Raw genomic sequence first — 72089 nt, forward strand, 5'->3', positions numbered from 1 at the left:
CCAATCTTTTGGACCCATCGGGATTATATGGATCCCGAAAGAGCCAAGAAACCAGCCACTCTACCCGGAAGTGGTCTAAGAAGAACTCGTGCACCCCGACTCGAGCCGCCTTAAATCGGGCCTAGACTCAAGTCAAGTTACACGAGTGCCCCTTAGATGTTCATGCTACGCGTCACATGTCACAGTGCTTTTTGAAATTGTGAGTTTTAAAAGGGCATGGCCATCAGTTCATGAACCGTCAACGCGATTACGGATTATTGGCCGGTTCATGCAATTTATTGAAAAGCTGAATGATTTGGTTAGCCAAATGAAACGTCCCAATTGCTCCGTGTGTGGAATTATTAATTTAAATTTATTACCGAATGCTTTGAATCTGTAGGTTTCAGACCGTCAGGTCAATCATGGTTAACCGCCTGAATGGAATCTTGATCCCTGATCATTTTAATTAATAGAAACAATTTGTGACACGGAGACTAAGATAGGTCTCTGAAGACCAAGAGAATCCAATCAATGATGGCCGAGACTTCTTGGACCCTCGTGGGCCCGAGACAATCACGGATACACGAATCCATGCGAATCACCTAAAGTTAACACGTTTATAATGTGATTTATCGTTGAATTAAAGTCAACATAGGAAACACAACTACAAAGAATCCGAGAGACGGACTTAAATCGGGGTAAGGAGGCCACCTTTGACCCGGGATGGGTCAAGGGTTCTCGGCCACTTCTTTAAAAGAATGGCCGAGAGGTGCCTTGACCCGGCTCGAGTCATAAGTGGTCTCTTCACCCCAATTATAATCGTTTCTCGCATGTATCAGATGTTAAACATGATGATAACAAGCACATACAAAACTGGCACCGCCATGATCTCGGGAAACACACATAATCACGCAAACATACACAAACATAATATTTAACATAATCAATAAAACAACATTGAGTCATGAAACAAAAAAAAACGTAAAAACACAGGAAACGACTAATTTCGAGGAGGAGGAGACCGTTTTAGGCTCGAGGAAGCCACAAGGGCTCTCGGCCACCTCCCTTGGGGGTGAGGCCGAGAGGTCCTCTTGGCTTCCCCGAGCCTTGACGGTCTCCTCGACTCCGAAGCTACCCTCTTCTCGTTATTCTAAGACATTATATATCATTACATAACCATGCAAATGAAAATAAACAATTCTAAGCAAGAACATGTGTTAATCGTTCAGGGACTGCCTTATCTCCCTACAAAACTCAGAAATTAAAAGTCCTAACTTTTCTAAGTCGAACAGAATTATACCTACGCCTCGGGATGTAAAGAAAGTGACTCAAGGCTGAAGAACAACTCTAAGAGGGCCTTTTGGGTGCTCGGACTACTAGAAGACCCGAGAAGGATCCGAGGATGGCTCAAGATGGCGTGGCTGAGACGAAGAAAAGGGGAGGTTTTAGCCACTGCTCCCGGTGGCTCTGGCTATTGTGAGGCCCCTGGAGGTGGTTGAAATATGCACTTCAACCACTGGTGCCTAGGCTGACCCTAAAACATAAGACAACACGTGAGAGCTCCAGGAAGAAGCAGTAACGGGCATTGGGACTCGCGCACGAATAGCAACTTCATGGGGTGAGGAGGTGCAACTTCATGGGGCAAGGAGGTGGAGCAACACGGGGCAGGGAGCTACAGCACGTGACTAGCGGCCTGGAGTAGTCGATAACAGCAACAGAGAAAGTGAAGGTGCTAGTCTGTCTGCCTTGAGGGAACGGGAAAGAGGTGTGGTGATGGATGGGCTACTGAAATCGAAGGTAATGAAGATGAAGGAGGCTTGATTGTTGTTGGTGGGGTTACTCTCAAGAAGAAACATAAGCTGAGAGGAGAAGGTAGGTGATGTGTTGTGTGAAGAGGTAAGTAAAATGCTGAGGTGAGGTGAGGGAAAGTTTGCATGAGCTGTTGTTCTGTGTTTTTTAGGGGGTCGTGAGGGAGAGGGAGTTGCCAAAGAGGAAGTGAACCGGTCGAGAGAGAGAAAGTTGAGATTAGATGAAAACCGAAGATAGTGATGGAGATGATGAATATGAAGTGAGTGAGAGAGGTGGAAGGTAGCAGAGAAGAAAAAAATGATCATGGTGGCTGGTCTGTGTGTGTTTTCTTGTGTTTGTCATGCGGGAGCCGAGAGTAAAGGGAGAAATGGTGGGGATCAGCGGACTGCAGAGGAGAAGGAAGGGAAGGAGATGAAGATGGTCTGGTTCCTTTTGTGTGTTGTTGCTTGCTGGAGTTCTTGCTGCTCGATTGTGTTGCTTGCTTCCGTTGCAAGTCCAGATGGCTCATGAAGTCAAGCTGATGGAGATGGTGTGATGTTCTCTCGCTTGAGCTGATAGAGGCGTGGATGAGGGAGTTGCAGGTTGTTGCAAAGCTGCTGTGAGAAACAGCAGGCGTGGGTACCATAAGTTACAGGCTCTCCGGTTGCAGAAGAGGAAGCCAGAAGAAATCGAGAAAACAAAGAAAGCAGCAGCTGGGTGAGATTGATGGAATCGATGTTGTGTAGATGAAGAAGCAGAGAAAAAGATGGCGATGAATTGATGGTTGCAGGGATGGGCTTGAGTGGTTGCTACTGTCAGGAAAAAGGTGAGATGAGATGGAGAAGACAGGGTGGGTTATTGGCTTCCAATTGCAGGATCGGCCAAATAGAAAGAACAAGAAAAGAAAGAGCTGGTCAAAGAAAAGAAAAGAAAGGAAAGGAAGATGAGAACAAATGAAAGAATAATGCATGGGGGTCGGCCAAGTTGATCACTTGGCAGACCCCTTCTGCCATTTTTTTTCTGTATGAATGTCCTTTGGGTAAAATTTAATTTTTCAGGATCCATTGACATTTTCATAATGAAAACTTCGAAATTGAGAAATTTGAAAAATAGTCAGCTCTATGAGAATTTCAATTTGCATTGACGAAGATCGAATCTCGATATATATCGACATTGAACCTCCGACACGCATTGATCGTAATTGCTCAATTATTTTCGAAATTCAATCTCTTCAATCGGATATCCGAAAAATATTTTGGGACAATCGTTGTGTTCAGAAAAATTCGAGAATCGACTTTATGCAGAAAAATATTTTTCAATTTCAAGTATCGTCCGAATTTTTAAAAAATCTAAATTGATGCACGTAAAGCCTAGAATTCTTGTCTTTCCAAACGGATACCCAAAAAATGATATGGGATCACCATTGTGTTCAGAAAAATTCATGGATCAATATTATGCATAAAAGTATTTTTCGGCCCCGAATATTGTTTTGAATTGACACACGTAAAATCTGAAAACGTCTCGTAGAGTTTTTTTCTGAAAATATAAAATTAAAGTTAAATGAAAAGGATGTCCTGAGTTCAAAAGCCGTGAATGCTCAAGCAATTAGTCAAAAATACTTCCCTTCAATGAATGACAGAAATGACAATTTCGCGCCTCCTCCTCGTGATCACGCTGGCTTGTCGATTTCAATTTCTCCTCGTGCTGCGATCCTCTGTATATCGCTCCCAGGACCATCCGGTTTCATGTGGCTGAACTGGATGTGAATAGTAACCCGGGGATTGCCTAGTCCTTTCCTGTTGTAGTTCCAGTGTTGTAGTTAGGAGCGTCGTCGATGCCCTCTTTTGAAGCTGGTGGAGTAAGATCGGGTGCTGAGAAAGAAAATGATAAACTTATTGCGCTGATACATAGAGACAAATCAATGTCTTAATTAAGAATACATGATCTCCAAATGCATACAAAACTAAATAGAAGAGAGTATGTCGTCCTGGGACGATCTAACATACATGCTCAGATTATAGATCGTCATTTTCTTAGTAAAATATAAAATAGGTCCGGCCACTTGTAGATTCAATTTATTTACACTTATAAATGGATGTTACGTGATGTATGTGTAATATTAGAATTTTTCACAACCGTCCCCTTCATCACAATTACGTTCCAACTTCGAATTCTCATTCTATAATAGTATTCGCTTCTCCTTTTGCTCAATCTCTCTTTAGCCCTTTCTAATATAAATATATACATATATATATATATATATATGTAACGTAATTCAAATTACTCTTATGAAAATCTCCCATTTAATCGATGCTTTTTTATAAACCCTTCTTCTGATAAAGCGTCCCTTTGAATCTCCCCATAAATATATACTTAAGACTTTCTCCTCTCTTTTTTTTCAAATTTTATTTATAATTCTATTGGATATTTCCAAGAAGACTTACAACCAACTTATATAATGCCCAATAATCATAAAATCAATAAATATTAAATAATTGTTGACAAGTGGCTCTCAGCCCAAGTGAAAAATAGGCTATTGTGAAAGTAAAGAGCTTCCATTCTAATCTCCCCATTAGTATATACTTAGACTTTTTAAAGTTTTTCAAATTTTCTTAATATTTACAATTTTATTGGATATTTGCAAGAAAAATTACAGCCATCTTATGTAATAACCAATAATTACGAAATTAATAAATATTATATGTTGGTTCACAAATGGCTCTTGGCCGAAGAGGAAAATAGGCTACCTTTGAAAATGGAGTGCTTATAGGAAGATTTAAATGTTTAAATTTGGGAAAGTAAAAGAGATAAGATTTTATCTTCTGATGAAATATAATTAGTTTAGGAAATGTGAAAGATATTTATGTGCATCTATTATATAAAGAGCAAGGAAGAGGATGAAACCAATAAATAAGAGATAGAGGTTTTCTTTTCCGGTGTGCAGAGGTTTATTTATATTAAGTTCTCTTCTCTTTTCATATGTGGAGTGATTTCTTGAATTTTCAGATGTAATATTAAGTTTAAATTTTTAAAATTAGTATTATGGTCTATGATATTTTTCATTACTATTATTTACAATGTTATTTATCTTGTAGATAATAGATATAGGAAAATGAAATGACCTTTTAATCAAATTGAAATATATATTTTTCTTCGTTGAATGTACTGCATTATTGTTGCGAAATTACTGAATTTCAAAATCATAATCTCCGGATAACTTTTAGTTGAGTAACTATACTATATATTGAATTTTTTTTAATGTTACTTTAATGGTTTTTAGGAATTTCTCATGATTGTTAATATATAATAAGAAAGGTTGTTGGTCAATTTATAGTAGATGCCTCATTTTGTGAATAATTTTCTTTTGAAATTCTTAACTCCATATAATTTTTGTATTTCATGAATAAAGATGTTCTGATCTAAAAATTGTTCCAGAAGCAGTAACTTATTCAATTTATTTTACAGAATGGGCTTACATCCATTTTTATGTTTCATTTTTGTGAAAGAAGCAATCTCTACCTTTTATCTACAAAATCTAATAAAAAAAGTTTTAATTAGGTGTTTAAAACGCATATAAATGAAAGTTTTTAATATATTTTTCACAAAGATCAGTGAAATAAGTACGTATTTTGTAAAAATAAACCATTATGTACCATTGTTTTTTTAGCTGAGATTTTCGCATATGTTAATCTCTCAACAATTGTTCTTCCATTTTTTTTCTTGTCAAGTTAAGTAAAATATCAAAAGTGTACATCCATGTCCGAAGATTAAGTGTGTGTATATATATATATATATATATATATATATATGTTTTATTTATTTAAAAGTATCTCTTTTAATTTATATAGAATAATTGGACAGACAATTATCATTTTGATGTTTGCAAAATCATGCCTCAATCCATAAGAAGGATTTCCTTTCACGTTCTCTTGAGAAATTAGAGAGGCATCCATAAAAGTCTATTAATACAATGAATAAATATTGTAAATGCAATTCTTCTTCGATTCCTGAGGAGGTTCATAGGGTACATGGAACATTAACTAGCCCCGATGCTCCCAAAGGACATTATCTATGAATAAGATGACGTGATCACTCCGCTCGGTTCTTCTGAACTTTGTTGTCTTCATCTTCCGCTAATTCACATGGAATTATGTAAGCTATATGTATTAATTAACTGTGAAAGCGAGAAATATTAGGCGATATATTAAATAACTGTTTGAGAAGAATATCATATTTGTCATCCAATGTTTCTGTGATCAATAATTTTTGGTTAGTGTAATTGCTCCTCTCTTTTATAGGCATGATACAGTGACATACCCTTATAGGCAATGCAATATTTTACTATAGTGGAGATTTAACCATCCATGCGATGATGGTCTTCCTTTCATAAGATGAGGCCTTTCACATAATTGTTTGGGCATATCTTTAAATCGTGATAGACTGTTCTTCGAGTCTCCTTTACCACTAATAAAAAATAAATGATGATACTTATTAGAATTTTACTCTCGATAGGGGAACCGATTAATAAAAACGTATAACTAAAAGAAATGATAATTTTGTACTGACATGTTTTACATATCTATATATAGATATATTAGACTTTGACTTAATCAGTACCTTGGAGTAATCTAACAAATTCATGTAAAAATTAAAAAGAAGTACCTTGGAACAGAGTAAATAATCTTTCAAAAATAAGAAAATATGTGACAATTTAATTAAGTTTGATTTATTTATGAATCAATTTGTTAATGAATAAAAATATATATCATGGATCATAATTAACTGCATGTAAAATGCTATTCACAAAAATGTAACAAATAAAATTTTCCAATATTTATTCGACCATCCATAATTTATAAGTTTTTTCACTCGAATAACCATATATCATTAATTCAGTCAAAACTTTACTTGAATAAAAAATTAAGTAAAAATATTAATAAATAAGTAAATAGACAAAATGTTAGAAAAGAATTTACGAATGAAATATTTAAATCTAGATATTATTTATCATATGAAATTGTAAAATTACAAATATCAAAGTATCCTTCTTCTATGATTGTGATGTTAAAAATGAAAAAAAAAATTATGTCAGAAAGTAGCAAGTTTTAATTGATTAAAATAATTCTAAAGATTTTGATATTATTAATCTTATATATAAAGTATAAAATTAGTATTTTTTTCAAATTAATAAAGTAGTTGCTTTTATGAAAATAAAATCTTTAATAAAGCAAGGTCAATACGATGTATTTAACATTTACATTTCATTGTTAATTTGAATATTATCAAAAAATTAATTCTATAATGATAAAATAAATAATTTATTTAGAGATTCAATTATATAATAAAATCTATAAATTTCAGTCATGAATAATTTCACGCAATGCACGGGTGAAATGATTAGTAACAAAATAATTAGACGTGGCAAATGATATTAATTTTGGTTGTCAGGGAAAAGAGAATAAATAATCCCATTTAATTAAACCTCATTAACAGAGAGTAGCCAGAAAGCTGCAAAGCAAGTCGCCATTTTTTGTTTAATTAATTAATTACTGTAGCAGGAGCTGTTTGCAATTGCATGTTAAAAGATGCTCTAAACTTTCTCCTAATTTCCAATTTTGCCCTTCCCCTCCCTCCTCAAAACCCCGACCCTTCCCCAACCCCTCTCCTCCGCCTCTCACTGTTACTCTCTCAGTACTCTCTGCCTCACTCCGCTTGTTCCTCATCATCCCAACTCTACACTAGATCGATGGAGGCGCCGGAGCACTTCGTTAGCGGTGGGTACTACGGCTACGGCACTAGCGGGTTGATCCCGCAGAAGCCTACAGAGCAGGCGCAATTCATGGTCGACGACCTCCTTAATTTCTCCAATGAGGACATGGCAATGACGGGTGACGGCTTCAGCGACAACGCCGTCGCCAATTCTGCCGAGTCCTCGGGTTTCACAGCCGTCGACAGCTGCAACTCCTCTGTCTCCGGCGGTGAGAACTACTTCTCTAGCAGTTTCGGGTCGCGGAACTTTGGCGACACCAGCTTCTCTGCAGACCTCTGCGTTCCGGTAACCTCATTTGCTTCAGCGCTCGAATTTCGCCGTTGTTGCACTTTTAGATAGATGCTGAAATGACTTTCATGACAAAGGAATACTCCGTCGGTCCATCAATCGTGTGTCCTACTGAAGTCGTAGGCTGGCTTCCTTCATAAACAGAATAAATGAGCATAATCACTCAAAATGCACCGATCTCTATAACTTATGTTCGGAGAATTATAAGAAACAATTTAAGTACGGAGATGGGACTCTTTCATGGTATTGAGTCTGTTGATTGTTATGATTTTTGTAATTGGTAAAATTATTTATATATATATATATCCTTTTTTTTCCTCATGGGATTGCAGAATGATGACGTGGCGGAGCTTGAGTGGCTGTCAAACTTCGTAGAAGACTCTTTCTCCAACGCCCACAACCTCCAGCTTCATTTCCCGACTCTGAATCTCGGGTCCGGACCCAACCCGCCGACATCCGACTCATCCCAATCCGACCCGAATTCCCAGTCCGGATCCGCCCATTCCTTCCCGGAGGCCCCCCTGCCCTCCAAATCCCGCAGCAGGCGCTCACGCGCCGCTCCCTGCGACTGGACCACGCGCCTCCTCTACCTCTCCGAGGCTAAGCCCTCCAAGTCGAAACCATCGCCGGACCCTGCAGCCCCTGATGACACGCACCAGGAGCAGGTCGGCCGGAGGTGCCTCCACTGCGCTGCGGAGAAGACTCCGCAGTGGCGGACGGGGCCAATGGGCCCGAAGACGCTGTGCAACGCGTGCGGGGTCAGGTACAAGTCGGGACGGTTGGTGCCCGAGTACCGGCCCGCCGCGAGCCCCACATTCGTGTCGACGAAGCACTCCAACTCGCACCGGAAGGTGCTGGAGCTCAGGCGGCAGAAGGATATGCAGAGGGTGGCGCAGGCGCAACAGCAGCTCCTTTGCCACCGCTCTATCATGGGAGTATCCAACGGCGGTGATGATTGCTTGAACAACCACTGCAGTGGGCCCAGTTATGGACATCTGATTTAGTGGGTCCCCCATGTTATTTGGGGATGAATTTTGAAGAACGTTTTGTAGCTTTTCATTTCCTAATGAAGACGTATGCAGCTCTTGTTCGAAATTTTCCTTTTATTGTAATCTTCTTTTGGTTAGAAAAAAAATTGTAGATTTGTTGTTCATCCAAAAAGAAAATGTAGATCTGTTCCTTCGTCAAGTATCTTATTTCCTAAGTTGGCAAATTCAAGGGGAAAAAAAATACTTCCATGTATGGTTGGAAATGGCAAATAAATAAGGGAAAAAGACAAAAATCCCTATTGTGATTTGGAGTTGAGACAAATCGCATCATATTCTTTTATTTGGGACAATTAGCCCCCTGTGGTTTGCTCTGTCAGACATAAGGGATTACGGCGTTAATTTTTTTTTCATTTTCAATTCTCAATTTTTAACATTTTAATCATTTTGATTATAAGTCTTTTTCTTTTATCATTCTTATCCTAAATTTTTCATTTTGTTTTATTTTAGTCCAACAAAGAAAATCAAAAGGGAATCAGGTTCGGGCCCGCCAATCAGTGACCTCGACCCCTCCACCTTGGTCGTCGGCGACCTCGATGGAGGGGTCAGGGTCTCCGATTGGCGGCCTCGACCCCGAATCAACCGAGGACCTCCAACTCAGAGTCCCCGATAGATTCGGGGTCGGGGCCGCCAATCGGCGACCTCATCCCCTCCACCATCAAAGGTCCCCTATTGATTCAAAATCGGGGTCGACAATCGGCGACCCTGACCCCTCCACTGAGGTCACCGACAACCTTTGTGGGCACCGGCGACCCCGGTGGAGGGGTCGGGGTCGCCGATTGGCGGTCCCGACCCCCGGTCCCTTTCGATTTTCTTTGTTGGACTAAAATGAAACAAGATGAAAAGTTTAGGATATGAATGATAAAATAAAAAATATTTATAACCAAAATGATTAAAAGGTTAAAGATTGAGGACTGAAAATGAAAAAAAATTAACACCATAACCCCCTATGTCTAATGGAACAAACTACATGAAGCTAATTGTCCCAAAAAAAAGAACATGGTGCGATTTGTCCCAATCCCATCCCACAATGGGGGGTTTTTTATCTTTTTCCCAATAAATAATCATACTATAGCAATTATTCACTGAGTGTTATTTAGCCATCTGGCTAATATCCAATTAGAATTTATGTAAATGGTAAATTGAGTTCCACAAAGATCTCAAACATTACCACTTACACACATTCTAATATGATTAATTGTTATTCATCTACTTTAGAATAAATAACACTCATTGAATATATAATCACCAAGTTAGCACATGCTAATAACAATTTTACTCGATAAAAGATGCAGCATAGCGGCACAAATCTTTTTTTCATTAGTAGATTACTTGATTCTATCGGTGGGACCTCTTTAATACCCTCTTATTCCATTTACTATATTCATGGACCTTTTTGTGCCAAAAAAGAAAAATAATAACTTTACACAAGTACTTAATTAATTTACTTCCATAGTTCGATCAATCGATTCTGTGTACTACCCAATTTCATCAACTATAAAGGGGTTTAGGTGCAGCATGCAGTGGCAGCGCTAGCACTTGATATAGAAGTTCTGAATCTAAATCTGATCAATCGAACCTTCTTTGTATACAATTGCTCTCCTCATTCCACTTCCCGAGGAATTTTGCAATAGCCAAGGCATCATTATGTACACGAGGAATAGAGTGTGCCATGAAATATATTATAGGTGCAAAAGACAGCTTATATATAGCTCGCAAAAACTGCTGCCCAAATGGTCGGCCGGTATGGAAAGTTTAAGACGAAAAGCATATGTATGGTAGTATAAATATAGGAGGGCGTACATAATTTGGGCAAGTGTTATTGTCTAGCTGATCCTAGACATAATTTGGTGGTCCATCCCATGGGGGGTGTCCTAGTATACTCACGCATATAATATATTGGTCGATTTTCAAGATACTATCCTATCATATATTATAATAGAGTAGTAATGGTGCCCCTATCAAACATGTATTTGTCAAAGTAGATGTATAGTATAGGGTGCGTGGTCAATGAGTGCTTCTAGTTTTGGAGCAATATAATTATGACTCATCAAGTTATATGAACAGTTTACAAAAGATTTTTTATTTTTTTCGGGTTAAGGGAGGTTGATGGGATAAATAAATATGAAACAAAAAATATAATAAATGGTACGAGTAGTCCTGCAATGATAATGAAAGTTGAACTTAAAATCTCGATATTACCATACGAAGCCATATGCCGCGCATTACATCCCCTTTCTTAAGGATTTTTTATTTTTAATCACATTTTTGGGAATGAAAGAGGTGACTTTTATTCCTAATGAATTTCTGAAAATTCTTTTTTATTTCATTTCTAGAAACCCTTTCATTTATTGGTGTCAAAATAGGACATGTGGTATAAAAATAGAGAATCTATTCTCTTTTAAAAAAAAAAAAAACAAATCGCTTGAATATGATATCAAATCGATGGGCTCAGCTTATAACTTTTGTTTGCCCTTTCTGTCTAGCGATTATAACTATCATCTTGGTGTTTACATTTAAATTTTCCTCCTCCCAGTCGGTCCTAAGAATTTGAACTTGATCAAGTTCAAATTCTCGTGAGAATTTACGAATAGGAGATAACTCGCATGCCATCTGAACTCATCATATATTTGCACCTTTCTAACTTGCCATCGATATATATCATAAATCTAACGTTTTCCGTCTATTGAAATTTCTTAATCCAAAAAAAAAAGGGAAGCCTAAGGGATGTATATCTTATCTCAATAATAAAATATATGATCAAGGAAGTACCATTGAAGTATGAAAGGACTTTCTTGGAAAGTGCCATATGGTAACGTCAAAGCCCACAAAGAAGGGATTATTATTATTATTTTTGCATGAGCAACGGCATGTGACTGTGCGCAGTAATACACTAAAAATTTGTGCATGTGGGCTATGAGGCAGTCACATGCACCTACGTGATACTTAAATAGAACTGTGCAACTCTTCCTTTTTTATTTTCTTTTGGTATATATAATTTAAAAAAATTCTTGAGACAGTACGGCATTTGAAAATTATGATTTATTAACGTTATAATTGGCTAGTTTAATTTGTTCAATCTGATTTGTATAGGGATCCTAATTAATTAATTTCCTTCTCATGTTATTTTGTTAAGAGGATGACATGATTCTTGTCCCCCCACTGCCCCACCACCTCCACAGCCGTGAACCCCGTCCCCCTTGATGTGCTCTTTCTTTGACAGTAATTACCAGCTGCCCCTAAATTATGGCTGGTGATATCTACCTTAATTATCATTTCAACTTTATTTCGGGGTCAATTCATCATGTAAGTTTCGAGGCAGGACAATCGCTCCTGCTCATGCCAGCTAGTCCATTGCAGCTGCTCATCGCGCGCACAAATGATTCATATCTATATATATATATATATAGTAAAACAAACTATGCCCTAATGATATATGATCCTCTGGTTGAACTGTGTATGAGAGGATTACTATGCTTCACCCTCCATGCGTCTTACAAAACATATGCTTAATTGCATTTTATAAAGAGGGGCAATGGGATTGGCCAAGAAGTGGGGACGCCCGGACCAAAATTTATCGTTACTAAGAGCTAAGGCCTCCTAAACGGAAGGTCGAATGGCATTATGGCACAACTTGCTATGGTTGTCGGGGTGTGCTCTTTCGGCTAATATTAGACTAAGTGCGTTGCTCTAAATGCCGGCTAATTTTAGACTGAGTGAGTTGACGTCAAGGTTTGAGCAGATGTATAGGTGTTTGGCCTCCGAACCACTATTCTTTTTTTTTCTTTTTTTTTTTTGGCATGGAATAAAGGGTAACAGCACTTATTGGGGGAAAAAAAACTAAAAGGTAATCAACTAATTAAGCAGGTATACATATTTATCGCAAACCACTAATTATGTGAAGTTGTAATCTTATTATGAAGAATAGAGACTTAACACTTGACATTAAGAATTTCGAACAACACTATATTGAGAAAAATGCACGAGATGACATCTCTATTGAACTAAATATCAGTATTTTTACTCAAGAAAAGGTGTAGCGCTCTCGCTTGGTAATCAAGAGGTTTCAAGTTCGATACCTAGTGAGACTATCTGTGTCCCTTTATTAGCTATTAGAATTTCTATTTCATTACACTAAACTAACGAACCTCCCTTGTAATTGAAAAAAAAAAAAGCAATATTTTTATCTATGTGCACATAGATATGCCATACATAATAAACAAAATAAGTAGTTTGAAAACAATAATTTTCACAGAAAAATTATCAACACAGAATTTTGGAAAAAAAAACATAACAAGTACTAATTATACAAAATTATGGTGGCATAGAAATTAAATTTTTAACATATATCATAGTAAAAATATTAGAAAATATTATATTAAAATATAAAAAAATCAAATTTGTATATTTGATATCTATAACTATCCCTCGTAAATATACAACTAACTAAATAAATATGCGAGCACATTAAATATGAGTATTAGGCAGATCTAATGTATTAGAAAGATAGGGTTTATAAGGTGAAGATAAGATTTAGTACTCGTGAACCGCACATGATTAGCCAATAATTGTAATTCCCGTTTTAAGTCGGAAGAGTACAAACATTTTATTTGATTACTCAAAAAATAAATATAGTATTATAACTAGACGTGATGTGTCAAGTTAAGGCTTTGATCCTTAATGATCATGGTAAACATAAATTTAGAGATACACATTTTTGAAAAGAAAGACAGACCATCACATCATATAATTCATACTACATCCAAAATAACAAAGAGAAAGTGTTTAATCAATTTTTGCATTGTTACTGTGTGAGTTCCTAAGTCTCAATTATTTCTAGGTAATTTTCAACTATGTCGTTAAGGTGACCGGTTGATATTGCTATTTTAGTATGTTACTGAAAGGTGATGAAATACTTAACCGCCGTGTCTAAGAAAACAGTCGATTTGCAACTAAAACGACATAAGGTGAAAGAAACATACTTTTTATTGCATTTTTGACAAGAAAATTGCTGATTATGGTCGACCAAAAATTAAGTAAATTCCTGAATGTGTTCAGAGTAAGAAACTGCATGGTGAAAACTAGGAGATTGGATATAGTAGCCTTGAGGGACTAGGTATGTTAGTTTTGTTCAATCGCACGACTTTTAAAGTTCAAACTGCTATGTCATATCCCTGATAACTTCACAGCAAAGATCCTAACTGCATGTCTATTTGCAGATCGCACAACTTATTAATTTTATCGAGTATGAATTGCGAGTAGCTCAAGGTGGATTAAATTAATCATGAGCGAGAGGGACATGTTGGTGGGTTGGGACAATGGGCCCAATTACTCTCATGATGGGTCATTAGAAGCCCAAGGCCTCTCCCATCCCCTGTGACGAATGCTTCAATCTATTAAGATAAAGAGGCATTTGATCGGTGGATACAGGGTGTTTTCCGCTAACAATCACACTACAATTTGTGATTTCAATTATGTCAATATTACAATATGTTCCTGGGTTATTTTGGCATTCTACTTGTTGATTCGGTAAGCTCGATTTAATCCAAACATGAGTTGTAATTTTCAGCATAAGTGTATTAAGAGTTGCAATATTCTGAAAGACTTTCAGTTGTCATAAAGCTTAATTAGCTGTAGGGGCGGTGGTGATGGAGAGAAGAATGTTGGAGATACGGTGGAGGTGTGGCCGTGCATGAAGGCGCCGGTGGGAGAGGCGTCCCGTAGAGAGAAAATTGGTCAGAGAGAAAGCAACGGTAAGTAAGAGAAGATTCTAGAGAAGGGTATAAGAATTTGTCCATCAATTAAAGTGTTTCGGATTATTATCGGCCGTCGAGATGTAGTTTTAGTTGGTCAGTCCAATAAGTTGATACTCAAGGTGGTCATTTATTAGTGCCCTTAAGTAGTGGCCATATCAAGTTGTAATATGCTGGATTTGAAGCAATGTTTTTAAGTTACTATTGCTCATTAGCTTGATAATAGAATGTTGGTGTACAGGTAACATGTATGTAATTGTTTATGGTGTTTATTACATGTTTTACTGTTCATTAGCTTGGCCTGGCAAAAGAATAATCAGATGAGGATGACAAGGATATATCCAATTTTTTGTAGGGGCTCGACCTTCAAGAGATGTAACATATACAAAAATTATAGATTTAGTGAAGGTCCTCATGATCGCCAGTCAAAACAACATTTTGCTAGGGTCAGATGACTGCTGATCCATGAAATTACTGAGGGTTAGGGAGGCCTCGATTAAGACCATATTTAGCAAGGGTTGCTACCTTACCCTCGCTTATACTTTTTAGACATTTTCCAATGACACGCCTGTGAATCGGGTGACCCTTGCCAATATTTTTCTCAGGCGGGCGGGTGGACGGGGTTTTGACGGTAGTCTTTGCCTCAGACAAAATCATAATGTGAGATTCGGTCAAAATTGGGCTCGCCGTGCTGAGACTAAGCAGTGGAGCTTCACCAGAGTCTCGGAGGTAGAGGTCGAATGGCGGCAGCAGAGGTAGCAACGAGGCAAAAGTTGTGGCGGGTGGCTTGGGGCGTTTTTAGAATAAAATTGAATAATTATTTCAAAAAGAAAGTGTAAGACAATAGCGCATACCCTCGCATGATAATCAAAAGGTTCCAAGTTCGACTACCTGTATCCCTTTATTTGGTATTAAAATTTTTATTTCATTATATTAGATTCATGGGCCTCCCTTGTAATCGAAAAAAAAAAAAGAGAATAATTTCATATTATTTAATTTTTATTTAGTAGTAAGAGTTATATTGCTCTTTCAATTTTTTTCATTCCTTGTTTATCAATAAAAAATATCAACCGTAATCCTTTTTAAATTTTAATAATTTCAATTCCTACCAATTCTAGTCCCCTTGTTCTTGTTTCGCGAACCAAACACCCCACAAACGTGAGATTGAAGGAGCATGGGAATTAAGGTTGAACTATAATTTTGACTCCCCGCCACTAAACACCCCCTTGGGGTGGTGTTGGTACTAACCGTATCAGGTAATTCATCGGAGGCGAAGAGAAGAGAGAACAGCTGATGACATCCGACGTAGACGCGTGCACTCCTAAAAAACTTAAATGTGTAAGAGATTCAATTGTGTACACTCCTAACCATATCATATCAAATCAAACTTGAAGTGGTTGGCAAACCAATACATTCGGTGTGCTCACTGTTCCTGGGCCGAAAGAGAAAATAAAGCCTAGTCGGCTATTCGGATTGGGCCCAGCCCAATCAAAGCCCACACACGACCCCAAAGTTAGAAAGCTACAACTTCAAGTCTGCAACACGTTCACTTTTTCTTTTTTTCTTCCATTAAACTGTTAAATTACTACTCAAAAAATATTGCAGCCAACAAACAAATACTTGAAAGAATTTTGCCATCAATGATAGTTTAGCCAACAAATAACGATGTTTCAGTTCAGGGAAAACCCAAAAAAAATGTTCTTTTCTCTGTACATTTGAGTGCGCGTGTATATATATATATGTGTGTGTGTGTATTTTTCCTACGAATCAAACGAGATTAGGTAATTTCGTTAGCCAAGTAGATGTCACGACTCCGCCCATTAATGATTGTAGCAGATTGATAGAAAGAACGCAACATGAAGGACCAATTTGATGGCTGAGCACGAGAGATTATTCGGTGATTGTAGCTCGCCATGTGGAAAGCATCAATTAAACTGTAATAAATGAAATAATAAGTGCTGAGTCACCTTTCAAATACCAGTTTCCGGCAAAAATCTTTCAAGTATCCATTTGTAGGCTGAGATATTTTTCGTGTACCTATTTGATGGCTGATACATCTTTGAGTCCAGATTTGTTGGCAAAAAAATTTTCGAGTACCTCTATTTGTTGACTAAATTATCTTTCAATTATCTATTTGATAGCAAAATTCTTTCAAGTACCTAATTATTGGCTGCAATATCTTTCGAGTAGCGAGTTGACACTTTACTTGTTTTCTTTTTATTCTTTTACTCTCCATTTGAATAAAGGAAAATCGAGAAAAAGGAAGGAATGGAAATTCTTTATGGGAGTTTACTTACGGAAATTAAGTTCTCTCATTTCCTTTTCCTCTTCATTGTAAAAGCCAAGAGATTAATGAGTCGCGACCACCTCTTCTTCTTGATTTGGAACGAAATGAACTTGAGATTTAATTAAGTTCAGTCTTCTTCTCTCTTTTTTTAACTTCAGAGTTTAACCATTATCTCTACCCAAAGGGAGAAAAAAAAAAAGAAGAAGAGTTTAACCATTATCCTTTTCTTGCAGTATTCACTTATGATTATACTTAAATGTGTTTTTTATTAAATGTTTTGTAAAATCTACTATAAAAATTGAGTTTACAAATCAAAATTTAACGCACTCCCGGTAAGCCTAATTGATATCTCGAATTTGGATAACCTTAACGAGATAAATATAGAATTATTAATTAATGAGTTATTCACTCTCTTTTTTTTTTCTTTTGCTCGATTGGGATATTCACTCTAAATCTAGTTGATCACTTTAAAATACATGAATGGGCAGGAGATAGTAGAGTTATTCTTCGCGTGCATAGCTTGTGTGGTAGCATTTCATAATGAAGTACTTCTATATTTATAACAAGGTACGTACAACGAGTGAATGAAGCAGTTGAAATAATGGGACAAGCTACTATGGCCGATAAGCCAAACTCCAAATTGGAGGCGTAAATGGTTGGGTGGGATCAGTGTCTTGCTAGAAATTTTCGGGCCTGATTTTTTGGGTCATATTTCTAGCCTAAAAAGACCACTTGAAACCATTAATATTTGGGATGAGAAAAATCAACCATTAACCATTGCAACTATTTTATATGCTTTCACAGGCCCAAAATTAAATAAAAAATCTCAAATGTAAACTAATAGATAAAATTCATCATAATTATATATTATATGTCACTATAAATAATCAATAGAAACAAGTTCATCAATGTAAAAACAAATGACATCCAAATCCAAAAGCATCAAAACAAAACAATTTTCAAGTTCAACAAATATTATAAAACAGTAAACTACTATTCATTATAAGATATGTTATATATTAATTAATAAATAATAATTAAAAATATATAATAAATAAATTCGATCAGGTTCAAGTCCCCATCAAGTTTCTGGTCCAAGCTCAACTTTTTCATTAGTTCTTTTATGCCTTAACAACCAACTCAAATTCACTAAGAGGCCAAAAAATTGGATATTTCAATTTGGATATGGTCGGTTTTTCAGATTTCTTTTTTCATAGTGTATTATGATATTTGAAAGTCCAATAAATCTCAACTAATCCTATTTAGGCTGAATCAGTCTATTAAAAAATAAAATCTCCGCAATTAAATATATTTTTTCATTCATAAAACTCAAATTCAGAATTTTACTATCGAATAGCTTGAATCGTTTTTCAGATTTTAGATTTTTACATGCCCCTGCACTCCCAATGAGCCCTTTCAGTAAAAGAGAACAAGCACAAAGAAGAAAGGAAGGAACCACACGCCATTATATCTCAGCAGCGTCTCTCGGCTCATCTCTCTCTCCAAGTGGCGCCAAGAGAGACGCGCCTGAGAGACTGGCGCCTCTGGAGGAGACGCGTCTCTCTCTCCCACTACATGATCTATGCTTGCCATTGATTTTGAATCGGATAATAATCGAATTCAATTTGATTTTGTACGATGATTATAAATATTAATTAATATATTAACGTCTGAAAATATATATATACGTATAAAAGTATATGAAAAATTTATTATTAAAAAAATATTATATATATGTAAAAGTAAATAGAGAATTTATTATTAAAAAATTAATTATAAAAATAATTAAAAAATATATGTGAGAAAATTTATTATTAAATAAAAAATATATGTATAAAATAATGATTTTAACTTGTGAAGAATAAAATCGAATCGAATTGAATAATGTATTTTATTCAAAAACTAAACGAAGGCCTAGCATTTTCTCGTCTACCTTTTGTTAGAAAAAGAAGAAAACAGAATATACTTCGAATTTAAGGGGAAGGAAAAAAAAATAAAAAAAGAGAGCTTCTTTAAGTGAGAGTCTGGGCAGATAGATAGACATATAACAATAGACGGCAAAGATGCTCTGCGGCTGCGATTTCTGGTGCGATCACAGTATCCCCTCGTACGGCTTAATTTATGACAGTTGAAATTCAATAATAATATTTAATAATAATTTAACAAAGAATAAAAAAAGAAAAAGAAAAGAAAAATTTGCAAGCATGACCCCAGCAGTGATATGTGGCTTTCATTGCATTCTGACTCTCTTAATAGTTATTATATACCCTCATGCTTCGCCATGACAATAGTAAAAAAGCTAGAAAACAAAAAATCCCGCCTCTTGCTTTATTTAGATTTTGGCACCATTTTTTCGCCATTACAGTTCGAATCTGACCTATATCTGAATATTTAAATATATATACAAGAAAGGGACATTTCCCGACCGCAAAGGATTACCTTGGCCCCCTTCTCATGTAATTGATATATGGGGGAGCTATTTACAGTATATGTGTACATGTAATAAAAGTCTTAGATTTCTAAGCAGCACGAACAGTAAGTCATAGCCGTAGTAAAAACAAGATTCATCGACACGTATTACAGAGCCATTCGCATGTAGAACTGTGCAAAATAAAATGTACCATGATTTTTCTTTTATTGGACTTTGGAGATGGTCTAGGAGTGGAGATTCACAGTCGCATTAGTGCAATCCATTAGCAACGTAGTTCACTCCAAGAGTTTCATCTCATAGGGACGGGTAATAGGGATGAAAATATATTTGTCTAAAATTAAAGATGGATTTATGAACGGTAAAAAGATGAAAGTAATTTGTACGGATTTTGAGACGGAATTTTTGTCCTAAATTTTTGGATGGAAAGCTCTGTCCTAATGTTGGGACGAATAATTCCTTCAAGAAAAGGCGTCCATATAAAGAGAGACGAGCATTCCGTTTGAAATATTCAACTATATAAATATGAATGAAAATTTAAAACGGTCCAATCCGTTTAAAAAATTTGAACTAATTGAGACGTATATTTTCGTCCCTATGATTGAGACGGAAATTTCCGTCCCTACTGAGATGAAAAGTTCCACTCCTATCATAGAGACGGAAAATTCTGTCTTAATTTCATCCATAATAGATAAACTTTATGTGTATACTATTGTGGTTGATGTGACATATTATTACGGAATAGGATGTTAATCTAAAAATAAAATATTTCGTTGACTGAAAGGAGGGAGGATGATATTAAGTATTCTTAAGAGCTTTAAAATCAGGTTCTTTCACCTGAGACCTCTTCTAGTTTCTGAGCCTCAAGGTGTAAAGACTATCGGGGTAAGGCTATTTGGTTTTCGGGACGTGTTCTTCAAGGCTAGCTCTTATATACGTTGACTGACATTGCAGGATAATTTAGCTGCCTATTGGGGCAAGGAGAGGCTGCATCAACGGAATATCATCCAAAATAATGCAGAATGTGAATATTGCGCTACGCTTGTTGAATTTAGCTAGATTACACTTGCTCTTCACTTGCTCGGTCATAAGAGGTGTCTAGATGAGGGTGATAAGAAGAATGGAACTCGAGAAATTTAATAAAACATTCAATTTGCTCATCGAAAGATCAATTTGCCCATAATTTGGTCATTCGATGAATTTTGCCAACAATTTAGTCCTCGAAAAATCAGTTGACCAACAATTTGGTCCTTGAAAAATTAATTTTGCCAATAATTTGATTCCTCGATGAATTTTACCAACAATTTGATCCGCAAAAAATTAGTTGGCCAATAATTTTATCCTCGAAAGATCAATTGTCCAACAATTTGGTCTTTGAAAGACTGTTCCACCAGACAGTTTAATCCCGACATTAACTGGCGTTGACGCGTGACGGTAATATGACTTGGAAGCTGATATGACACATCCTTAACTAAGGGCAATTGAAAAATTGATTTCTTTATCCCCAAACCCGTTATGACGTCATTTTCGTCGTCTCACTCCCATCTTCTACAGCGGAAATGGAAATCTCAACTAAACTGGAATCAACCGAGGTGTCCAACCCGCACAAAACACGTGATGCAGTTGTTGATTTTGCCAGTTATTCACTGTGTGATAATAATTTGTAGAGAGAATTTCAAAGTTAGGGTTGAAAATGGAGAGGGGGAATGGCGAAATTTACATAATTAAGGGAGTGAAAATGTGAATAACGTCTTTTGGTATGGTGGAGAATGGAATGACATCGTTCAATTTTAGTGGGATAGTGGATTTTTTTTTTAGGGACGGACGACTAAAACGATATTATATTAGATTTTGGTATTAAAATATAATTTTTCAATTGTTGTTAGTTAAGGATGTGTCATATCAGCTTTCATGTCAGATTATCATCACGGCGTCAATGGTCAGTTAACGCCGGGACTAAATTGTCTGGCTAAACAGTCTTTCGAGGACCAAATGGTTGGCCAACTGATTTTTTGAGGGCCAAATTATTGGCAAAATTAATCTTTTGAGGACCAAATTGTCGACAAACTAATTTTTCGTGGAACAAATTGTTGCAAAATTCATTGAGGAACCAAATTATTGACAAATGATCTTTCGATGACCAAATTGACTGTTTTGTCGAGAAATTTCAAGAGTTTTTGGATTGGAGATCCGAGTGTGAGTGTCTGGATTGGAGATCAGAGTTTGAACGAATCCTCCAGGTAATGAGAAGATTGGATATTATCATCTTGAACTTCTCTGAGCATTACACCGCATTTGGCAGGACATGAACTCAGAGAATTTTCAAGAGGACAACTACTATATTCCTGTCTCGAGTTTAGTCAAGAGAATATAGACTGTGTAAAGAAGAGACTTGTGTGTTATTCCCGATATATTGTCAATTGTAAAGTTCCAAAGTCCATGCCATACTAGCTACCAGTTTTGGTCTACGTGCGAATGATTGAGATCGTAAAGAGGTACTTTTGTTTTATTGAGCTTTTGATGAGTGTTGAAGATACTTTGTACATACTAGATTCCATTTTACTGAAGGCACCAGCAAAAATAATTCCTCTTGTGGCTTCCCAAAGTATTAGAGGTGCTTTGAAGTCCGACACCTGATAGGAAGGATGATCCCTCCTGGGAGCTTATCTGGTCTAAGAACGGAATAAGTCCAGGATAATATAGTCAATTACAAATTAAATAGAATCAATTAGAGTAAGGTGCAGTCGACTATATTATATTTGCAGTCGATTATGTTACTTTGGATCGGTTCCGTCCCGAGACTGGATAAATTTCCTCCCTCTTGTTGGTGCAGATAATCGACTGCAAATCATAGCATTGCCGCGACATCTGATACAGAGAAGCTCCTTCCTGAAATCAGATATGCGTAATGGGGGAAAAGGTCTTATAGAAATGGTTACGTTACTTGATAATATTTCAATCTAATATAAAATTCTCTAATTCGTCTTAATTTTTAGTAATATCACCAAAAAAGAATTACTGTTGACAAATATAGATTTTCTTATAATCTAATTATACAGTGTCACGTGATATACCTGTTACGCGCGATATATTTTCCTAATTGCGAGCTAAGATGATCACTATATATATATATATATATATATATATATATATATATATATATATATATATATATATATATATATATAGTCCGGAACAAATCAGTTCTCTTTGGATCTTTGCATTGAAAAAGCAGCCCTGAGACTGTGAAAGTGTTGTGACTTTGGAAAGTATTGCTTCGAAGTCATTGTCGGTGAGAGCTTCACAATCCTTTGCAGATAATCGACCAAAAAATCATAGGAAAGCCACGATATCTGATAAAGAGGAGCTTCTTCATAAACCAGACATGCCTATAATAGAGAGCTAAGATGATCATTAGATATATATATATATATATAATAGTAGGGTTACCGTGTAATAAACGGGGAAACTAATATTAAAATTATATAAAGATATGTACAAGTTTTATATATGAGATATGTACACACCGAAAATACACGAGGAAAATTGTACGAGAATCACATAATACATGGAAATATTTCAAATTGGATGAAAGTTTTTCATGAGTGATCATTGCAAGCTACAAGCTGGATTTCACGTTAAATTCCAATGACATTATGCATTTCCTCCCCTTCACCTAATTGTTTGAGCTTTTGCTCGTACATTATATATGGTTCTCTTTCTTGGTTGTCTTGTCTCCGTTAGTGTTAATTGGCCCATAAATAATTAAGGTTTCATTTAAAAGTTAACAACTGATCTTAATTAGAAAGAGCTTTTTACATATAATTCGGAAATCACTAGTTATTTCTAGCTCTATCTAATTTGGCTCTTCTCCCTAATTAATTAAAAAGCTTCACTCGGCAAAGTTCAGAGATATAGGTTGCATTTGATTTCATAGTAGGATTTTAAAATCAGATTTTGATTTTGAAAAAGAGTGGTATAAATGGAGCTCACCATTTGACTTTTTATGAGTCATGTTGTTTTGTTATGGAAAAAAGTAGTATAAATGGGGTCTACTCTTTAACTTTGTATGAGTTATTTTATTTTGTAATGGGTAAAGTTAAGTTAGAATTGTGATTATAAAATAATACTCTAAAATCAAATAATTACCGAAAACATTTTTGTCTTTTCTTTCTCACGCTAGCTCGTTCTATTTGCTTTTTGTGAATTATTATCAATAACAAAAGCAAAAGCTTTGGCCTTAAGGTTGTCTTTGAGCATGATGGCTTCTTCTGTTCTGTGGGATTCACTCCAACCCTTTCCTCTTTCCTCTTTCCTCTTTCCTCCACCCGGATTCTATCTCTCTCCCCCTTTCTTTTTCTCTTTTTTTTTTCTTTTTTCTTTTTTCTTTTTCTCAGATGGTGTCCCGGGAGAGTATGCATGCACTCCGACTAAACGTTCGAATAAGAGAGCTGCAATTCACTTGGACCTAGAGAATTACAAGAAAATTATTATTACACCTGTTGAGAGTTTAGATCCCATATAAAAAAATTTATAAGAGATTAGGTATCACAACTTATTAACTCGAGCATTTGATTTGGAGATATGCTAATTGCTTATAGATTCAGTGAAAATTTTATGTGTTATCAGAGCAAGTTATGCTCTACGTGCTCGTGTGAGCTCACGCCACACCAAGTCTATTGTCTCTTTGTGAGGGTAATCAAAGTGTGCTCTTGTTGGCCCAAGTGTGGCCCGTTCCAATTTCTGTGCAACCAAGAGTGCATTTCATGTTTGTCAACCCTGAGTGTGGAATTCGTGGTCAATTTGGTTTGTCCCTCCTCGCCCGAGTACGGAAGAAGATGTCCGGCTCATGATCAGTTATTGAGAGTAGGTATTTAAGGGCACGTTACATGTGATGGACAGTATATTATCACGCGAGGGCGGGTATTGAGAGTTTAGATCCCACATGAAAAAATTTTATAAGAGATTGGGTATCACAACCTATCAGTTCGAACTTTTAAGTTAGAGATGCGCCTAACGCTTATAGGCTTAGTGGCTTATAGGCCCTGTAGTAATTTTACACATCATAGCTCCAGTAGGTTACCCCTTACTAGTATAAAACTAGAGTTAGATTCGTGTGTTACTCAGATGTATATTTAATGAAATTAACTAGTCATATGGCCAGCCGCCAGCGTGTTGCTCGAGCTTTTACAAATTGAATATTTGAATTTATATATCGAATATACTATTAGACTTTTGTCATGAGGTTCCATTTCAAATTACGAAGGTGTCCCATAATAATTATTTTTCTTAAGTGAACGCGATATAACAAACGTAATTATGCCCTAAAAACGTTCAATCTTCTTCTGAGTTTGGCAGGTCTAGAGGTTCTAAATTGTCTGAGCTTTCATGTAATTCATACTTTAATAGATACATTAAGATGTTATGCAATTAATTTAGAGGCTTGAAGAGACTTTCGATTTTGCGTTTGAGAATTTGCCAAAAAAATTATGTGGCATGTTCTCCTTGTATGAATGGGAGCCTCTCATTACAAGAATTTAAGGAGTTTACTTTAAATACCTACAATACATAGATAGATGAGTTGTATTTTATTCGATAGGATTTAATGATAAATATTGGTAATTTAATTTTTGGTTTACATATTTTTTTCGGGGACCACAATGTGTGCTCTAACCTATTAGTTGAGACTAATTTTACTTGGATATTGACTTAATCTTGGCCAAATCGATATTTCCAATGAGTCTCAAATTCCTACACATCAAGTAAAATTGGCACATAGAGAGTGCAGTTTGTCACCATAGTTACTGATATTTTTCTTTTATCTATAATAGCTACAAAAATGACTTTTGAAAAATTAGATACCATAAATTTCTACATGGGATAGGAAACGTGGGAATTTGTAAGTATGGAACGATTTAAAAAAAAATGTATATATATCACTATCTTTTGTAAATATACCCTAAAAAAAGTGGTAAATGTAAAGTGACTTTTAAAAATAACTTTATTTAGCGATTCGACGCTTATTCCCCTTAAACGAGATGTCCGATTCGTGTTTTGTAAATAACGAAAATCTTTAATTATGAGATTTTTATATATTAATAAGTTGATTCGGTTCAAACTAAATTAGTTATGATGAACTTATTCACCGAGAAGTAAAATTCCTTTCTTTATGGTTGAAGTCAATTTCGTTAACTTTCCTACCCAACAAATTTTTAATTTTTAAAATATAAGCCTATAAAAAAATATTAAAATTTTTAAGGAAGGAGTTTAACAAACAGGAGAAAGGAAAAAAAAAGTAGCAGCAGGGCAATGGGAGATCACTGCTAGCTTCTGCCGACCTTGGCTAATGCTTGGGCCGGTGATGGCCTGCATTGGACCTCCATTCATTGTTCTCGGATCAGATCGGACATTGAACGAGACCAATGAATTCATGTTTTTGTAGATCCAATTGGCGACTCAATTTTTTGGTGATTCTTTTTTTGTTCTTTTTTTGGATAGGTCAATTTTTTGGTGATTCAATTGGTTGGACAGCTAGTAAAATTAAAAATCAAAATGAATACTTAGATTATTAAAAAGCTATGATAAATAATGATAAAATACGAGTTGAAAAAAAAGAGTAACATAATTTTAAAAAAAAAATTCAACGACCCCTTCCTATCCTATCCAGCTATCCCTGATTCCCTGTAGAAGATTCTTTTTAGTAAATAAAAGAATAAAAATAGTGAGTGTGGGGAAAAAAAACAAAAGAAAAGGGAATAATGGGTAGTGCCAAGCTTTTAGTCATACTTTTAGAGGTCTTTTTTTTTTAAACTAGCAATTTGGTCTTTAAGATAGTCAAATTGCATCAATTGGATCCTTTAGATGAAATCTGCATCATATTAGTCTTTAATAACATTAAATTGGTCCCTTATAAGATCAAATTAGTCCCTGATAATATTAAATTAATCATTGTAACAACAAATTAGTACCTGATAATATCAATTTGGTCCCTCATAACTCTGACAACGCCTGAGGAGGACCAAAAGTAAAAAAATTAGGTGATCCAATTGATGTTATGAAGGACCGAATTGATGTTATGAAATGACCGAATTGATGCTTGGGGACTAATTTGATGTTATAAAGGACCAATTTGATGTTATAAGAGACCAATTGGATGCATATTTCATCCAAAGGACCCAATTGATGCAATTTGACTATTTGAGGGACCAAATGGCTAGTTTACTCTAGTTTAAATGGTGGACAGCAATAGTAGCGACCTTACCGCCCCCACAACGCAATTTCAGACTCTTGTACTCAACCGCGAACATATCAAATAAATTAAACAACCAACGTAAGCACTGATCCCATTAACGTAGTACCACCAAAGATGTAGTATATTTTATAGAATCCGATGTTCCCCAAACCCAAGACAGAGCACACAACTAGCAATTGTTTTTTACAAATACAGTAGAGAGGATTTGAACTTGGAATCTTGGGGTTACCAAACCACATAGGAGTAAGCTTATTATCCACTAGACAACTACTTTTGGTGATATACTTTTCAAGGTCCTAAGTTAAAAGTTCAAGCCTTGCATTGGTAACTAAGTTTGCGTAATTATAATTAGAACTGGATATAGGGCCCACATCTTGTATTAAAAAGATGGTTGACCACTTATAGCATAAACTTGTAGATGATATTATAATATTCACGACTTTACAAAGGTTTGTCCATGATTACGTTAACATAGTTCATCTCTTAGCGATTGTTTATTTCTTATTAATCCTATTTCAATTAAAGTTCTTAATTTTGGTTCTTAAATAGGTTGATGGTGTGCTACAAAATAATTAACTTAATATTTTTGTGGTTTAAAAAAAATTAAATTTGCGTAGTTCGTAGGGTATAAAAGTTTGTATTTTGTTTGTGTGAATATGCTAAGAACGTGTATATAATTATTTTTAAAATTTTTTATTGTTAATACTACATGAGATTACTTTTCACATTCCGTAACTAAATAAAGTTTCATGATGATGATGCGGCTTAATAATACTACGCTATTTCTCGCATTGTGATTGGTAAGGAGTTTTAAGAGTCACTTAACCATGAGTTGGTTACATCCTACATGCCATTGTCCGATGCTTCATTTCGGCTTTTATAATTATATATAGATGAGAGACCCCATTGAACCATTGGTTTAGTTAAAACCGGTTTATTCATAAAAAAAAAAAAGTTAAAGTGATTTTGGTTTAAAATTTGTTTGTCTCTATGGATTTATTGGTAGCTATGCAATTGGATCCATGAAGTAGAATTGAATCGTATGGGTCCCGATTTCCAACTTGACGGTCAAATCAGCTGGTCCGATCTGGCACTGCCCCTAATCATTTTAAAGGTCCAACGCTTATCACCACCTTCACCAGCGAGGTTACTGAGACCTCGGAGTCTATCGTGACCTCTCTTAGGTCAGTGGTGGTCAGAATTGGACCCTACCGCCCCTTTTCTTTACCTATTATTAGCGTTTTTTTAAGTAATTTTTCATCTTTTGAAATTTAACGTAAATTATAAATATGTTGGCAGGAATTTGAAAAAATTAATGGAGACTAGGAGAATTTAATGGAAAATTTAATGTTGGTTATAGATGAATTAATTTTAAAAATACATACTTTTTTTTTATTTGTGACTGAAGTATGAATATTTTAAAATTATCCCTATAATTATTGCTAATTAAATAACTATATTGGAAGAGGTCGAGTGAAATGTTATGAACTTAACTTTTTTTTTTCCTGGCTGAGGATGTGGAGATAGTTATATGAAATTTTTATGAAAGCATACTGGATCATGTATATCCGAAAAATCAATAAACCATGAATTAAGCATATATATACATATGGAAAAAAGTATATTGTGATAATATCTATATGTGCAATATATAAAAGTTAAGATAAAACTTTCGATTGTGCCACGTAAAATGAAGAAATCTTTATATTGAGTGACCATTTATATTCTAATTAGTTAATGGATAACACTTAACTTAGACTAGTAATGACACTTTAACTACATTGAAGTATATATTATGCAGAAGTCGTAAGGTTCAAATAATATATTTGAGACGATTTTTTGAACTTTTCTATCATTATAAACATCAATCATATAAAAATTCTAAAAGAAATTTTTAGTACAATATGTAAGAAGTCACTACAATAAAATAGCCCGTTAGGGCCTGAAATTAGGGGCGGCGAGAGTCCGTCCTTAGTGAGCATTTGGTTTGGAATTATTAAATTATAGGGAATGTGAATATTAAGAGAAAAAAATTAACTATAAATTAATCATTTTAGATAAATTAAATGTAAAAAAGTAAGATTGTTATTTTTGATAAATGTATATATTTTTTGGGTTACAAGAAATGCTTTACGTCTAATATAATAAAATAGAAATCATAATCCTAATAGCTCTTAAAGGGGACTAGGACTAGGGGACCGGCAGCCTCATTGAGTATTGAATCTAAAATTTCTTAGTTACTAAGCAAGAATGTGAGTTACTGCGTTCCACCATCTTTTGATTATTTTTGATAAATATAATGGATTATTTGAAATGTGAATGATAATATAATATATTATTTATCTTTACATAGATGAGATGTGGAAACTTATGGTTGTAATCCGAAAATATCGAGTATTTCGGCCGTAAAGATTATCCCAACCACAATCATAAAATCTTAACTTGAAAATTTATTACGGGGATTCATTTTATATCCAAACGAAATAAAATACATTGCAATCTAATCCGAAGATTATAGCCAATCAAACAGTCCCTTAGTTTAAGACGAATTTAGGACAGAATTCATGTGCATAATAACTTTACGAAATTTGGAGACAAATTAGGATAGAATCTCTGCGCGTTACCTTCTTTCGCCTCGATTTTTCTGCATATACTATATTACTCTCAAAATAAGAAAAGATGATTAACAAAAAAAAATCAAAAGTTAATAATTTTTTTTTACTTAACAATAGTAAATTCGGACACTAACCATAGCCTGTCCATATCACAGGCCTATCCACTAGTTTATTTGAATTGATTGGGGTTGAAAATCAAGAAAGACCCATTAATCAATGTTGTATCCATGCGAGATAAAACAGGAGGGGGAAAACATACAATGCATTATTATTTAATCAAGTCTGGAGCCATGTAATCATATCAACAGAAATAAGTAGATCATAAAAATGGTGGCTGTACCACAAATTAAATTTTCAATAGATAAAATTTTATGTTGCAATGCAAAGATTTAAAATTCATTAAAAGAGAATCGTGTTTAGACTAAAACTGATGCCTGAATAGTATTCATTCCGGTCAATAATAGTTGAAAATACGCATGCTCTTACTAGAAAAAGAAATCAGTATATATATATATATATATATATATATATAAATCACATGATATGTATTTCAGTAAAAAAAGAAGTTAAGTAATTACATACAAAAAATAATTAAGGTGGGGATCACATTGAGGGGTTAAGTTAACGATAATTATGCAAGTCGTATGCCAGCGGGGCAGACAAGAGGACAAATACAATGACCAGTATTACATCAAACACCCACCACCCCACGCCCCCACATGTCACCATCCATCCCCCCACAATCCCCATCCCCATCCCCATCCCCCATCCCCATCTTCATGTCATGTCGAGTCGTGTCATGTCATGTCGCGTCATGTCCTGTCCAGTCACACTCATCGTATTCTTCTACAGCCGGCCTCCCTTCCACCATACATACGGATATCTACCTACTTATCTATATATGGCTCGACCTCCATGGGCATGCAGTGTGTGATCATGACGTCGTCCTTAGATACTACATTGCATAGATTAGATTTCCTCAAATTAAATGCCTCCGCCTCTGCGGCCCTGCCCTCACTCAGCCCAGCCCAGCCCTTCATTTAATTAAATTAATTTTTTTTCTTTATTATACCTTTCGAATGATTCAATATTTATTTTTTTAAAATAAATATTTAAATTTGAGCCTTATAAATCGAAAAAAATCAAATTGAAAAAGTTTTATTTTAATGAGTCAATTTGGCTCGAACTGAATTAGTTAGAGTAAAATGAATTTTGGAATATTAGAGTAACAAAAGGAATGTCATTTCCTTTTCTTTTTAGTTTTTTACTTATATATATTATTTATATTAAGCAAAATTCATTCAATGCCTTTTCAGCTTTATAATAAATATAATATAGATGGCCTCTTGCCCCATTAGCCTATGCAAATATATATATATATATATAATAAAAAAGAAATGAAAATTGTATCGAGGCGCATGCAAGAAACTCATCATTGTGTCCTCTCTGTCGATCGCAGACGATCCTTCTCCCCTCCCCCTCTCTCTCTATTGTGTTGCCTTTTTATTTGGATTATAAAAATAATACAATGAAATAAATAACATAAATATCTAATAAATTAATAAAAAATTTGAATGTCAAATTTAAAATTTTTTAATTACTGTACGAATATCACTGTGTTGCCTTTTGTTTTGAGTATTTTACAAGTTCCTAAACTAATGGGAGCTTTTTCCTTTCATTTTTTTCATAAAAAAAGAAAATTCAATTGGGGAGGTCATTGCCTCCTCAGATTGCCCCTCGGCTTGCTGGAGCATAGGCTGCTGTTCAATCAATGGTCAAATAGAATAATCGCTCAAACTTGTCCTCTGGTAAGGTTTGCATCTCTTGATCGCCATTCGATGGTGGTATACCTGCTGAGGAAAACAGAAGATTGGTAAGGAAACAGGATGCAACATTGATATAACAGTGTCCGCCATCGCCTCCATCTTTCGACAGTAATGTTCTTTATCGTAAGTTTGCTTAAATAAAAAAGGACGGTAATAGGAGATCTCCTCGGCTAGCAGTGGTTACGTATGGTCTCCAAAAGATAGGAATTAGATCTCCTCAGCCAACATTCTTAATTATGTATAGGTAACCCCTCGTGAGTCTAAAACCACGAGAAAGTCAAAATCCGGGGGTCACAAATTGACTTGATCATGTGATATTTCGAAAAACTACTAACTTGTTTGGTTTTACAACATAATTTTAAATTCATTCAATTTTAATTTCATTTATCTTCAATTCAACAATTCAATTACTTTTTTCTTTTAATTTTTTTTATCCGTTTAATTCAATTTTAATACTAAATTCTCTTTATTATCTGTTATTTTTTTTTCTCAATTTAACAATATAATAATTATTTTTTTTTCACAATTTAACAACACAATTATTACTATCTCTCAATTATTCATTATTTTTTTTATAATTCAACAATACAATTATTGCAAATCAATTAAAATTAAAACTCAACTGTACTTAACTTTAAAACCAAACATAATACACAATTCTGAAAGAGTACATGAAGTTTGAGTGAAGAATTTTTAGAAATAGACTACATTAGAACTAAAAGTTCGTTACTCTATCTATAGGAGATTACCAGGACCTCGCATTATGCGTAGAGGTGTTCTCCACACATGACAGTCAATCATACATGAACAATGTAGTTTCTATCCATTCTTAGTCATTATGCAATTGTGACGTCCGGACTTACTGTTATACATGCTAGAGGTTTACAAGTTTAGCCCATTCGTGCCCATTCGTGCCAGTAGTGATCAGCTATTCTATTCAATTCATGAAAGTCGTCGAGTGGAGAGTCTTTTTCACTCTCTCCTCAGTACGTATAATATTTAGAATTTTATCTCACTATATATGTACCATAGTATGTAACAAAATCTTAAATACTAACTGATAATTGGTTGAGTATTACCGTGCTACTTACGAATCATGATAAATGGAAAAAAAAACGTTACTATCCATAGAAAGAAGGAACAAGATTGATTATTCCTCAACTGAGAGAGAGGGAAATGATTCATTTTCTGAATCCTCAATCATTATTTTTGAATGAAGATTATCGAACAAGATATGGGGGGCAGATAATTCTCATGCCCGCTCAGTTAATCGCACAAAAGATTCCATGGGCTATACCATACTGAACTTAGGTTGACTTTTTTTACGTATCATGTAAGGTTGACCCCCACCTGCCAGATGGATATAGTATGTCCCCCTCCCCCCCCGGCTGCTGTCTTTCTACTATCCTTGCTTATGGAAAATGGCATATTTGACTCGCTTACGTGCCGTTTCTCCCGTTTACTTGATCGGATTCATTATGATTAAAATGAAAGGAGACAAACAATTAGAAAAAAAAAGAGAAGAAATTTTAGGGCTCGGCAATTGTTTCGTAGAAGCCATTCATGTTCAAATCCTCGTACAATCAGGCCGCGACTCTTTGAATTCCCCGACCTAGTTTGCCATTGCTGCATTCGAAAAGGCGAATCAGTCGAAATATCTTTTTACCATTAATTAATTGAAAAAAGAAAAACGTTGAGAATGTTTGATCAGAATATGCGTGTGCGGGTCTCCATTTTCTTCACGCGTGTCCATTTTCTTATTTGGCTGTGGGTCTCCATTTTCTGGGAACAGGGGAACTGAGGAGGACTTGCGGGAGACCGCCGAGCCGAAAGTCACCAACCAATCAAAAGCCTAAAGAGAAATTTTAATGTTGCTCATTAATAATTCGTAAAAATTCACGAGTTCTCATAATATTCGTACACCAACAAGCCTGGTGCTGCTGGGCGAAGCAATGGAATGGCACACGTTGAATGGTTATAAGAGTCTAATAGCCGAAAGCATCACTAATTGAATCTAGTACAAGTAGCATGGGGTATGTAAAATCTCGTGTGAATCTGCAAGGACCATACCATGATACTAAACATTCGCATGTGGTGGATAGCAAAGGAGTACAAAGAGAGAGTTAAAAATGATATAAAACTTACTATGAATTAAGGTGATTCATAATTGATAAACTGTGAATTTATCTATATATAATAATTTGAAACTCATCAAAAATATTTCGGGCCTGTTTGGTTTCAAGATGGTATTTTAAAATCACAATTCTAACTTAATTCTACTCACTACAAAACAAAATAACTCATACAAAGTCAAAGAGTGGGCCCCATTTATACCACTTTTTTTCCACAATAAAACAACATAACACATACAAAGTCAAAGGTGGGCCCTATTTATATCACTCAAAATCAAAATCAAAATCTGATTTTAAAATCCTATTATGAAACCAAACGCAACTTTCGTAATTATAATCAAATGGACTCCCAAGGGTTCGATAGATAATAATAATCTCAAAACCTTATCACATAGCACCGGAAAATGGATTTCATTTTGTTTTTTGATTAACGATCATTTGATTCAACATAAAGTTTTTACTTTACATTATAAAATTCGAACTTTACATCGTATTTTACCGTGTTTGATTGTAAAACCAACTATTATAATCGTTTCATCGAGTTAATACTTTATAAATGTGATTGGTAAAGATTTTACATACATGAAATTATTAGATTATAAGGAAAATTATCGTCGTGCAATCCACGTCTCATTTCTGTAAAAAAATATTATATATTATATTATCACTTATATTCTTAGTAATTCAATATAATTGACTAAATACAATAATTTCATTTTTCGGTGAGAGAATGACAATTCCACGAATTTTCCTTTCAATCTTCACTTTTTTTTAAAAAATAAACTAACAATACTAAAAAAATAGATGGAGCAATTATTATTTTCATTGTTTAATTAACGCGGTAAAATTGCACATGTCAGAGGATGATTTGTTTCTATTGGGACGTGATTTTTCCAACAAACAACGAGAGAGAGAGAGAGGGAGAGGGAGGGAGAAGCAAAGCACTAGCAGGAAAACCAGAGGAGCACTTTACTGTGGCACCGAGCAAAGCAATTAGTTCTCTTTACTGTCATCCTCTCTCTCTCTCTCTCTCTCTGTCATGGATTGGTTTTGCTTTGCAGGCAGCAGAAGGGAATAATTACCACCATATCTGAGATCTTCTGTTCTTTGACTCTGCGACCCTTCCCTTCCCTTCCCCGACCCTCCCCTTCAAATCTTTATCTCTCTCTCCCCCCATTAATGGCAGTTGCTGCTGCTGATCTCCGTTTTAAGCCCCTGTGTGCTGCAGCTGCTGCTACTGCTACTGCGTCCTCTGTTATCGTTATAATTATGTGAACCCCCTTAAAGATGTTTGCTTTAGCGGGGCTCTCTGTTTTTGGAGAAGATTTGGTTAAAGACCCCTCTGCTGCCATGGCCTAGATAGATTTGATAGATATGGATCTGGGTTTTGAACACAAGTCCCATCACTCGCCGCGATATGGTTTTGGGTTGGATTGAACGCTTCTGGGTCTGTGAAAAGTAACGATTTTTGGGTCGGATAGTTTTCGGGGAGAGAAGAGAAGCTCTGATCTCGAAAGGGTTTGTGGTTTTGTACTGTAGTTCTTGTGTTTGGTGCCGCCTTGCCTCTTTGTTGCCCTTCAAGTGTTTGTTGAGATGCCTCAACCAGGCCCCGGTACCGTCGGATAGGTGAGAGCTCGAATCTTCGGATTGGGTGAAGGGGAGGCGAGTCCTGGAGATGGCAATGTCATGCAAGGAGGGTAAATTAGGTCACAGCAACAGTAGTAACAGTATGGATAACGGCAAGTACGTGAGGTACACGCCGGAGCAGGTGGAGGCGCTGGAGAGGCTGTACCACGAGTGCCCGAAACCGAGCTCCCTCCGCCGACAGCAGCTCATTCGGGAGTGCCCCATCCTCTCCAACATCGAGCCCAAGCAAATCAAGGTCTGGTTCCAGAACAGAAGGTATGCCTTGTTCGCTTTCCATCGTTGCTGCTCTCTCGCTGTATGCTTTGGCTGCTGAGGAGAGGAAAACACCGTATGTTTTGGCTTCCTGAGTTTTTACCCCAAAAGACAAAGAAAACAAAATGCTTTTTGTGGTTTTAATGTCGTTTGAGACTATTTGTTGTTCTGGAAAACACTGTGTTTTCTTGCTTTTTTTTTTTTCCTTCTAGATTATATTCCGCGGGTTCATTTGCATTTTCTGTTACCGGCTGTGGCAATTTCTTTTATTAGTTACAGATTTTTTTTTCCTTAGATGTACAAATTCAGGGATCAACAATGAATTTTCACAAACATTTTTTCCTTTTTTTGCCTAAGATGCTTGTTCTGAGCTGAGTACCTTTTTCACAAGAACAGCGGGTATACATTAGATTTTTTGTCTTTGCTAAAAGAAAAGGATAAATGTAAATGTCATTCCTTTGTTCATTAACGCCTCAGCGCAGAACTTTCAGTAACTTCAGAAGTATTTCCCCGAAGAAGAAAAACTGGAACTTTAGAGATTTAAGAAATTGAGAAGCTCTGTTTTTTCTTTTGTAAATGCTCTTTCATACTTGTTAAACTTTGGTGGCATTTTTGGACGGAGAATGTTGCTGGGCATTCCTGACCCTGTGTTGTTTCTTGTTACAGATGCAGGGAGAAGCAGAGGAAGGAGGCTTCACGCCTGCAGGCTGTGAACAGGAAACTGACCGCAATGAATAAGTTGCTGATGGAGGAGAATGACAGGTTGCAGAAGCAGGTCTCTCAGTTGGTGTACGAGAATGGCTACTTTCGCCAACACACCCAAAATGTGAGATCTAGAGACTGACCTCTCAGTGCAGTTTTACCATTATACATTAAAACGTCACCAACCCATTAAATCCTTAGATATAATTATCAAGTTATTTCTTTCTAATGTTTTCCGAACACTGCTTTGATAGGATAGATCTACGAATCCATCTAATGAATGACCAGGTTCTGGTCATTAGGAAATGATCTTGTTTGCCTTTTGTGAATTGTGTTAAAGTCTGAAGCAATTCTATTTTCCATTCTGAAGTTTGGGGCATGTGGTTTGTTAAATATTACAGAGCACGCTTGCAACCAAAGACACGAGCTGTGAGTCAGTGGTGACAAGTGGTCAACACCAGTTGACATCTCAGCATCCGCCAAGGGATGCCAGTCCTGCAGGGTTAGTGAGGAGTGGGCAGTGGGCTTTATCTTATTTATTATGGTTATTGGTTCCCTTTCATTTCTGTCTTAATCTTTGTCTTTTCACTTCTAATTCTAATCTCTCCACCTCAACCCCTTTGATTGTCTCCCCATTTATCTTCTTCACATCACCTTCACCAAGTAATGATTTTTCCCCCCCTTTCTTTTCCTTTCTCTCCTCAGGCTTTTGTCCATTGCAGAAGAGACTTTAGCAGAGTTTCTTTCAAAGGCCACTGGAACTGCTGTTGAGTGGGTCCAAATGCCTGGAATGAAGGTTCTCTCTCTCTCTCTCTATATATATATATATTAATGTAATATATATATATATATATGAGCATATTATATAACTAATAACAATTGTGTCCATCAATTTAACAAATATAAGTTCTGAAAAACCCAAGAGATTTTTTACTCGTTAATGTTGGAATCTGGTTAATTGTTATTAGCTTATGAAGATGGATGATACAACTTAATTACTCAAACATATGCTTGAGTTGTCAAGGAATGAATGATGGTTGCCATATATTTTGCTTGACTCGTGGCTGCTGCTATAATTTTAACACTGTCGATCTTTCTTGATCATGTGCAGCCTGGTCCGGATTCCATTGGAATCGTTGCTATTTCTCATGGTTGCCCTGGAGTGGCAGCACGAGCCTGCGGCCTTGTGGGTCTTGAACCTACAAGAGTAAGTGTGAACATCCCTTCCTTTGATTTCTTTTTCAGTTTCCAGTTCATACTGCTAATGAGTACTTACAAGTGACTGGATAAAATTGAAGACATCAATTATATAAATAAAGGAAAAGATGACTGATTTCAGGTTGCTGAAATCCTCAAGGATTGGCCATCGTGGTTCCGCGATTGCCGAGCTGTGGATGTTCTGAACGTGCTGCCAACTGCCAATGGTGGAACCATTGAGCTGCTTTATATGCAGGTATAATACACAGTTGGCCACTCACACTTTATCACTACCTGAAACCTTCATCTATGAGTACTACATTTAATTTTATTGATTATGCAGCTCTATGCGCCGACAACTTTGGCGCCTGCTCGCGATTTCTGGTTGCTGCGATACACTTCTGTACTGGAAGATGGCAGTCTTGTGGTGAGTGTTCTCAATTCTTTCCTTGACTTTTTTTCTCCACCTCATATAACCTCTCTTTTATGATGATGATACATTGAATTCCTCCTTATTAGGTTTGTCAGAGATCGCTCAAGAACACCCAGAATGGGCCGAGCATGCCCCCCGTGCAGCATTTTGTCCGAGCTGAAATGCTTCCAAGTGGGTACTTGATTCGTCCTTGTGAAGGGGGTGGCTCAATTATTCGCATTGTTGATCACATGGATCTCGAGGTGAGAGAGTTGTCTTAGTTGCTATTTCGATGATCTTCCTGCAAATTACTTATTTCTTTTAATTATGCGTCTCTAACAATATTAAACATTGATTAAATAGCCATGGAGTGTGCCTGAAGTGTTACGTCCATTATATGAATCTTCAACGATGCTTGCCCAGAAGACAACAATGGCAGTAAGCTCTCCTAACTGTGCTCCTCCGCCAAGAGGGGTCTTAATGAATATGTTAATTACCCTCTCCTTCAAGTGTGAAGACTCAAGGCTTTCTTTGGTTTGAAGAAAATGCTGATAATTGTTTCATTTTTCCATTCTTTTCTTGGAAATTGATGATAGTCAGGGTAGTATACATTGGATTGTAAGGTGTTATTTCTCAAGTGCAATTCATCATTTTTTTCCTGTATTTTCTTTTGGGTAAATAAAGACATCCTAGTCTTCTTTCTATCTTTTGAGACGAGGAAAATGGAAAAAGTTTTGATGGGTTTCTAATTTTGCATGGCTTCATAAATTTAGGCTCTGCGTCAGCTGAGGCAGATAGCTCAGGAGGTTTCACAGTCTAATGTATCATCAGGCTGGGGTAGACGTCCTGCAGCTTTACGAGCTCTGAGCCAGCGGCTAAGCAGGTGGATAATATGTCACTTCAAAATCTCATAATAGAAATGTTTTCTGTTCTTGATGCTCGGAATCTGATGAATAATGATTATCTCCAGGGGATTTAATGAGGCACTGAATGGGTTTAATGATGAGGGATGGTCGGTTATGGGAAATGATGGGATAGATGATGTCACTATCCTTGTCAATTCATCACCTGAGAAGCTTATGGGATTGAATCTCACGTTCACTAATGGATTTTCTGCTGTTAGTAGTGCAGTTCTATGCGCTAGAGCTTCCATGCTGCTTCAGGTTAGTGCTAGAATTCTGTGGTACCCTTTTTTCAGAAATCTTAAATTACAACTCAGTGAAAGAGATTTGTTAAAATTACTGATGTTGGGAATCTCTGTTACTCAGAATGTGCCTCCTGCTGTGCTCCTCCGATTCCTTCGTGAACACAGATCTGAATGGGCAGATAACAGTATCGATGCTTACTCGGCTGCTGCTGTCAAAGCTGGGCCCTGTAGCTTACCGGGGTCACGAGTTGGGAGTTTTGGCGGTCAAGTTATACTTCCGTTGGCTAATACTATTGAGCATGAAGAGGTAATGATCAACACATACCAGTATGTTTCTGATTCTTTTGGGTATTGCATACGCTGTCCATTTCATTTGATTTCAGGCAAGATATATTTTTCTCCTAATGATGCGTAATCTGCATACCACTTTCTGTAGTTTCTGGAGGTAATTAAACTTGAGGGCATTGGTCATTGTCCTGAAGACTCAATGATGCCTCGCGATATATTCTTCCTGCAAGTAAGTATTTACAGCTACTACTACCCTACCTGCTTAATGTTCGTTCTCATTACATCCCTAATGTTTGGGCCCTTTGCAAAAGTAGAACCTTCATCATAATGGAGCAAAGATTGTCAGATGGTTGCCCTGTTATCTACTGTTTGCGGTTACTGGATGCTGTTTAGTTTTTTATTAAATCCTAGAAGTCACAAACTTGTTAGGCTATATGCATTTCCTTTCAGAGTCCTAGTGTAGGCTAATATGCTTCTATGATTGGTACCAAATACTCTAGTAGTTCTCTGTTAAGACATGGCTTTATCTGATATTCTTATTGCTTCTTTGTTGGACTCAATTTGGGGCTGTAGATTCTCCCCTCTTCTTGCTCTCTCTCTCTTGCTTGCTCTCAACATGTAATCCTCAGTTTTCTGTTTGTATTTGCTTGCTCTCTTTGTTTAATCTTTAGTTTTCTGGTTGCAGTTTCTTGCTCTGTGTTTAATCCCTGTATCCTTTGCTACTTTGATAGCTGTGCAGTGGAGTGGATGAGAATGCTGTGGGAACATGTGCAGAGCTAATTTTTGCTCCAATTGATGCTTCATTTGCTGATGATGCGCCTCTTCTTCCATCCGGGTTCCGTATCATTCCTCTCGATTCCGGGAAGGTTAGCCTGAAAATAGATTTTTCTTCCATACCAATTATAGCCAAATCAAAGAAATAATTATTAAGTCATCACTTTTGCTGAAGCCTCTTCTTGAGCTCAAGTGGACTTGTGTAATTTTGGCATTGTTGATATGTTTAATAAGAGCGCTGCTATTCCTAGCCAAAAAATTATTTAGTCATCGCTTATCCTCTTCCCCACTATTTTGTCTATTGTAGGAAGCTTCCAGTCCAAACCGAACCCTTGACCTTGCCTCATCTCTTGAGATCGGGTCTGCTGGGAACAGAACATCAAATGATCTCTCTGCTGCTTCAGGATGTACGAGGTCTGTCATGACTATAGCCTTCGAGTTTGCATTTGAGAGCCACATGCAGGAACATGTGGCGTCGATGGCGCGCCAATATGTCAGAAGTATCATATCATCGGTTCAGAGGGTGGCCCTAGCCCTCTCTCCTTCCAATTTGAGTTCACATGCAGGCCTGAGGACTCCACTTGGTACTCCTGAGGCTCAAACTCTTGCTCGTTGGATTTGCCACAGTTACAGGTCTGTCACTGCTTAGGAGGTCTCCGTTAGTTGCAGAAAATGGATTCTAAGCTTATTACTGAGCAGGGGATTATCACTTAGTCGATTGATGATAATTAGATTTTGTTTTTCCTTTTCTTGCTGAAGGTGTTATCTGGGTGTTGAGCTTCTTAAGCTGAACAATGAAGGGGGCGAATCGACTCTTAAATCCCTGTGGCATCATTCTGATGCTATTATGTGCTGCTCTTTGAAGGTATTGTGCCTGTCTTTACCTTTTGGTGGCTTATATATCTAAGAGACTTTCACTAGAGAGAAGTGGAATGTTCCTCTTAAATGTGGCAGAAAAGCAATGAAGTACTGCTGTAGAGTACAGTAAGAAAGGATCAAACAGATTACAGAAGCATGATAGCCTGTTAAACATTCGATGCTCTATATGTTTCTGTCATATCAACCTGTAAAACAGGATTCAATTCCTCATCATTTCTTGGTACTAATAAGTCGTTTATGTTTCCAATCAAATTTTGATGCTTCAAAAATTGTGGGCTCTTTCTTCTAACTCCGAACTTGTCACACTGCTTTATCTCCAATTGAGATGGTCTAAAATTCATTGTCTCGTGCAGGCATTGCCAGTATTTACATTTGCAAACCAAGCAGGGCTGGACATGCTTGAGACCACCTTGGTTGCTCTCCAAGACATCACTCTTGAGAAGATCTTTGATGATCACGGGCGCAAGACCCTCTGCTCAGAGTTCCCTCAAATTATGCAACAGGTGAGATAGTCCGCTATAGATTGGGATTTAAACCAACCTCATACTTTTAGGTTCTTTTTAATGTGTTAAAACTTAGTTGTTTCTCGGATTATTTCTACCCTTAATTGTTTCTCGGATTGGATAAGTTTATGGATTCCAAGGCCCATGACCTAGGCCAATTTGGTTCAAAGTCGAATTTTACTTCCCTATGTATGTTCCAAGGGTATCCGAGCCTAAATTCAGATGTAGAGACCTCTAATCATTAATAATATTATAACATTATTCAGCAAAAAAAGAAAAGAAAGAAGTGTTAAAAACTTTTTATGGGTGAAAATGAGATTGTATTTTGTTATTGCAGGGTTTTGCATGTCTTCAAGGTGGGATTTGTCTGTCGAGCATGGGGCGGCCTGTGTCGTATGAGCGGGCAGTGGCATGGAAGGTGATGAACGAAGAGGAGAATGCTCATTGCATCTGCTTCATGTTCGTGAATTGGTCCTTTGTCTGAGAAGCAGCTGTCATATAATATCTATATATATAGACTTATTTGAGTATGGGCTTGTCTTATGTTTTTTGCTGTACGGAACCTTAAGCAGTAGAACATGTCTGGTTGTTTTGGATACCTAAAAACTGAGAACCATCAACCGTATGTTATCGACCAAACTGACTTCAATCTAAGGTGTATTAAGCTTTATTTACTACCGAATGATGATTTATATCGATCCAATTGCTCACACGACTAAATATTCAAGTCTGATGAATAAGTCCTGAGAATGTAGAAGTGGGACGATGGATCAACACCATGAACATGTCAAGCCCCTGGAACCGTCCAGGGGCATAGCACCACCATGGATCAACACTCCTGAGGTGGGACGATGGTCATTGGGCACCTGAACATGTCAAGCCCTGTGACGTGGAATTTCCCGAAGAAAGTGAGGCGACGGTGGCCTCTCTAATCTCACATATGATGTGCTAGATAAGCAGATGTTGGCCTCTCTAATGTCACTTATGATGTGCAAAATGAGCAAAAGAAACGCACAATTTATAACAGAAAGATGTACATAAATATTCCGACAAATATTACATATTTTAAAGCATGATGGTAAAAATTGTACGATAGGTGGTCCCACCTGCAAAATGCTCTCGTGACAGACCTCAAAAAACCTTGAAGAAGGTATACAGTTAAAGGTCTGCCCTGGCTAATCTTGGGTTAGGAAATCATTGCCCAAGAGAACTTCTAAGCTAGACAAATTACATGAAAGGATGGAATATTATGTTACACACATCGAAACGTTACCGAGGAATTAAGACGACGGGATGCCATTATATGTAACATGCATGGGCCTCTTACAAGATCTTGCAACCCCGTACATAGAATGGTTCTCGTCGGTTAAGTACCTAGCGGACTCAGTGGATACGTATAAGATTTTACCCAACTAGAGATTAGACCGAGCTGGGGAAGAAGGTCGATAAAATTCAAACCCACCTCCCCTTGATTTGCAAGATCAGTGCCAATTAAGGCAAATGACCACCAATCATCTAGTTGGCCAACTTTATGTACTTAAGATCTCGGGAAATGTCGGCAATACAGCTTGAACTCCTTGCGATTCCAGGCTTGGCCAGCTTTCGCCCTGGGGCATCCTTGGTCATGTCCCTAGGGCTAAGAGACTTTGCCCTAGAGGAGCTCCTCTTCAGGATCTGCCTCATGGCATCAGCCTGGGCCAGGGCAGGGAAAGCCCTAATCCTCTTGAACTTTGCACAAGCATTCATGTGGACTCTCAGTGCCTCCTCCAAGCTCTTCCCTCCATTCTTCTCCACCTCCTCCTTCACGGCCTCGGAGCAGAGCCCACAGAGCCACTTCCCCGAGAACTTGTTCCGTACCTTCTCGATGTACTCAGGCGTGCACTCCTCGCTCATCCCACAGCACTCGCACTTGGTGTCCTCGACCTCCGATATTGGTGGAAGCTGGTTATCATGATGGCCATCCTTCAGATCCTCGATTTCCTCGCCTACTCGGCTCAGCTCGAATGATATGTCTGATCTCGTCCGCTGGAGGTTGTCGCTCGACAACCGAGGCGGCTTTGATAACTTGGTGGTGGTGGTGACCCTTGGGAAAGAGTTGTCGCCAATAGCATCTCCATGCGGTGCCATGGTCGATCTCTGAGGCACCCAGCAAATACTATTCTTCCGTTGCTTTCCAAAAGGATCTGATTGTGGTGTAGTTTTGATCGAGAAGGAACTGTTATGACGACGAGAGAAAGCAAGTTGATGAGGAGTCTGGAGCCAAGGAGGCCATATTTATAGAGGGTATCTCCATGGCTCGAAAATCTGTTTGGTGGACCGTGATGAATCTCGCATCAGTTTTCAACCACGAAGTACATGAACAACCGTGAACCTGCTAGATTTTTCAGCATGGGGCGAGACAAGTTGCTTTGATCCACCTTTTATGAGCTTCAATAGCTAAAGTAGTGTAGTGCCATTAATGGCGGATAGCGACCGAGCTAGCTAAGCTAACTGTTTCTGTTGGCTGTTTTGATCGACCTGGAAAAATTATATTAACGTGAAGCTGGGAAAAAGTTCTCATGCCTTTTCAGTTAATTTTAACTCCTCCTATTTATATTTCTTCTCAATTTCTGTTCTATATGTATGTATTTATATTATTTGCTGGATCTGGTCCTCTGAAGAAACAACTATCAGCTGATTTGCCGGTTCAGAATGGGATTGTGACCGTATTTTCTGTTCTTTGGGGGAAAGAATTTGCATTTTAGATGAATGCGGAAACAAATGGAAAATAGTTATTGACTATGTTTCGGTTTCAAATGAGACCCATGACAAGGAGATAATTAGAAGAGAGGAAATATAGGAATACAGAAAGTCCTATTGGGGAGAATTGGATTTATGATTTCTTGTTTCCGAATGCTTGATCTCAGGTATAGAGTGACGCCAGTGCACATTTTTTTTTAAAAAAAAAAAAAAAAACTAATTTGTGCATTTAATAGAGAGGATCCCAGTTGGCGGGGAACTCACAAGTCGGGCTATAAATCCCGTACACAAAATGTTGTGGGCGCACACAAGCCATAGAAATGATAGCCTAAAACAACCGTTTTTCCTCGTAAAAGTAGTGTCTGAAAGTAACCCAACATACGGTTCTGGTTGCTGTCCCAATAGACTTCACGAGCCTCGTCATACATACCCCTAATTTTTAAGTGATGCCATCTTTGCATGCATGTATGGGGTTGATAAGGAAAGGTAGTTGGAGTTATTGGAGTTATGAGCGAGCTAGCTATTATAACAATAATAAGCCAAAAATTTTAGAGGCTACGTATTAATTGTGAAAAGAGACGTATACTAGTTCTATGACGCAACGATCAGCTTGCAAATGATTATAGGCTCATGTCAAATACTACTTTAGCTTTGAATCGTGTGTATTTCGTTACGTGTGTTTGTCCGAAGGAAATCTCGGAGACAAACAATAGAACAATTGTAGAACTTGAAGCATGCGTGTCTGAATGACCGAGTTTGTGAATGGAAACATATTTAAAGGAGGTATGATATCTCCACCTACACACTTCGATTAGTTACCTTGTCCAAGCTCCAATTCGGCTCCAAAGGCTTAAAATCAATAATGAAAGCCAAAATCGGGAGGGTAGGGGCATTTGGGTTCGACTTTGGCCCCTCTGAGATCAGACAAGGAACTGAACAGAAATGAATCAACGTAGATGGGACAGACTGATTGAAGCGCTAGAGAGTGCCCGCAAAAAAAAAAAAAAACCATTTGTTTGACATTTTTTTTTCGGTTATATGGGAGGTTCATCGCCTTGTACATTAAAATAGAAATTCTAAATATTTAATAAAAAAGCACAAGTAGTTCTACTTGGGTATCAAACCTGAAATTTTTTAATTACAAGTTAAGGGTGCGTGCCACGGTCTTTGAGTGGCCTTAGTGATTGCCATCGGTATATATGCATCGTTCTATATATGGCAAATAATCGAGTTCTTCTAAGTTCTAATAATTAACTGATTAAGTATACTTAATATACCGGGTAATTATTAACTTATATTGACCGGATTCTTGGAAGCCTACGGTGCATACTTTCATATCAAATTCTCGAGCAATCTGAATGCCCACTCTATCGCCATTGATTCGAGGGGGGTTGTATCTGACCTCCCGACATAGAAAAGATTGATTCAACATTATACGTGAAAATTTAGGGGAAAAAAATTTATTAACCATAAATCAGCCTCCCGTTAATCCGAGTAAGTTTATGATGATAGAAATTATAATTTGATTTTCAAGCTAGCAATAATCATTCACATATTGAATTTATCGTGTTGAATTTGTTAGATTAGCATACTTTAGCTACATAAAAGAAAAAAAATTACTTGATTTACGTTAAAAAGAAGTACTAAATTTATATATTTTAAGGGGAAAAAAAGTCACGTTTAATTAGTTCCCAATCTTTAAATGATTTTTAACTTTCGCCCAACACCCTTTTTCTTGTTTGATCTCGGTCTTAACATTACTCATTTTGCTCACTTTCCACCCCCTGTTTTAACTTCCCGTCAAAACATAACATATTTTAAAGAGTATAATACCATTGTCGCTATCCACTTATTCATTAGCAACCGTTTTTGCCTCTGACATATTTTTGCCACCAATTAGCCCTAAACGTTGGCATTCCGTCTACCATTTATACCCTTTCGTTAACCTCCGTGACGGAAAATTCATGGACGGCGTTACCTTTTTCGTTACGGAAGGGTATAAATGGTAGACGAAATGCCAACGTTTGGGGCTAATTAGTGGCCAAAATATGTCAGGGACAAAAACGGTTGCTAATGAATAAGTGGATGACGACAGTGGCAATCTACTCTATTTTAAATTTTCTGTAAGTAAAATTAATTTTGGAATTTTTTTAAAGTAAAAATTGGATGACGAATATAGATAAGAGAAGGAGAGAGAATATAGAGCAGTTGCCAGCGACCACCATCCCTAGCTCCTCCAATGTAGCCGGTGTCATTCGAGGCAACTGACAATCCGGGGTTGGCGGTGTAAAATTCCCATTTCGGCCTATATGGACTTGAATCCATCTACCATCCAAAAGTTTAAGCTGATAGGTTACTGGACTCAAACCTTATATGAACCTGATTTCTATCTCAATTTTTCTGTGTGGGACAAATATATCTCAATATGTCCTCACGTGGTTCGCCCTTAACAGTTGACCACGAGCCATACATCCTTTTTCGTGCTCAGGTGAAAGGGGACAAACACCAAACTAGTCTCGAGTTCCCACTCATGCCTAACTAGATGTGCACCTCTAGTTACCTTGAAATTGGATCGGGCCACTCTAGAGTTTGCCTAACGTGAGGCGCACTCTTGGTCGCCTCCAAATCGAATCTGGCATGGTGTGAACCCACACGTGCGTGCGAAAGCGTTACCCGCTCTGTACCATGAAAGAATCCCACTTGGGCCGACAAGAATTTGAGTTTATCTGCAATCCAAAAGTTTAAGCTGATAGATTGCTAGGCCAAAGTCTTATATAAACTTGTGATTTCTTTTTAAATTTTTCTGTGTGGAACAACATATTTTAATACGGAAATACTCCTAATAGGCAGAGAGGGGGTGTGGCCGCATCCAGCGACTTTCCCTCAACTCAAATATCTCCATCCATCCCCGTCTTCCCCTTTTCCTTTTCTTTTGGCATTTTGAAGTATTTTTTCATTTTGAGTGATTAATTTTATGTACAGAAAATCTAACCATTAGTTTGGGCTGAAGATTAAACAGTAAGAAGAAAGTGAACAAAATGAGTAACGTTGAGAACAAAGTGAATAAGAAAAAAGATTTCGAATGAAAGTGCAAAAAAGTAGCTAAATGTTAGGGATTAAAAAAATATATTTTTTCTATATTTATAAAAGATAAATTATCATAAATACTAACGAATAAGTGATTTCTCGAAATTTCATGTGTCATATTATTACGGGATACCACGTACAAGACCGAGAAGTTTATGAATGACTTTGTTGAATTTTATTGATATCATGTCTCTGTACATATAGCCATAAGCTAGGAGAAGAATAAGGCAAGATTGCTAAATGTTACAAGTCATTAATCTGACATCTATCTATCCTATAATACAGCCTTACGTATAAGGAAACAAATTATGGAAATCACGGGAGGATATCTCGTAATACATATGCTTTGAATTTTGTCTCAGATAACATGTGATTAAGTTTTCAACCACAAATTGTCATGCCGTTATTCTCCTTTAAATTTTTTTCCCGTGATATATATTTGCCTGCAAGTATTTTTTGAAAAGGTTCAGATCTATTTGATCTTTATAGATTAGTCCCTGATACTTTTTAGTTTTGGAAACTCACTCCTTCACCCTTGCCCTCTCTCCAAGTCTCTTCCTTCGATCTCCCTCCTCTATGGCGAGGGCTCGCCTCAACCCCCTCCAACATTTTCCGGCAACGTTTTCGACCTCGGCTTTGTTATCCTCTTCTCCCTTCCTCCTCAACCATTTGTCTCCCTTCATTCCGCAAGTTCTCCCATTGGATCTCGGATTTAAGTTTCTTATGACGACTCTCGAGCTTCACATCCAATCTAGTTTTCTCAAGAGAAAGATCGAGTTTGTTATCTCTCTTTCTTCACTCCACCACATCTCCTTTTGACCTTGGGATTGGAGGCTGTGACATATATAGGTCTCCCTCGTGGTCATTCTTCCTCTCGGTCTGCGTTTACCTTATTTCATTTTTCATATGACTAAGGTGAGAAGTTCCCGAATTGGTTTATACACAAACATCATGCTCTCGAGTCGACACAAGCCCCTTTGTTGACAAGGGGATCGGCGGTAATAGTCCAAAACAAGGCATGAAGCTGTGAGGAGTTGATGCGGTAGAAGACGTGACAAATCGATATCTCGAGAAAAATAGGTTCTGACGACCTTGTCTCGAGGGAAACGACCTCCGGAACACAACTCACTGTTTTGGCTGTGAAAAGACGAGATTTAGGCCAAATTCCATCATTTAGGGCATCAAATAGGTATTTTTATGTTATTTGGGTGTTTTTGCAATTTTAGGAGAAGTTTATGTCTTTCGTGTAATTTAGGCATTTTTAATTCTATTTAAGCGATGTAAACCCTAGGGTTAAACAGTTGTTGTCTTTGATCATCTAATAAAGTTTAGAGCTACCATGCTCTTTTGCCCATTTTCGGATTCGATTCGAGTTGGATGCCGATTTCCTAGGAATTCAAAGAATCAATAGGGAAATGAAGGTCGTAGTTCTGGTATTCTATGGAATCAACAGATTTGTAACAAGTTGTTCGTGTGTACGTTGCGTCAGGAGTTATTTATTGAGCTAACGTTGCCATTTTTCATTGAAATAACTTCTCATCAGGAGATTAAGGAATCTGAGATCAAACGGCGATTTTTTTAATTTAAAAAAAAAAGGAGGGGCAAAAGCAATGATCAATCCATCTTAAGTTGTCTCATATTCATGGATAATGATCGAGGAGAACAAACCCAAGTAGGTCCAAAGTCCAACAGACATGCACATTATATACTACGAATTATAAATATTTAAAGAGTTATGAGATAATTTACAGATAAGATGCGTGCAAGTTGACCAAACACTACTTGATCTGCTTATGCATGAATTGAAACACAAAATGGAGCAAAAGGGAGATTTGGCTTTGAAAGAGATTGACCAAATTCAAGAAATCATAGCTACCATATAAAGATGACGACTTGTGGTTTATTTCAGGGGGTGGTTATCAATAAATTTCGTTTAGGGCAATGCGTTAGTTGCTATCTTCAGTGAGTAGCCAAGCATGAAATCCATCTTCAACTTCCACCTGCCGCAGTTATGGCGTTATCGGTGTCATCACTGGCCCCTTTCTGGCAATTTGATTAACTTAGTGATTGAATTGTGGAGTCCGACCACCATAGAAATTGATCCAATGATCATATAAGGATAAGTAGTGATCACCTGAAATGATGGCCTGCCGAAGTTTACTCGGGCAAATTACTTGTACCTTTGATCTGTTGGGCTTGGGCTCAAAATTATCAGCCCTAACAAACGAGTAACCCACCCCTTTAGAATATTGGGAGAAAAATTCTAAATCCGGCCCAGCGAAGCAATACTATTGGTCTGGGCGTCGCAGTATCCCTAGCAAACAATCCAAGACAGAGAACCTTTCATGGGCATTACATGAGATGGATTAATTTTATGGATGGCGGAATTTGGGGGTAGACAATTAAGAAGGAAACATATATATGTAGTACCTCTGACTAGGACCCTTCGAATGGCAAGAGTGTTTGCTTGAACTAAAAAGGTTTCCTTAACCGACACATGTGAGAATGTCAAGGTGTTTCGTCACCTCTTCCGTTTATGACGTCTTGGATTCGGATATCGTCGATGGAGAAAATCCAAGATCGAGAAGGATTTACGAGCAATCTAGTTCGACCATGAATTAATCAGCGCCTATTGGATTTCTCGATGCCTATTAGTGCCCAAAAAAAAAAAAGCGCTATGTTTCCTTGTATTTTCAGTTCGAGCTAAAATAACATCCTAATTCGGATAAAAAGATCAGATAAATAATAAGTTTTCTTCAGTTTCTCTCCATTCAATTCCCTCTAAATCTCTTCATTCATTCAATCAAAAAAGAGTGTAGCACAGTAGCGCACGCTTTCGCCTGTTGACCTAGAGGTCGCAGGTTCGGTACTTAGTGGGACTACCTGCGCCTCTTTATTAGTTATTTAGAATTTATCTTTTATTATACTAGGTTTTAAATCTCCATTATAACCGAAAAAAAATCTCTTCATTCACGTATAGTTTTAAAATTTAAAAGATCTAGCTATTAGATAGCCATAGATCATAAGATAATTTGTAGAATGAATTAGCTAGCCAGAAACATTGTTTTTAAACCTGGCCCAATCTTGCTCGCACTTGCTGACTTGTTCGAGCCGAGTTTTACAGAAGCTCGTCTATGGCCAATACTTGATCAGAACCACAAAACCGTTTGATCTGTGGACTCAAATGGTAGTCTACTACGGTCGGACTGATTTTTTGAGAAAATATTTTTTTCGTTCCAAATTTTCGCTAGATATATAAATAAAAATATTGAATATTCAGGTACCTATTCTTGACTTTATATGTCACTTGTGATATATTTTATATAATCTATATACCAAAAGTCACTTAACTTACGTTTTCAAATAAAAATACAAATCGCAATGGATCACTTTATTAAGGACTCTATATTTTATAATTCAATAATCCTAGAGTTTCTTATAGTTTAGGTTTAATAACAATTTTTTTTTTCACATTTTAACAATTCTAACACGAACTTTTTCCTTAATATAAAAAAGCACAAACTTATGATTTGATAACATTTCTAGCATGACGTCAAATTTTCTGTTAATTTGAATGGAATCGAGGCCACAGAGGGTGCCGACGACCCCAATCAGGGAGAGGGCGCTGGCAATCCCAATCGAGGGGTGGTGGTGGTCGGAATCAAGACCCCCCCATCCCCTGGAATAGAGAGAACCCTCAAATTGGGAATTCTTCCGATTTCGACGGGTGGAGCCATGACCTCGACCATCACCCCCTGATTGGGGTCGCCGACGTCCTCCCTTGATTGGGGTAACTGGTGCCTTCTGTGACTTCGATTTTTTCCAAAATAACGAAAAATTTGACGCTATGCTAGAATTGTCATCAGATTGAAAGTTTGTACATTTTTAGGTTAAGAAAAAAAATTTATGCTAGAATTGTTAAACATAAAAAGTTTGTATTTTTTTTTCTTACTAATCCTATAGTTTATTGAAAACAAAAGAAATAGCCAGATAGGTGGTTAAACGGGTTGAAATGATTGATCCATGATCCGGTGAAGAGTCCGGTTCGATTTTCAGTCTGTGTTTGAAAATATTGGCTAGAAATCAATCATTAGCTTCATTGAAATGGCAAAAGGGGCAGATCAAGGAACCCGCCCCCTTCAGTTGGTAAATCCGCGAATATGTAGTAGATTAGAGAGCAGATGAATTATTAGTCCAATTCCTCTGTAGATTTCCAACAATTATTATTAACAAGTACTAAATTTGAATATATGTGATCGACTTCCGTCTTTGTAAAAAAGAATAAAAAATAAAGACCTAGACAGGCAAGACAACATGTATCTTTCATTTTCTTGACAGGGGCACAAAATATATATAGATGTACACGTGTATATTATAAACATTGATCTTCCCTAAGAAAATTCCAGCAATGGAGAATGATTAATTTAAACAGTTCGCAATTCAGAATCTTCTTATCTGTATGATTGGGAAAAATATAAGTGAATTTTTATACGGCCTGAAAGCAACTGTACGTTCTGTTATCCAACAAATGATTGAAACCATAGCCATTTTCTAATTTCTTGTCCCCAAAGCTTTGCCTTTCCTATCTCTTCCCCCATTATCGAATCAATTATTATGCTATTAAAATGGAGAAAACAAATAAACAAATAGTAAAAATTTGTTGGAAAATAAACAAATACCGCCCATCGGTGTTGGCTCCAGTGCCCATTGACAGTACAGACAGGCCTTTACCCCCACCAACCACCCCCCTCCTCCCTTCCATTCAATTAATCATTATAATACTATATATATATATATATAATATATATAAAATATATATTGTTTTTTCTTTCGTATTTGATTATAAGCCAAAATCACAAAAGAAGATACTTTATTGAAATAAGCAATTCAAAATATCACATAATTAACCAGCTTATCTATAGGCCAAACATAAAGAAAATTAGGAAATTAAAATCTATATATCTAAGAAAATATTCAAAAGAAAATAGTAATTACCATATTAATCGGTATATCATTGATTGTAACTTCCTAATCCTAAATAATAAAATATCACTGATAGTATTCAACACGGACTAATCATGTTCAAGCGTCGGCTTGCCCCTTGCTCCGAAATTGTTCTAGCTAATTTTGATCCTGTACGTTGCAGCGAGGCCAAGTTCGCCCACATAAGCTCAATTTGCTATTCATATACTCTTGTTAATTTATTTTAATTAATGTATGTTGCCTTTTTATTTCTTGAAATGATATTTTTCCTCTTCTCAACTCTTGCATGATCTCCCCCTTTAAGTAGCCCCGCTCCTCCTCTCTTCTCTTCTCAACTAATCTTCTTCTCCAATTCTCTCTCTCTCCTCTCCCTGGGAGTCAAAAAAAGAAAAAAAAGAGAGATCCGCTGGAAAGAGAGAAGAGGAAAATGGAAAACAACATTCCCTTAGCGAGCAAGAAAATATGGAACATAGTGAGGATGGTGTTGTTCATGCTAAGGAGGGGAACATCCAAGAAGAAGCTCATGGTGGATCTCAACATGATGCTAAAGCGTGGCAAGATTGCCGGGAAAGCCATCGGGAACCTGATGTTCCACCACCACCACCACCACCACCACCACAGCAGCGGTGTCCGCTCAGCCACCTCCTCCTCTGCCATCCGCCCCATTGGTCAGCTCGAGTACGAGTTCAGCTGCAGCAACAGCCCCGCCAACGCCCACCACCTTAATAGCCTCCACCATCTCTTCTCTTCTTTCCACCTAGGCAAGCCCCGGAAGGCCGGTGGAAGCCTCAACAACTTCTTCGGGTGCGCCCACCCTCCCCCGACCCTCGATGACGACCCCAATCCGCTTCAGCTGGAGCGGGCGGTTATTGAGTTCTTGAACAGTCACCAGCCGGATATGACGCCGGCGGTCGAAGCATCCCCGATGCTCCCAGGATTCGGGCGCACCCCGCTCGTCAGGCAGCTGAGGATAACCGACTCGCCGTTCCCCTTGAAGAATGAGGACGACGGCGACGATGGCATTGTTGATAAAGCTGCGGAGGAGTTCATTGAGAGGTTTTACAAAGAGTTGAGACGGCAATGAGCAGAGAGTGTTGGATTGACAAATAAGGAGCATAAGGTTGCAAATAGTTTCCTTTTTTTTTTTTTTTTTTTTTTTTTCCTTCTGTAGGTTAAGGTTTGTGGGCTCTTGATTATAAATCATGGTCACTTGTAGTTTCTTTTGATTAATGTTGTTAATTAGAATAATCCCTTCATGTCAATTCCCAGCAAGCTGGTTTGTACCAAATGAGAGAGTGCATATTGTAGGGATATTTGAATTTTGAAGCAGTACAGCTTTTAATTTCATGTGCAAGTCCTTTGAATTTTTGGGTGAATTCTACATATTGATTTTGATTAATCAAAGTTATAGTTCAGGCATGTTAGGAAGGCCAAAAACTTACTGTCATCTTTTTTGTATTAAAATAATAACTATGGGTTATTGATGATAATCTTGTGCAAGCATATAGTCACAAATCCTTGAGCAAAATGGGTGCATCATGAATTTCCTCTTGGTATGATGGGCAAAATGATTCAGTGCTTAATTGGAAATATACGAGCACGATACAATTGACTATACATACAAGATTCTGAATGTAATCTAACTGGTGGTCTAGACTATCTGGTCATGTTCCAAATCTTTTGGATGTCCCCGAAGAGAGATTGTTCGGTTGAGTTGTTAATTAATTATATTCAACTTCTAAATGTAGAATAGGGTGTTCTGAATGTGTCCTATTAAGAAACTGCCGGTTGATTCAGCTTAGCCGCAAAAAAAAAAAAGGAGTACTACTGCTCGAATTCATTGAACTAAAGAAAATAAAATAACTATTATTAATATACCATGAAATTATAAGAATCTTTGGAGGTACATCAATGTATATACTCGGATGGCCCTGTCGAAGCAGCTTTGATACTGCATGGAGTAAAATAAAACTTTTACAGCCACATTAAGGCACCCACTAACATGTCCTCATGTGATTCCACTTGCCCAAAGTGAACCCAATATTGCTGGCCCCCTCTGTAAAATCCACCCAACTTTTTCCTATTTTATTTCTTCCCCTTTCAGTTTCTTTAATTTTTTTTTCTATTGATTTAAACAATTCGAAATATAGGTCATATTGTGAAAAGAGACGTCTGGGCTATTGACGAAAATCCTTAGCCCCTAAAAAGAATAAAAAGAAGAAAATTTAGTATGTTTTTTACGAAATCGAAATAACCTGAATCTCATATCTATATTTATATTTATATAAATACGACCTCCTTTTAATAAAAGTTCTTCACATAAGTATTTTCAGTTGTTCCTTAATTTCTCATTGGTTGTTTTTTCGAATCTCTCATTCTTATTAATATATTTATTGTCCTATGCTGCCATGATTAGTATACTCTTCTATTTGTGCACTTTTTTAACTAAGGGAGCATTCATATAAGAAAGACATATTCCAAGACATTTATATCTATATCTATATGGTCTCCTTTTAATAAAAGTTCTTCACATAAGCATTTTCAGTTGTTCCCCAATTTCTCATTGATTTTCTTTTCGAGTCTCTCTTTCTTATTAATATATTTATTATCCTATGTTGCCATGATTAGTATACTCTTCTATTCGTGCACTCTTTTTAATTAAGGGAGTGTTCATAGAAGAAAGACATATTCCAAATTTAATTAAGGGAGCATTCATAAAAGAAAGCAGTGTTATCAGACCCGGATCGGACCGAGCGGTTCGACTGGAAACCGAACTTGTGTCTGATCCGGTTATCTAAAAAACCGAAATTGCATAAAAAATCGGTGAACCTAGAAAACCAACTGGTTTTTAAACAAACCCATTCGAACCGGCCGGTTGATGGGTTCACGATTTTTAAGGGAAATCCGAATCTCCCGACCCGAGCCCGAAACCGAATTCAGTGACTTCAGTGTTCAATCACTCAACATAGCAGAATTGAATCGAAGATTCAAAATAAAAAACTGAAGTTTGAAGGTGAAACCCTAGTCGGCCATCCTTTTCACCAGTATTATCAGAACCGGACCGGACATCGAACATGCCGTGTATGGGTTCATGGGTTTATGGGTTCAACCGGGATTGCCTGGGTCGGATTGCATATTTAATTATAAAATAAATAAATATTTATTATTTTGAGAAAATAATCTAAAAAATTATAAATTTGTTTGTTTCCTTTCCTCAATACCTTTCTTTAGCCGTTTCTTTTATTTTCCTTCCTCCTTAGTCCCTCCTTTCCGAATCAATCATGTTTGTTTTTTTACTTTTCCCTCGTAGAGCTTTAATGCAGCACCAAAACCAAAACAACAGGTTAGAATTAGCATAGTCGTGTCCACAAACCAAAAACCAACCATGATGCATGTTCGCTATTAAGCTGTTAACCCACCCCCAATAATACATTGCGGAAGTACATATAGCTGTCTCATCGGAAAACCAAAGAAACAAGTCCATCTAACTTGCATAAAATATAAAATCATCAAAGAAAAACCACGACAAAATATTTGACAGCAGAGTTAATTTCATCAGTAAATTCTATGCACTCCAATTTCCACCATAATTTCCACGAATATTGTCTTTAGCTGCAACATCATTTGGTCCTTCAGGAGCTTCAAAAATATATTCTCTTGGACTTGGTCATTGACATTCCCTCCATCAATATTATCTTCAGCCTTATCACCCATATCAAGATCTTCCAAATTCAAATTCAACAAATCAGACAAGGAATATAACTTCGTAAAAATGAAATCGAAATATACATCATATCATGAAGATAATCGAAATGAAATAAGAATATTTAGTACCATCATTTCCAGTTTCTTGAATGCACATTTGCAAATCTCGTCTAAATGTTCGCAATTCTTCATTTGATAGGGCCGTTGGCTCATTCTCTAGTACCCAAGTAGAATAAGAAGCGAACTTTTCGAAGTCAATTGGGTCATAATTTCTACCATTGAAGTAGTTCTTGCAAAACAAGCATCTCATGTATACTTACATGTTGCAAATTGCAGCAGATCATCAAAGTTTCAAAGAAAAGCAAATCTCTAAATATGAGAACAATATCTAGTAAAGTAATAAAGAAAAAATGGAGAAAAGCAATATGTATGTACCTTTGTTGCAACTTCAAATTATAATGGACATAAACAAGGTCATTCAACCGTTGATGCTCAAGTCGGTTCATTTTCTTAGAATGAACATGCTCGAACAAACTCCAATTCCGCTCAGAACCCGAGGCACTACAAGTTTGGCTTAAAACACGAATAACCAACTTTTGTAAATTTGGTGCACTCAAGCCATACCACATCCACCACTCATCTAGACATAAATAAACAAAATAACAATAAGAAAATGAACAAATTCAAATAAAGTAGGAAATAATGATTGAAAATAGTTTTTACAACATACCCGGAGCCATCACGGTACAATCAGATACTGCAGATACTTGTCTAAAATCACCTTTAGCATTTTTAAAAATCTTCATTTCACTTGTCAATTTTGTTTGTAATGAGGGCTTCCCATATGAATATCTCTCTATAACATCCAATAAACTAGGAACCGTTCTTCTATTCTTCTATATCTCGGTCAAGTCATATTGATATTTAGGCTTCAACCAATACCCAGCAGCATACAAGTTCTTGTGCAGTTGCCTATCCCATCGAGCATCAAGAATGTTAATATATGGCTCAATCTTCTTCTTTCTTCTATTGAATCTTTTCAACATCTCTTCCTTAACTTTGTACATTGCTTCAAGCAGATATCCCATAGCAGGCCTTTCATCACTATCAATAATACATAACACACGAACAAGAGGTTCACTAATATGCACTATGGTCGCACATTCAGACCAAAATGTCTCCACAAATAACAATTTCACAAATTCTTTTGCTTTATTTTCCTTTGCATGGATTGAACTAGTCCACTCACTAGATGTTACCATAGCCCTCAGTGCATTTTGTTGTGCCAAAATACCTTGCAATGCAACGAAATTAGTGGCAAAAAGAGTTGGAGCAGGGCAAAGAATTTCTTGTCCACCAGTAAATTTTCTCATCATATTCAATGCAAAGCAATGATTATAGATATACTTAGTAATCTTCACAGCATGAGTCATAATATCATTCACCTCATCCAACTTACCAATATCACTGAGAATTAAATTAATGCAGTGAGCCGCACAAGGAGACCAAAATATCGTCTTGAACTCCTGCTCCAACAAGTGACTAGCAGCCATGTAGTTAGCGGCATTGTCTGTCACAAAGTGAACAATATTCTCTTGATCGACAAATAAGACCACCTCTCTAAATAATTTGTAAAGCATTTCCTCCGTCTTCGAAGCATCTGAAGCATCGACAGACTTCAAGAAAACAGTCCCCTTAGGACAATAAACTAAAAATTAATCAGAGTTCTCATGCATTGGTTTGTCCATCCATCTGCCATTTTCGTGCAGCCCGTCTCTTTCCAAATAGATCGGTTAGCTATTGACATACTTTCTCACCTCCTCAACATTTTTTGTCAATAAGTATCCTCGAAGATCATGAAAGCTCGGACCTTTATAACTTGCCCCCATGCTAGCAATGGCATCGATTGCTTGCTGGTAATAAGGAGAATTAACCGTATTAAACGGTATACTTGTGGCAAGCATCCACTTAGAAATGGCAAGATCACACTTCTCGGTGACTTCTTTGCTTTGCAAAACACTCTTGAGTGTCCTTTGAGCTCCCGGTATTGTTCTCGGTTGGAAGTACGAATTAATTTTCATCTTGTTTGGCAGCGCTGCTTTTAATTGAGTAGTTTGAGTTGCCTTCCCTTTTACTTTTGAATGAAGAGGTGCAATTTCTTCTATCTCATCATCATGCTCGGAGGGTGCAAACATATCCTCCTCATGAGCTCTATAATGTGGAGAGTATGGATTTTGCTCATCTAACATATCACGCTTCTTTTTCTTTTCCATTATGCCTGCAACTTGATGTTCCTGCTTTGCATATCGAATAGTATCTGGTACCTTCCGACATGCCTTTGCATTCCCTTTTAATCCCGCCAAATATTGTTTAAACCGATTTATACCGCCACCGGAGAGAACTTTTGAGCAGTACAAGCATAACATGCCCTTTTCTTCCATTTGCTGATGGTACTTCCTTGCAATGTGCCCATGCCGGGTCAGATTTTCCTATAGTTATGGCTTTTGGAGTAGAAGAAATCGGGGTGGATTCTCTAGTAGACGGCGTAGGAGTGGGTGTGTTGCTGTTGCCGGCACTAGCAGAACTCATTGTCTAGTAGCCTATAACGATGACATTTTTTTTTTCAAGCTCCACATTAAGAAAAACGGGGGCCTCTGGTATACTGGTCATAATAAAACTAAAAGTGACCCATGAATCATTTCTGTTCAATTGTAACTCACAAGAGTAAAGATCAGAATTCAGATGCATTAGCTGATAAGGCATAATACAATAATCAATAAATGAAGCAGCAACTAATTTGACACACACAGAAGTTACAGAACAACAACATAATATTTCACTTATTTTTTTTCATTCTTGACAGTCTAGTGGATGCCTAAAACGCCAAAACAGAACTACTAATTCTTCATTCAAAGGAACAAAACAAACTTAACTGACAGAGAATCCTAAAATGTTATAGACAATTACTTCAACTAGCAATGTTATAGAGAATTACTTCAACCAGCAATGCATCAAGTAATCTGAATTCTATGCAGTTTGAAGCAATCGACATTTCAAATAAAATAAATTCATCAATTACTTCAACCAGCAATGCTGCAGCTAATTTGACTCCCACAAGGAATATTTCACTCATTTTTTTCATGCTTAACAGTTTAGACTCCAGAAGACGCCTCAAATGCTAGAAGACCCAGAAGGTCGGAGTTACCAAATTACCAATTCTTCGTTCAAAAGGAACAAACATCACAGATAGAGATATCCCTTGGTGCGAATTGCTGTAGCTGATACTGAAGTAGAAGGAGGAAGATGTGGAATCGTAGATTAAACCAACTTGACGAGGAGAAGCTGAGAAGAAACAAAAGGAGAAGAGGAAGCTCTAACCTATTCCAATCTTGCGTTGCTCGAATGAGAAGAGGAAGCTCGGCCTCGAATTGAAGTTGCTGATGAGTCGATTTAGCCGATGACTGAACTTAACTGGAACGGAGAGTGACAACACTGACGAGAAGAGGAAAGAGTGAAGAGCAGTGTTATCAGACCCAGATCGGACCGAAAATCGGACCTATGTTTGGTCCGATTATCTAAAAAACCGAAATTGCATAAAAAAATCGATCAACCCAGAAAATTGGTCAGTTTTTAAACAAATCCATCAAACCCATTCGAACCGCATAGTTGATGGGTTCACGATTTTTAAGGGAAATCTGAATCTCCCGACCCGAGCTCGAAACCGAATTTAGTGACTTCAATGTTCAGTCACTCAACAGAGCAGAATTGAATCAAAGATTCAAAATCGAAAACTGAAGTCTGAAGGTGAAACCCTAGTCAGCTATCCTCTTCACTCTTCCCTCTTCTCGTCAGTGTCTCTCTCTCCGTTCTAGTTACGTTCAGTCATCGGCTGAATCGACTCATCAGCAACTTCAATTCGAGGCCGAGCTTCCTCTTCTCATTCGAGCAACGCAAGATTGGAATAGGTTGGAGCTTCCTCTTCTCCTTTTATCTCTTCTCAGCTTCTCCTCGTCAAGTTGGTTTAATCTGCGATTCCGCATCTTCCTCCTCCTACTTCAGTATCGACTGCAACAATTCGCGCCAGGGAATATCTATGTCTGTGATGTTTGTTCCTTTTGAACGAAGAATTGGTAATTTGGTAGCTTCGGCCTTCTGGGTCTTCTGGCGTTTGAGGCGTCTCCTGGAGTCTAGACTGTTAAGCATGAAAAAAATGAGTGAAATATTCCCTGTGGGAGTCAAATTAGCTGCTGCATTGTTGGTTCAAGTAATTGATGAATTTATTTTATTTGAAATGTCGATTGCTTCAAACTGCATAGAATTCAAATTACCTGCTGCATTGCTGGTTGAAGTAATTCTCTGTAACATTTTAGGATTCTCTGCTGGTGCCAGCAACAGCAACACACCCACTCCTACGTCGTCTACTAGAGAATCCACCCCGATTTCTTCTACTGCAAAAGCCATAACTAGAGGAAAATTTGACCCAGCATGGGCACATTGCAAGGAAGTACCATCAGCAAATGGAAGAAAAGGGCCTGTTATGCTTGTACTGCTCAAAAGTTCTCTCCGGCGGCGGTATAAATCGGTTTAAACAACATTTGGCTGGATTAGAAGGGAATGCAGAGGCATGTCAGAAGGTACCAGATCCTATTCGATATGCAAAGCATGAACATCAAGTTGGATGCATAATGGAAAAGAAAAGGAAGCGTGATATGTTAGATGAGCAAAATCCATACTCTCTACATTATAGAGCTCATGAGGAAGATATGTTTGCACCCTCCGAGCATGATGATGAGATAGAAGAAATTGCATCTCTTCATTCAAAAGCAAAAGGGAAGGCAACTCAAGCTACTCAATCAAAAGCAGCGATGCCGAACAAGATGAAAATTAATTCGTACTTCCAATCGAGAACAACACCGGGAGCTCAAAGGACACTCAAGAGTGTTTTGCAAAACAAAGAAGTCACCGAGAAGTGTGATCTTGCCATTTCTAAGTGGATGCTTGCCACAGGTATACCGTTTAATACGGTTAATTCTCCTTATTAACAGCAAGCAATCGATGCCATTGCTAGCATGGGGGCAGGTTATAAAGGTCTGAGCTTTCATGATCTTCGGGGATACTTATTGATAAAAAATGATGAGGAGGTGAGAAAGTATGTCGATATCTACCGATCTATTTGGAAAGAGATAGGCTGCACGAAAATGGCAGATGGATAGACAGACAAATGCAGGAGAACTCTGATTAACTTTTTAAAGAAACTTCAGAAAAATAATTATTAAAATAAAGAAAATTTATGAAAATTCAAAAGTTTATAAACAAATAGAAACAATCAAAAAAGTTTTTGAAGATTCAACAAAATTTAAAACCAAAGGAAATTAAAAAACTTTAAAAAAATTCAAAAAATTGAAATTTAAAGAAAGCATATAAAATTTCAGGAAAAAATTCAAAAACCAAAGGCTATCATAAAAACTGCAATAATTCTAAAACTATTTAAAGTTAAACGAAAATTAATAAAAATTCAAAAGAAATATTATAAACTTACGAAAAGTTTTGAAAATATGGTTCATTGCCCAAATCAAAGAAATCACTTAGTTCATTAAGGCAATGAAGAACTCCAACTTTGTGAGGTTTCATAGCACATGAGTCAGGCTATTGTTATAGAGCTCAAGTTGCCATAAGTTTAGCAAGTTTCCGATTTCGAGAGTGGAATTTCATTGGTGATATTATTACTCGACACCTCGAGTTTGATTTGTTTTGTGAGTCCTCCAATCAGAAGCAAGACTTTTCCTCCAATGCTACAGTTGTGAAGCGTTGATAATAGTTTAATTTTTTTCAGGTTTTCCTTATTTTTAAATATTTTGTAATTTTTTGAATCGTCTTTGGCTTTTTATTTTTTTGGAATTTCAGAAATTACATAATTACATTGCCATTTTATGGTATCCCTAAACTTCTTCTACAGCATTCATGAACTGTATAATCGACAACGTTCAATTGAATAAAATCTTCATCAAAGTATTGAAGGGATCACTTGCCATAATTCTAGTATAATTTTTTGTTAATTATACTTTTCTGAAACATATTATATGGGCATAATCATGATTTAATTATACAAGCGTCAACTTTTTATCGCATAATTAGTGCAATGCAATGTGGCAGAGAATAAAGAAAGTTAAAAGCCAAAGGTTTAGGTGAAGAGGGGGGTTAGGTCATTTTAGGATATATTTAAGTTGATGAAAGTGAACGGTGAATTTTGTGGGACAGATGTCAGTTTTTGAACTTAGTGTTGCCCTTCTCGACATGCTTCACGTGTAATCTTTCTTGGGTACCTGTAATCTTCTGTCTACATACTTGGGACAATGACAACTAATATAAATTCATATTTTATTCAAGTAAGTATGCTATATGATCAAGAATCATATTTTATTCAAGTATTATCATCTGACCAAGAAGCATATCTAATGCGTCTCCTTCAGTTGTACCTTTATTAATATTATTGGCGCGGTTTGGCTCCTCAAAGAAAGGGCGGTGAGAGAAAAGAGTCGACCATATTAACATGGAGTATATAATTTTGGAAGACGTAAGAGATATCATTTAAGATCATAATAGAAAAAGAAAATGTGGGATAGATAATTAAAAGAAAAAGTTGAAAGAGATGCTAACATGGAGCTGTGAGCGGAGCGTGCGTGAATTGGCTCACCAGACTGACCGCATAACATATGTCCACTGTCCAGTCTAGTAATAGTGATGTACTATAAGGATCCTACCAAGCTTTGTCTATTCGGCAGAGTCAAATAATAGATCTTATCTGTTAATGATAAATGTGGTCAAAATGGAAGGAGAGTTTTATTTGTGATGGGGATTTTTGAGATGAAACGGTTGAAGTATGTCACTGATGACGTACTTCTGCGCGTTAAGAAAGGAACATGGTGTCCAATTGTCGAGTGGCTTGGACCCAAGGAAGATATATATGAAGAGGACCTGATATATCATTTATGGTAAACTCTGATGACAATCGGGATATTGGTAATGTGATGATAAAGATAATAAATCAACCCATCCTGGCTCTGAAGCCATAAAGGCTCAATATGCTCACATTGGCCTCTGAAGATAAGAATCCTCAAGTTGACAGTTATAATGCTCAAGTCGATTTTCTTTTCCTATGATCGTTGGGCAAAAAAGCTTATATTGATCCATAATTATTGTTGGGCCGAGGAGTCTACAGTTGTCAAATTCGATTAGATCCTCGACATTTAGCTATTAGTTAGAGTTACTTATTGCAAGACGAGCATTCCGATACACAATATACTCATTTTGAGTGAAGTGTTGGAAATAATATATTGTTAAATTAGGGACTAGAATATTCTAAGTAATCGGTATTGATCAATTAAGCAATTTGATGTCTTTGGATTTTATAATATCCAATTTGAATATTTTGAGGTTATTTATTTCCTATTTTAGTTATTTCGCTGAGCTTATAAATAGGTTAGGTATTTTATGCATCTCCTTGAATATGTCTGAATAATAATTCTTTTTTTTTTCGGTGAACAGAATAATAATTCTTTTACTCTTGTGATTTTCGATCTATATAGCTACCACGCACTTCTGATATATATACATCCTCCTCTCCTCTGATTTAAATTTTCTTCAGTATGTTATGGGGTTCGACTAGAATATTGATTGGCCGATGATTTAATTTAATAGTTGGCTACTGTGAAGGATTTTAATTAAATTTTGTTAACTTCCCTTTCTTTTGATAAGTAAATTTGTTAATTCCATTCGCGCTAAATGAATTGTATCAAATGTTTCTTGGAAATGACATCATTTATTCGCTAGATAACAATTTTATAAAAAAAATTAAAATAAAATGAACAAAAAAATTATGGATGTTACATGTTCTTGATCACATAGACAGGGCACAAAATATTTTTTGTACAGAATTTGATATGGAGTGTGTGAAAGTAAGTTTACAAGAAAAATTTTAATTAGTTTTGGTTTAATCATGGATGGGTTGTTAGGATTTTCTTTCATCGGTAAGCAAATGAATAAACAAACAAACACACAAGTTGGCGCTCTATATGGAGTGAACATTTTTCTGTTTTCATTTTTTTATTATTTCCCCGTTTATTTAAATAAAGATAATATTCCCAAAGTAAAATTTGCTAACAATTAATCTATAAATGTTGATTGTAATTAGATTAAGCAATTATTTGTCTATGGTCATTTTCATTTGAATGAAAATGTTACAATATCGGGACCCATATATCCACCGCAATCATCGTCTTTTATACATACATGCATGCAACGTGTGTGGTTTCCCAAGCGAGCTGGACAATTCTTTTTAGGTCGGTATTTTTTTTTTCTTTTTCCTGTTTTTGGTTTTTAGGGGGACAGTTCAATTATTGGAATTATTATTCATTATGTTCACGCAATGAATAATTTTTTTGGTGTAACACGCTATGAATAATCTAATTTACATGTTATTTTCAAGTACGCGTTTCTTGAAATCGATTGTCGTTTCGTCCTTTGGAGGGACTGGGCTTTACTTTACCACATATCCTGCTCTCTTAAGAAACCGTTTTATTGTCCATTGATATCACTTAAGTCAAACAGCCTCTAAATAATTTCATTAAAAAAAGAAAAAAACTGGAGACACGAATCGCAGCTCGGAATTAATTTAGATTTCGTGTTAGATTGTAGCATCCCGGTCGAATTTGTTTATATTGCACGTTGAACATTTTTGAAGGAGGCTTTATCATAATAAAGGTAAAAATATATGATATAATTGTATTTGAATACATCTAATGCCGAAAATTTGATTTTAAATATCTTCCATGTGTGCAATCTGTTATTGACCTGATAAAGGTTGAGGAATTGAGTTGCACCATTATTTATAAGAACATGTGGCCAGTTTGAGAAGTAATAATTAATTCCTAACATATTGGACCATATGAGACATGCATATAAGATGAACTCTCCAACCCTTTTTCTATGGAAAACACATATTATCTTTCTTTTCAGATGCTAGAAATCAGCGAATTGCTACGGTTCTAACTAAAATTGACCTGATTATCTGAGACATGTCGAATGAGATAATATCAAAGAGCCCTTTCTTGCTTTTAGGAAATCGACCAGTCGATCAAAAAAAAAAACACACACACACATATATATATATATGTATAAGTGTACATAGCACACAGAAAAGTGGTTTCGAGAACAGTGAACCACACTTGGTTAAATGAGTTACAAAAGACGAATTGGACTTTGGGAGGGGCTGCTTGATTGATAGTTATTTGATAGTGGGGAAGGTTAGGAAAAAGAATAAAGCTTTAAGAAAAGGTTTTCAAAGTTTACTTTCAGGCAAAGCTTTCACTAAATAATCTCCCACTCACCAAAAGGGCCCTCTCCTCTCCTTCTGACACACCAAAGACAAATAAATTGAAAAGAAGAATTCATTTCCTAGCTATACTTTTTTTGCATCCATTGGTTTCATAAGTCCATGGTCTTCGCCCACATGCCATTTGTCAGTCAATGAGAGTACACCACTATAATCTATATTTATACATAAGTAAAAAAGAATTGTGCATTAGTGAGATGCATTAATATTTAATTGAATAGGGCCTATTTGATCTCATGTAATTGTTCTTTGTTATTAACCCCGTGAATATATTGTATTTTCTACTCTTGTAATCTTTCTCTCTTCGGTATTTTCCCTCTTGTTCTGGAATGGTTTCTTATTTACATGTTGACCAAAAAAAGAAAAAGAAAAGTTAGATGCATCAATAAAATAAAAATTAATTTAAATTATGCAGATAAACATAATAAAAATTTTTATAGTTCACCAATATTATACCAGAATATAATTTTAAATATTATTACTAGTATTGGTGGCTAAAAAGCAAATGCGTAATTTTAAGTTTTTTTTTTATTATAGACAGCATTTTATCCAAAAACTAGAAGGAATAAAATTAAGTCCGTAAAAATTTGTAATTTATTAAATCAATTTACTTAAAAATTTAGTATTCTGAGATGAAATAGAAAATTGCATGAATGGACTAACATATTTAATGGAATTAGATTTTATATCTGATTATAATTAGTTTTACATATTTGCATGTTTTATACGTATAAAAAATTGTAAAGCTGACATTCACCCAAAAAAATTATTAAGCTAATGAAAAAGCAAAACTATATAAGATGAAAATTATAAATCAAGAGATTGCTTGAAAAGTAAACACGTGCATCGAACAGATCATGAAAATAGTATCGATGAGTTGATGATTATGTAAGCATCTATGGATTTTCCTGAAATATAATTAATTAACTGGAGCTCTTTGTCCAACTCATAACACCTTAACCTAAAATTATATAAGTAAGAATTTCCACACTGTTGCACATCGAAAAACTTATTCGACCGTATGCATTCAGATATTAATTAGCCCAACAATGTAATCAATAAAATTCCTTTATTGATAGAGATAGAGATAATTATTTATAATATAATTTGCATTGGATTCTTTATACGTGTTAAAAAGTAAGATTAATGTATGTTTTATAGTCTATTTAGTACAAGTTTAATCAACTTTTTTTTTTATTTCATATTTTCTATTCCTATTAAGTCCACAGACCTCCTTGTAATCGAAAAAAAAAGGGACATCCCATGTTATTGGCCCTAGAGCTATTGGACCCATTTAAATAATCATTATTTTTAAGGTTATTTATAAAAATAAATCGGACATCATCTTCTCAAAATTATTTTGAAGGCCCAGACATGCAAAATAAGAAAAAATCCAAATGAAAAAGTAAGATAAAGAAAAACTTAAAGGTGAAAATAAAAAAAATAATTATGCAAAAAGTATTTAAAATAAAAAGATAGAAAAACAATTAACAGGTTAAATAGGACTTCCATGCGGGTGAACTACAGCAAATTGGGCTTGTTTTCGCTAGGGTTTATAATTAATTAAAAAAAAAGGATATCCACTACCTTTTAGTTCTCTTTTATATCTTAATTAAAGTATTTTGGGAGTTGTTCCGTTAAAGGCATTTGATATAACGAGATCAATGAAGTATCGATCAGGACCACTATGTAAGCATAAATTTCATAAAAACTTCATGATACAAGCTGATCCTACACAAACAATTCTCACGATAATAAAAACTTTAAGAGGAAGACGTGGCCATCTGATAACCCACCGGACAAACTTTTTAAGGGGAGGTATAAATTGATTTCTCTCTCTTGACCCTCCTTACACGTAACAAAAATTTTGTGATATGGCTTTATTTCTGTTAACCCTAATTCAAAGGGACGGGACCAACTTATGTTATTAGATCTTCAATTTAATATATCCATCGAGTGGCCGAATTAACATATGAGATTCAATCTACTATTAAAATAATTACGATATTTTCATTAGGTAGTTATGTATTTCACATTATTTACATAAATCTATCTTATCAAGCCACATCATTTGTAATATTCTAAACACTGGTTCTTGATCGACACTTCTTTCTTTTCTTTTTACCCTTTTCTTTTTTCCAAGGGAAGATCAAATGAACCTACCATTGGAATTAAGGTTCTTGTTTGGGATTAAAGTGCCGTTTTGCTCATAATTTCCTCCAAGTCATTTAAATTTTCTTTTACCATGAACACACCATTCTTGTTGATACATATATTCAACCTCCACAATGCATACTTATAAAAAAAAAAAATTTCAACAGTGCTCAAATCTTGAAGGTTTTATTAATTTTCAAAAAAAGAAGAAGGATATCCACTACTTTTTTTAGTTCCCTCTCTTTTATATCTTTATTAAAGTACTTTTGGGAGTTGTTCCGTTGAAGGCATTTGATATAACGTGAAGTCTCGATCAAGACATGTAAGCATAAATTTCATAAAAGTTTCATGATACAAGCTGATTTTAAAGAAATAATACTCACGATGATAATTCAAAGCGAAAGGACCAATTTATGTTTATTAGATCTTCAACTTGATATATGCATCAAATAACTGAATTAACATATGAGATTTTTTTTTGGTAGAACACACGTGAGATTTAATCTGCTATGAAGATAACTACGATATTCTAATTAGGTAGTTATATATTTCACACTATTTACATAAATCTACCTTATCAGACCACATTATTTGGATTATTCTAACACACCGGTCCTTGATCGCAAGGACGGAACTACAGTTGGTTGAGAGGGGCACTTGCCCCCCCGCCCCGCCTGGAATTTGAGCTTCATTTTATACATTTTTCCATAAATTGTACCTTTCTATGATTTTACTGCAATAAATTGTAAAATTATACATGCATTTATATGTATTTTGCCCCAGCTGAGAGAAAATACTGGCTCCTCCTGCTTGGTGGACACTTTTTTTTTTGGTTCCATGGGAAGATCAAATGCCTACAAATGGAATTAAGGTTCTTGTTTGGGATTAAAGGGCCGTTTTGTTCATATTTTGTGCAAGTCAATTAAATTTTTTTACCATTAATACACCAGTACTCTTGTTGATACATATATTCAACTTCAACAATGCTCAAACGTCGAATCATTAATTGTATGAAAAATATTAGGGGAATTACTGGAAGATCTAAAAAATACATTTAAGAGTTGAAGAAACAACTAGAGGGCAACGCCGGTCAAAATCATGTGGTAATTGAACCATTTTTTTATAAGGAAAAATAATCAGAAAGAATTTTTATTTTGTAAATTATAATTATAATTTTATTTGGTGTATATTATTTTTTAAAAAAAAAGTTGAGAGGGGATTTAATTATTTGTTTGTTTTCCAAATTAAAATTATACTTCACTCAACTCCATTATCTTTTCCCCTCAGTTCAAAAACATAACCACTACTTTTTTATTTTTTATTTTAATAATAATTTATCTCACATACTTCTTTTAACTATTGTTACAATTAATTTTTAATATTAAATTCTCTCAATTATTTATTTTTTTGTCCTTTTCTCCAATTTTATAATAAATTCTCTCACATATTTACTTTGGAAAGGAAGAAAAGAACACGAAAGAGAATTGAGAGTGAAGGCAAGAGTGTGAGGGGAAAATTGGGAATAGGAGACCGGAGAGAAAAGCGATAAGATCATGAGACCAGTGGGAAAATTTGAGATCATACCTGAACCACTACCATTCCTATTATTGATAGGATCCTTGCTTGATATTTCACCTTAGTTGACCTACTTCGTAAATCTTGAAATTGGCTATGGTGGGAAGTACTAGCCTGTAACAGAAAAAGAAAAAAAAATCATGTTCTTAAAATTTCAAATAGAATAGACGTATTATTTTACAATGGATATACCTTATTGCAAAAAATACATCTCAAGAATTTTGAGTTCTTTCATCTAAAGATCCATCTATTGTTAATCTCTCCACATCGTTTTTAACCCAACTACCATTTCCTTCCGTAGGAACTTCAATTTCTTCCAATATGGATCCATACTTATCAACTAGTGTAACTGTCTCCATCTCTTGCAGATCCAAATGTACCCCCATATCATGCCAATCCCTAGGCACCACGTGAGCAACACCATGCCAATTTCTATTAGTTGGGTCCTCCACATAATATACTTGCTTTATTTGAGATGGTAGCATAAATGGATCATCCTTACTAGTCAACCGATTCAAATTCACTAATGTATTTCCAAAGTCATCATTCCTTATTCCTCTTGGATGAACCCAATTACCTTTCAATAATACTACCTTTCTACCATCTTCATAATCTAACTCAATTATATCATCCAAGACTCCATAAAAAGTAACATATCCCAAAATTGGATTTTTATCTCTCACACTTGCAAAGCCTGATATCTCTGCAACCCCGAGAATTCCACTATTTTGAGTTTGTCTAGATTCCTCATAAACTTTGGGGCAAAATTTACAGCCGTTAATTTCAATTCCCTTATATCTCCTAGCAAAGGGATTAGGGCGTCGTGATAAGCATAAAACATCCTCTGACACTTGGTCATGTTGGACACGATCCCGAAACCAAGAACCGAAGTCTTGGCTATGTGCTGGTGCTTCAATCCATGTTTGATTCCCACTTAGCTCCTCATGTTCCCTGCATACTCTTTCTAATTAGTAAGCAATCAGTTGATAGAGTGAAATCATAAATATTTAATTTCTGTGTCTTACCGCAAATAAGATAGAATGTCATTGCAGTTAAATAAGACATATCGATGAGTCTAAGTTACCGAATCATCATCCAAGATAAAAGGTTCACCATTTCCTATAGGATCAATATTTTGTGAGAAAATCGCCAAGCTCGATATCTTCAAAGGATTTTGAACCTGAAGGCCAGCAAATTCATTCAAGCACTTGGAACAAAAGTTTAAGCATTTTTTTGCCAAGTACCCCCTCCACAATAGAACCATCCGGACGCCTTTTATTGCGCACATAATGCTTCAATTCCATTAGGTGCACCATAATATCGTAGAATGAAGGAGGAAAAATCATCTCCAATTGGCAAATGGCTTCAACTATATGTGACCCTAACCGTTCAAGCTCTTTTACATGTAACACTTCGTTGCACAACCTCTTGCAAAATATGCTTAATCTACTCAAAGCTGATACAACTTGTTTTGGCAACACTTTTCTTATAGCTAAATGGAGTATATCATTATTTAGCAAAAAAAAAGAGAGTATATAATGCAATAAGTCCAGATTGTAGAAAAAGCAAGCTCTTGAATCAATGTGAGTTGATTTAAATAGTTCGATTCTTTTTTTTTCTTTTTTTTAAATCTAAACAAGATTTCCTATATTCGTAAATGAAGAAAATTCAAAATTAGGAAACCTTTATCACATGGTAAACTAACCAACTAGCCAATTGGGCTTTCTAAATTAGTTCTGAGGAAGAGGTTTTTAGTGCACTAACGTAAAATGCGGATTTAGAATCAAAAGGTCTTCTTAGATCTTCACTGAGGGAATTTATATGCACGTCGTTGTTTCGCTTTATTTTCAGTACTTATATTAGGTGTATAAGTCTCTCTTAGAACGGAAAAATAAGACCATCTCCAGCGGAGAGATAGCCGTGTCTCTCGGCGTCAGCTGGTTGTATGGAGAGACGTGCGTTGCATCTCTCTCCGTTGGACTTGTCTCCACGCAGTAGCGCGCGTAGAGAATCGCCTATCTGCAGAGAGACGAGCACCTTTGCAGAGGGACGAGTGAGCGGTTACCACGTGACAGCCATAGGCCCCATGCGACAGCCACTTCCCCCTTTGATTTTATTTTATTTTTAAAAAATGATCGTTGTTTCCAACGACCAAATTGATGTATTTTCTTACAAAATAACCTTATATAAATATCAACCCACATCAATTTAACCCCGAATTACTCTCTACCTCCTCCTTCTTCTTCTTCTTTTACCCAAAACAAATGGCCGATTCAAATTAATTTAACACCAACGCTTTCGAACTTTACATGCAAAATTCGAACTCCCCCAAAATCCAAATTCCCAAAATCACCAAACTTTCAACTCTCAAAACCCAAACCCTAATTTTCAAATTCCCAATTTTCCCCATCCAAATTATCATCATCCGTATTATCCACTCATTTCTCATAACCCGTACCATGTAACTCACATCACAAATATGCAGGTCGATCCTCCCAACTTATGGGTAGCACGGGTTCAGTATCTGCAAGTGCTAATGCTGAGTCTGATCAATCCCCATATAGGACCCTGAATTCACCACTCACTCAATTTCCCAGCAGCGACCTAAAAAGTTGTCAGTATCCCGTTTTGGTCCATCGACGCTCGAGGATCATCAAAGAAGACCCGGCCATATTTCCCATTTATTAAGGAAGTTGCCTTTGACTATCACTCGATACATTCACGGCTTTTGAACTCAGGGCATTTCGTTAATTTAACTTTAATTTTACATTTTTCAGGAAAAAAATTATACGGGACGTTTTCAGGCCTTACGAGCGTAAAATTTGATTTTCAAAATTTGAAACAAAACTCGGGATTGGAAAATATTTTCCGCGTAATATCGATTCCTGAATTTTTCTGAACGCAATGGTGATCCCATATTATTTTTCGGATATCCAGTTGAAGAGACGAGAATTTCAGGCCTTACGTGCATCAATTTCGATTTTTCAAAATTTGGAATGATACTTAAGATTGAAAAAATATTTATTCTGTATGATGTCGATCCTCAAATTTTTTTGAATAAAGGGAGGTCCTGAGATATGATTGTAAACATTGAATTTTGAAAATAATATAGCAATTACAATCGACGTGTGCCAAAGGTTCGATGTTGATTTTTATCAAGTTTTGATCCCCGTCAATGCAAATTAGAATCTTCATAAAGTCGATTATTTTTCGAATCTCTCAATTTTGAAAACATTCATTCGAAAATGCTGATGGATCTCGAGAAATTGAATTTCAATGGATAAACACCCGTACTAGCTAACGAAAAAATAAAAAAAATAAATGAATAAAAAAAAGAGTAGGTGGTAGATGGGTCGGCCAAGTGGCCAAGTTGGCCCATCCATGCACCTTCCCACATCCCTTCCTACCTTCTTTTGCAGATTTCTTCTTGTTTTTTCCCCCTCTTCTTTGGCTTTGCTTCCTTGACTAGAGCCCGCAATCTCAGGACAAC

The 72089-nt window shown here is 36.3% G+C and overlaps 5 protein-coding genes across 6 annotated transcripts; 3 read left to right on the forward strand and 2 right to left on the reverse strand.

Moving 5' to 3' along the window:
* Positions 1-7439: 7439 nt before the first annotated feature.
* LOC116199223 (GATA transcription factor 4-like) lies at positions 7440-9126 on the forward strand. Its single transcript, XM_031529508.1, has 2 exons — positions 7440-7822; positions 8158-9126. Exons 1-2 carry the CDS (start codon positions 7514-7516, stop codon positions 8827-8829), a joined length of 981 nt encoding a protein of 326 aa, XP_031385368.1. The 5' UTR covers positions 7440-7513; the 3' UTR covers positions 8830-9126.
* A 24958-nt stretch (positions 9127-34084) lies between these two features.
* On the forward strand, positions 34085-41647 carry LOC116200096 (homeobox-leucine zipper protein ATHB-15). 2 transcript variants are annotated; one of them, XM_031530793.1, is made up of 18 exons: positions 34088-35066; positions 35730-35889; positions 36167-36267; positions 36471-36561; positions 36877-36972; positions 37105-37218; positions 37306-37389; positions 37482-37637; positions 37738-37812; positions 38148-38257; positions 38345-38537; positions 38643-38828; positions 38958-39038; positions 39541-39675; positions 39891-40216; positions 40343-40448; positions 40816-40965; positions 41303-41647. In XM_031530793.1, the coding sequence occupies exons 1-18, from the start codon at positions 34840-34842 to the stop codon at positions 41447-41449; spliced, it is 2538 nt and encodes an 845-aa protein (XP_031386653.1). In that variant the 5' UTR covers positions 34088-34839; the 3' UTR covers positions 41450-41647. The 2 variants fall into 2 exon arrangements, with proteins under 2 accessions (XP_031386652.1, XP_031386653.1); XM_031530792.1 differs by having other exon boundaries at positions 34085-35066; positions 38345-38828.
* Positions 41648-41999: 352 nt separating this feature from the next.
* On the reverse strand, positions 42000-43354 carry LOC116200097. Its single transcript, XM_031530794.1, has one exon. It carries the CDS (start codon positions 43090-43092, stop codon positions 42481-42483), a length of 612 nt encoding a protein of 203 aa, XP_031386654.1. The 5' UTR covers positions 43093-43354; the 3' UTR covers positions 42000-42480.
* Positions 43355-52097: 8743 nt separating this feature from the next.
* On the forward strand, positions 52098-53119 carry LOC116198825. Its single transcript, XM_031529079.1, has one exon. The coding sequence runs from the start codon at positions 52202-52204 to the stop codon at positions 52856-52858; it is 657 nt and encodes a 218-aa protein (XP_031384939.1). The 5' UTR covers positions 52098-52201; the 3' UTR covers positions 52859-53119.
* A 3256-nt stretch (positions 53120-56375) lies between these two features.
* Positions 56376-57920, reverse strand: LOC116200422. Its single transcript, XM_031531268.1, has 2 exons — positions 57297-57920; positions 56376-57173 (listed from the first exon to the last, which is right to left on the reverse strand). Exons 1-2 carry the CDS (start codon positions 57918-57920, stop codon positions 56376-56378), a joined length of 1422 nt encoding a protein of 473 aa, XP_031387128.1.
* Between the last annotated feature and the right edge of the window lie 14169 nt (positions 57921-72089).

The sequence above is a fragment of the Punica granatum genome, chromosome 3 (assembly GCF_007655135.1).
Source record: "Punica granatum isolate Tunisia-2019 chromosome 3, ASM765513v2, whole genome shotgun sequence".
In the NCBI taxonomy this organism is placed as follows: Eukaryota; Viridiplantae; Streptophyta; class Magnoliopsida; order Myrtales; family Lythraceae; genus Punica; species Punica granatum.

Excerpts from the sequence above, each read along its gene's own strand:
- LOC116200096 (XM_031530792.1), top strand. The coding sequence starts at position 34,840 with ATGGCAATGTCATGCAAGGAGGGTAAATTAGGTCACAGCAACAGTAGT. Across the intron at positions 37,390-37,481 it reads TGGAAGATGGCAGTCTTGTG|GTTTGTCAGAGATCGCTCAA; the intron begins GTGAGTGTTCTC and ends CCTCCTTATTAG. Across the intron at positions 37,638-37,737 it reads TTGATCACATGGATCTCGAG|CCATGGAGTGTGCCTGAAGT; the intron begins GTGAGAGAGTTG and ends TTGATTAAATAG.
- LOC116200422 (XM_031531268.1), bottom strand. The coding sequence starts at position 57,920 with ATGGAAGAAAAGGGCATGTTATGCTTGTACTGCTCAAAAGTTCTCTCC. Across the intron at positions 57,174-57,296 it reads TGACAAAAAATGTTGAGGAG|GGGACTGTTTTCTTGAAGTC; the intron begins GTGAGAAAGTAT and ends TATTGTCCTAAG.
- LOC116200097 (XM_031530794.1), bottom strand. The coding sequence starts at position 43,092 with ATGGCACCGCATGGAGATGCTATTGGCGACAACTCTTTCCCAAGGGTC.
- LOC116199223 (XM_031529508.1), top strand. The coding sequence starts at position 7,514 with ATGGAGGCGCCGGAGCACTTCGTTAGCGGTGGGTACTACGGCTACGGC. Across the intron at positions 7,823-8,157 it reads CTGCAGACCTCTGCGTTCCG|AATGATGACGTGGCGGAGCT; the intron begins GTAACCTCATTT and ends ATGGGATTGCAG.
- LOC116198825 (XM_031529079.1), top strand. The coding sequence starts at position 52,202 with ATGGAAAACAACATTCCCTTAGCGAGCAAGAAAATATGGAACATAGTG.